This window comes from Neodiprion fabricii, chromosome 6 (genome assembly GCF_021155785.1).
Source record: "Neodiprion fabricii isolate iyNeoFabr1 chromosome 6, iyNeoFabr1.1, whole genome shotgun sequence".
Lineage (NCBI taxonomy): Eukaryota > Metazoa > Arthropoda > Insecta > Hymenoptera > Diprionidae > Neodiprion > Neodiprion fabricii.
This window is the reverse complement of record NC_060244.1, coordinates 11,563,487-11,622,061: the sequence shown is the minus strand read 5'-3', so window position 1 is coordinate 11,622,061 and position 58,575 is coordinate 11,563,487. Positions and strand designations below refer to the sequence as shown.

The 58,575-nt window shown below is 36.8% G+C and overlaps 5 protein-coding genes across 7 annotated transcripts; 1 reads left to right on the top strand and 4 right to left on the bottom strand.

Moving 5' to 3' along the window:
- Positions 1-29,919: 29,919 nt before the first annotated feature.
- On the bottom strand, positions 29,920-40,126 carry LOC124185384 (zinc finger protein 346-like). Its single transcript, XM_046576100.1, has 9 exons — positions 40,069-40,126; positions 39,395-39,920; positions 32,413-32,799; positions 31,565-31,638; positions 31,314-31,469; positions 31,135-31,229; positions 30,611-30,945; positions 30,424-30,492; positions 29,920-30,325 (listed from the first exon to the last, which is right to left on the bottom strand). Exons 2-9 carry the CDS (start codon positions 39,438-39,440, stop codon positions 30,171-30,173), a joined length of 1,317 nt encoding a protein of 438 aa, XP_046432056.1. The 5' UTR covers positions 39,441-39,920; positions 40,069-40,126; the 3' UTR covers positions 29,920-30,170.
- Positions 40,127-40,820: 694 nt separating this feature from the next.
- On the top strand, positions 40,821-44,920 carry LOC124185385 (UPF0415 protein C7orf25 homolog). Of its 2 annotated transcripts, XR_006871381.1 has the most exons (4): positions 40,821-41,092; positions 41,551-42,561; positions 42,791-42,942; positions 44,410-44,920. XR_006871381.1 is itself a non-coding variant. In XM_046576101.1 (3 exons), the coding sequence occupies exons 1-3, from the start codon at positions 40,943-40,945 to the stop codon at positions 42,875-42,877; spliced, it is 1,248 nt and encodes a 415-aa protein (XP_046432057.1). In that variant the 5' UTR covers positions 40,821-40,942; the 3' UTR covers positions 42,878-43,006. The 2 variants fall into 2 exon arrangements, 1 of the variants encoding a protein (XP_046432057.1); XM_046576101.1 differs by lacking the exon at positions 44,410-44,920 and having other exon boundaries at positions 42,791-43,006.
- Positions 42,934-47,546, bottom strand: LOC124185389 (tetratricopeptide repeat protein 12-like). The gene is made up of 4 exons (XM_046576106.1): positions 47,405-47,546; positions 47,075-47,272; positions 45,391-45,783; positions 42,934-43,172 (listed from the first exon to the last, which is right to left on the bottom strand). The coding sequence occupies exons 1-4, from the start codon at positions 47,499-47,501 to the stop codon at positions 43,108-43,110; spliced, it is 753 nt and encodes a 250-aa protein (XP_046432062.1). The 5' UTR covers positions 47,502-47,546; the 3' UTR covers positions 42,934-43,107.
- Positions 47,405-55,991, bottom strand: LOC124185395. Of its 2 annotated transcripts, none has more exons than XM_046576113.1 (2): positions 55,820-55,991; positions 47,405-48,185 (listed from the first exon to the last, which is right to left on the bottom strand). In XM_046576113.1, the coding sequence occupies exons 1-2, from the start codon at positions 55,959-55,961 to the stop codon at positions 47,908-47,910; spliced, it is 420 nt and encodes a 139-aa protein (XP_046432069.1). In that variant the 5' UTR covers positions 55,962-55,991; the 3' UTR covers positions 47,405-47,907. The 2 variants fall into 2 exon arrangements, with proteins under 2 accessions (XP_046432069.1, XP_046432070.1); XM_046576114.1 differs by having other exon boundaries at positions 47,405-48,182.
- LOC124185379 (protein tramtrack, alpha isoform-like) lies at positions 49,063-55,826 on the bottom strand. The gene is made up of 4 exons (XM_046576089.1): positions 54,160-55,826; positions 50,841-51,076; positions 50,575-50,737; positions 49,063-50,485 (listed from the first exon to the last, which is right to left on the bottom strand). Exons 1-4 carry the CDS (start codon positions 55,364-55,366, stop codon positions 50,235-50,237), a joined length of 1,857 nt encoding a protein of 618 aa, XP_046432045.1. The 5' UTR covers positions 55,367-55,826; the 3' UTR covers positions 49,063-50,234.
- Positions 55,992-58,575: the final 2,584 nt, after the last annotated feature.

Sequence of the window (58,575 nt, the reverse complement as noted above, 5' to 3'; positions counted from 1 at the left end):
TCTCGTTCCGAGATTTTTCCTTTCAAGTTGCCCGGGTAACTCTTCAGTTTTTGTGAATCGACGGCGTAATGACAGCGCTTCTTCTGCAATTTTCTCCATCAACTCTGACATAAGTTTCTTTTCTGCTTCTGTTATTGAATCTGTGTGGTTTACAGATTCTTATGAATCTTTTATAGGCTCAATTCATGTTGGACTCTTGACACGATTGAGAAAATCACAATTTTTTTAAATTACATAAATGAAATTCATAAACCCGACCTAAAAATTTAGAAATTTCTCCAATTTGGCATAAAACTAAACATTTGAAACTAGCAATATTGAGATTCTAAAAAATGCAGACGAATGAATAAATGAATAAAATTAAAATCCGTCAGAACAACGTAGAAATTAACAAAGAATATTTCTGAACATCCCCGTGTCTTATCTATTCAGAGTGCAGTCGATTCTGCACAGAAATCCGCGCAGCGCTATTTTTCGTATTCCTTACCGAGCTAAGACGTAAAAGTAAGAAAAATTGCTGAGAACAGTTTCATAGGCGGTCGAAAAAACACAGTCATCGTTAAAAGATCGCCTAGAATTTTATACGTATAGTCAAAAACTATTTTGGCACGAACCGAAAATAGTTTCATTTGTACTCCGAAAATTTATAGTCATAATCCGATAACAAAAAAATATCTCTTGCAACATTATTTTAATCCAAGTAAAGCATAGAAGAGATGCAACTTCAATGCGGATGTAATACAAAGAATGACTCTTGCGTCGATTTATCGCGCAATTTCTTGCAGTCCAAAAGCCACGTACGCTACATTCACTTTGAAATTATAAACATCCGTTTGCTGTGAATCACAGATTCCTAAACCCACCATTTATTTGTTTAAACGATTTTTACCAATATTACTAAAATCGCTGGCTTTCTTATCACGAATGTCATCTCTTTATTATTAACAAGCTCTTTCGATCATTTTCTCGTGTCTAAGCAATCAACAGTTGAAATTAACTCAAGAAATTAAAATTAAAGGTTAAATGTTCTACTTGCCCTACAGTAACAGAGAACGAATAAAAAGATTTTCTTGTCCTAAAATTTCCTCCTTATTAATGACGTTACATGTATTTTTTACCAAAAAACATGTTAAAAATGTGATTGAAACCGAAGGAATTACCTGTAAAAAATATTTCCGAGAACCCACGGTATTTCTTCATTCATATCGTAGGAAACAAATGACTTTCCAAGTTCTCAAATTTCCAGAAATAAAAAATATATGATGAAAAATTACACCGCACGTTGAAATAATTATCAGAAAACTCGTCAATTAACGTGCTATTTCAACGACAATCATTCAAATATTTCTGATTGCGAGATCAGAAATCAGCGTACCGAGTTTTTCCAAGACAATCTATTCTTCGACCAGATGCTCGCGAACGATTTTTTTTTTTTTGTTTTTGGCATCAGTCATCAACGTCTATAATATTTTTAACATCGCGAATGCGGTGATAACGATGAATACACGTTCAATTCCCAAAAATTTTAGGTATTCCAAATCTAGGGTCACACAAGTGGTGAAATGGATATCGAATGGCGCGAGTGTCCGCCTTATAGGTACTTGCATGAATCACAGCGCGATGGAAAGGAAATGGTTCAACTCGAGAATGTGTCATCGAATTCCTCGAGATGGATCGTCGCGTGAGTTTACTGTCGTACGTTGTTGGACAGATACGACGAGTGCCAGAAAATTACCTTGAAACTGTAGGGCCATTTGCGTTGGCTACCCTGCATCAAATTGAGACAGAAGCGCTGCCAACCTACGTAACAGTATTTAATGTCCAAGGCTGCCAATGCAAATATCCCTTTTCTCTCAAAACGATTTAACCCGTGTATTGAGATCGGTTGAGGCAATATGGCGTCAGGCGTGGATAATCGGTAAAATCGGTTGGTCATTTTAGATAAATTTTACAAATGTCAAGACCCAGAAGACATCAGGCAGCTTGTTAGGTTATTATTTTGTCACATTAAGCCAATTTGTGTACAAGCATAATGAATTATAATAATTTGCAGTAAAAAAATCGTGTTTATAGTTAAGTAAGATCCAATTGATGCGGTGTACTTACTGACACCAAAAATGACGTATCCTGAACGTCAAGATCCCAATATCTGATAATATTCGTTATTTTGCACAAGTATAACAATGACAAGAATTTGTCGACTGTGGATCCTTATTATAACTTGCCGATCTTTTACAGTTACAGTATTTTACAGCATGGAAAGTGTACATTGGAAATTATGATTCTGTGCGTAACAATACGCGTGTAACGATATATATATATATACGTATATTGCGTGTAGAAAAGGAGGCTACTAGAAAATTATTGGCCAGGTACATGATGCCCCGGTGTATCTATATATATATATATATATATATGTATATATATATATCGGCATGTGTTTGGATAGAGCTAAACCGCAGAGTGCCGATTTCCGGTATAGACTGATTGCGGCGGCGTTGATCTTTGATGAGGCTCTGCGTCTCCATTTTCGACGTGGATCGAACCCGATTCACCTGATCTTATTTCACCTGATCGACCTCCAGGATCGTTCAAGCAAGACCGCTCGTTCACCTGCAGTCAAGAACCATTCCCTCTCTTCCCCTGGTCCCCCTGGCCACCGATTAATCCCACCACCGCGCTTATATATATATATATATATATATATACTATATATGTATACAGGCTTTTTAAGTTAGTGACCAATATATATATATATATACCCTTCGTAGCGAAAGGGCATCAAACAAGACGAAACAAAACATGCAGCGGTTAAAAATGAAAAAGAAACGAGGGGACAGAAAGAGAGAAAAACAATGGATAGGAATAAAAAAAAAATGAAAAATAAAACAAATTGAGAAGAAAAAAATAACAATAAATTGTAAGCCAAGGGAATAAAGCGCAAAAGGAAAAAGTGTCATAGGAAGCGAGACGCCGTTATATATATATATATGTATATATATATACATGTATACACGTACAATCTAAGTACTATACAAGAAACGCCATGGAGAAGAGAGAGAAAAAAGTTTCGACGGATGGTGCAACGGGGGATCGAGGGGTGCTGCCGTGCAGCAGGTAATGCGCGACGCGTTACAAGTTTGAAATTAATTAAACTCCCTCCTTTTTGGTGACGGGGCAAAACTATACCTATATACTCCATTTAGAATTACGGTTATATACCGCGTTTTCAGGGAGGTCCGAGGCGTGAATCGTGATTGTCGTAGAGCTTTTAAGCCTGATGTTGGACCAAATGGCTCTGTGGAACGGAGGAGGGGTGGAGGAGGGGCGGAGGAGGAGGAAAGAGATGGGCACAGGTCTGCATCGCGGGTCTACCGTAGGATTTTACGACTAGACGCAGCCACGGAGCCGAGAGGCCGTTCCGCAAACTCGTGATCAAAAACAAAGACGCGTCGTCGCACGACCTTCGTGACGTTTTTCGATATTATTTTCTTAATATCTGCCCCTCTCGCTTTCCGTATTTTCGTCATTTTTATCCCGATCATTTTGTTGGCTGATGTTGATTCTTTTCTTTTGCCATTTACGCTTCCTTTATCGCGACTCTCGTCCACCTGTACTTCTCGTGTCCGTTACAACGTTTCGCCATTTTTTCCTTTTTGTAATTTCTTTTTCTCCAAGTTTTTGTTCGCCGCTCATTTGCTGTTTTTTGTTCGTTGATTGTAACCCTACATGCTGCAGCCTTTTGCAGTTCGCAACGCCAATCAAGGCGGCGGCACTCGTCTCGCGAACGCTACGCGGTATTACTTTTTTCTTTTTTTTTTTCCTTACTACTCGTATATTTTAATTTTTCTCTTCGTTATATCGTTCGTTCCCTTGTATCCTAAGTAATTAATTAGCGTAATGTATTACACCTAACGAACCCACCGAATTTAAATAATTTTTAATCCTTCATTCTTTTTATCCAAACATGAAAACAGCTCGTACTGTTTGGATGATTGTTTGCTCCCGAATAAAGTGAAATACACTTTGGCGGATGCAATTTTCTTCTTTGCGCGTTTTGCTTCAGAATCCGTCGTCCCCATTGAGTCAATCAATCTTGTTCCGTCGACTTGTACATGTCGAATCCAATGTATATTCAGAGCAAGGTTCGACATCGGAACTATTTACTCCTCTGACCTAAAGCTTTTTACCAACCGCTTGAAAGTTCTCTTATTATTGAGTATTATCAAAACCGAAGCATCACTGATGTGAAAATGATTCTACATGCAATTCCGGATAACAATAGCTCCAAAAAACTTATTTCCACGCAACGATGATGCGAAGACAAGTATTCCTTTAATTGCATTACCACTTATTATAGGAATACATTTCCTGGCCTTATTCTCGCATGAAATACATTTTTTTTGTTCATATTTACGTTCGGCATTGCAGGCATAATTGCACCGAATGCGGCAATTTTACAACTATGCTACGTAGGCTTGGATAACAGTCGAAAATGACATTTTGCTCTACCGGTAAAGACTCACTGCAGCATCTTCTTAAGGGAGCTTTCCAGTGTGACAGCCCGAAAAATCGCTGTTTTTCGCGATTTTTTTTTTTAAAGAAAAAATAATCTAATCGGTCTGGTTTTTTTTTTGTATATTAATTGGGTATTGAAGAATACAAAACAATTTTTTAAAGATCGATTTATTTATTAATTAATATCTATAAAAATTATGAAACAATTGTTGCAGAAAATGCACTTGGATGTGGTGTCCACGTTGGGGGTCACAATTTTGATCTGAAACAAAAAACACAAAAAGATTATTGATCGGTATATAATTGGCTTTCGTGCTATGGAAGCTTTTTTCTTTTTTTTTTTTTTTGCAAAAATGGCGCCAGTTTGAACAAAAAGTATCGATTTTAGCATTTTTTTTGGCAGTTTTTTTTACAAAAAAATAGGAAGATGTCAAAAAAAAAAAAAAAGCTTCCATAGCACGATAAACAATGACGTTAAGAATATTGTGTAAAAAATTCAACTCGATAGCTTTAAAACTCTGCCCTCCAAGTTGGACACCGTTTTGAAAAATGCTGTTTCGAGAAAAACGCGTTCAAAGTTTCAAGTGAGGAAATTTTAGGTAAGTCGTTTACTTACGGTCAATCAGCGATGCCAGGTCCGTACAATATCCCTTCTGCTTCTTCGAAAAGATCGTGCTCAATGGATTGTTTAGTCCGACGAGCTGTCCTCGCCTCTTTGCTATCCAGGGACGCCTGGCGGTTTGCTCGGATGATGCGCGCATTCTTGTACTTAGCGGCGAAATCTGCGGCGCTCGGCCCTATCGTGCATCACATCGTCTTCAAAATTTTTAAAATTGGGTCATAACCTTCATTGAAGGTGCACACAGCACACTGCGTAGCGATTTCTACTATCTGCTTGCCGCAGAATACGTCCTTTGGGGCTGAGTTTTTGAAAAATTAGCACGCGATCCGCTTTTTTTTTTGAAAATTGAGTGCGACAAAAAAATAAGTCGCGCGACTAATTTACGGCTAATTAACGGCAAATTATGCAATAGTCCGAATTCACATGTTCGACAATTGGCGAGCCAAGTTCATGTACGTGCAGGTAGGAACGAGACAATAGAAATAACAGTCGCACGGGCAGACGGCCGACGCGGCAGCTGTAGCGCTCCGTTGCCTTCTTCCAAAAAATGCTGTACAGTAACCGAAATAATCTGAATTTCGGCATGAAATTTTCAGGGAATATTCGGAAGAGTGTATACTATTCGATAAAGCAAAAAAAAAAAATCGATTTTTTGAAAATTTCACACTGGAAAGCTCCCTTAATAGTGGAATAGAAGGTGCATTTTCTACGCTCGTCGCTACATGTAAGTACGGTCTCTTTCAATCCAAGCCTGCATTTTCGTGAGACTAGCAATAAATTGAATACGACGTTGAAATATATAAATATACTGAACGAAGGCGTCTTATTGAGATAAAATTTGGTTGAATCAATTAGGTATTTCACGTTCTTTCTCTTAATGCTACAGTCGCAGGCACGATAATCTAGTTATAAAATTATGATTCAGAAATGCCCGCAAGAGGAGAAAGAACAATCCGACCATTCATTTAACTAACTCTCGACGTGTTTTCCTGTTCGGATTAAACGCTTTGGTCGTATATGAAAGGGAATATTTTTCTGTTGTAGTTTGAAAACCCAGCAAACAGGATATATAATACGGTATATAGTTAAATGGTTTGGTCGAGTTTGGCACTCTGGTCATGCTGGAACACTGTCTGGTCGTCCGTCATTGTCAACCTGGAGAAGTTTGGCCCTGCAGGCAGCGGGGTGCTTGATATAGTTCAAGATTCACCGATATCGTCAGAACGTGACGTGCCTGCGCGAAGACATATTTTTTTTCTTTCGTTTCCAGGTTTTTGATTTTTTCTCTTCTTCTTCTTCTGAATAACCTTATCCATCCGGCTTCTTGTAATGCTGCACCATCTCTGTCGTACTTAACTTCCTAGCCTGTAGCTAATGTAATGTAAACTGCATGTTTATTTATCGATAAATCTGCATGATATAAACTTTCATTGCGGAGTTTCAAAAAGAAATTTTCGAACATGCGATGATAATATACCGTTTATGCACATATGCGTTAATTTCACGAGATCAATACGGTACTAATTGCCTAAGCCCGGCTTTGACAAATCGATCTCGTCAACTGAGTCACCTTTCTCCTCGATAATTACAAATTTTCATGCAAATGAACATCCTTTTCATACAGCAGCACAGCGCTTTGTATCCGAAATAAAAAATCAAGTATTGTTTGGGTACTTGTGCGAGGTGCGGAGAATTTGGAAACAGACGTGAGACAATATTTTTGTTGCCGATTTTTAATTACATTATGAAAATGAAATGTGGAATCCGAATAGATGAAAAATTAATTTTTGTTGTTTGTGTGTTTCTCGCATGAGCCTTGGTGAACGGATATTACGAAAAAGGCAATTGCATATTTTTCAAGGTTGACAATGAAAGTTTGTTCCTTTATTCCCAAATCAGGTCACATCGAACGTTGGCAGAAAAATGCTATGAAATACAATACAATCGAATCGTTGAGTTTGAAAACTTGAACTTGGAATTTCAGTGCCGTGCATTATGATGTATGTATATGTCTTTGAAAAGAAAGTAATATTATTCCATTTTTTAGAATTTAAATTTCTTTTGTAACGTGTTTCCGTTTATTGATTACATATCTCCGCATCAGCGCTCGCCACGGCAGGCTCCGCGCAGGACACTTCGTCGAGAAAGAAATAGGTACAAGGGGGTTGTTCGCTGATGAGGGGGCCTCGGGCGCAGTCGCGTGGTGTACGAGACCTACCTGGAAACGAAATAATGAGAAAGAGAAAGGTTAGGAAGAAAAAAGCACAAATACGGGAAGGAGAAGAAAAAAGGCGAAAGAAGAAGAAGAAGAAGAAGGGACGACGGAAAGAGGAAAAAACAATCGGGTCTCCCGGAACAACGCGTCACGTCACGGGCGTCACCATCGGTCCCTTGATGATGGGTCGGCGGTACGGGGGAAAAGGAAGTCGGTAGTTTTCTATCTTCACGCCGGCGTGCGATGGAAGCTTCCAGCGGACTGCAGTGCCTTTGGAGAATTCATTCCAAGTCCATTACAAAGCGGCTTTATATACATAATATATTAATTTCAAATTGTCCACAAAACTTCCTCAATTAGTTGCGCCGCGCACCTTACATGCACGCGTGTGTTGGCGTAGGTGCCTTTGACAGCCAGGCGCGACTCCGGACCGCTTCGTCGTTCCTTAATCGAGAAATAATTGTTCGAATTTTGAAAATAGAACGCGCGCAACCCGTCCGTCGCCACCGGTTCTCCCCCTCTCTATACTTCTCCCGTCCCCGCCGCTCCTGCGTCTCGCTCCCTCGGATCGGCTCGGCGAAGCTCACAACCAGCGTTGCAGGCCACTCGGAACACGTTCGGAACCCGCCGAAAAGGACGCGCGCAACCGACGAACGGAGGAACGATCGAACAATGGAATGGCGAAACAAAAGAAGATTGCCCGTGACTACGGTGGCGTCGCTGGTTTCGTTCTCATGCTAAGAGCGTTAGGAGTTGATTAGCAGTATTAGACGACGCCGCTCGCTCTCGCTCGGCGAGTCCGTACGGTAAGGCCACTTTGACCGGTACCAGCGTCGTGGTAATGTTATACATACGTATACGCAGATATGGATTACGGGACCGGGTATGCGTGCAAAGGCCGACGTCGATGCGCCGCGTGCGGCACACACGCCGAGATACGTGTAGCGGCGCTGTTGAAGCGTGGAAACCGTTTTCGAACCGGACGGGAGATCCTCGATCAATTAAATTCGCTATTTGGAAACGTCGCTTAATTAACTCGATATAACGTACGGTTATGTACCGGGCAGTCTTTGCCGCAGCGTGTTGCTTGCCCTTCGCGAGAATAACAAGGCTTTGCTTGTCGGTGCGCGTGGATTGTTGCACCGTAATATTATATGCCCACTCTGCGACCGCAGAGGCGGCGTGCATTTTTGTATTCCCCCTCCTTTGTTGACAGCTAATTGTAAGCCGCATTGCCCGCGATGTATTATCGTATTTTTCGAATAATTCCCCAGATTTTATTATACGGCCTGTGATTTATTACACCTCGGGCAATTTTCTGATTCGAGCTTTCAAACCTTGACGGCATTTCGGAATCACCGCGGTCTGTTTAATATCTCCGTAAATCACGCTGTATCGTAAAAATCCGGTATTGGACAAAATAAAAACAATCAACGTAACACACGCTTGTACAGTTGGTAATTTTGTTTTGATTCCGTGGCTTATTTTATCAACAATTTAAATGCCATCAGCGTTTTTTTTTCTTTTTTTATACATAGTCAATTTTGACGAATTTTCAGAATACTCTGCAGAATCTATAGAAAATATTCTACCTCAGAGTCGTATCTTCGTTAATAAGTTATAAAAACTAGTTTCTCGTTATCTTGCGTTTACTCAATTTTTCGGTATGAAATTATTTGCAGTAAAAATTTTTCTTCAGTTTCAACGCATTTACCGAGAAATCAGTTGCATCGACAATCCAATCAGCGGTGTCAAAGATGGAAAAAAATCTACATCTATCAAGCTTATTTGACTGAAGAGTTAACCTGACACGACCTAACCGGCCGATGGTAAAATTATAGCTAGAGCTGCTTCAAACATACCATAAAAATAGTACTTCATATACATGATTAACCTAATACACTTTTTGATCGCGATCCATCACGGTTTTCAGAACGGATTCCCTACTAATCGATCACGAAAAAACAAACATCGAGCTACCATCAAAGTTCGCCTGGTTCAAAGGTTTGGAAGTAATGGCGTGGATTGTTTTGATGTTTTACACTATTACCCTGCAGCTTACAACAGAGCAGCGGAAAGAGTTATAAGTAAATATTGTGCCGAGTAGCGACCGGTAGGTAGACCTGCGTTCGCATCAGCTGCGGCTACGAAGCATTCGCGTGCAAAAACCGTGAAATTATAAGAAACGAGCATTTCTAAGATAAAGCGTATCGGCTAGGCGAACCGATATTGGCCCGGATCGAACGGCGTGCGCCAGGCAATCAGCTCTGACCCGTTCTCCGGTAGACTTGAACAGGAATTCCTCGGTTCCCGTATCCCCGGTCATCCGGGGAATGTCGCGTAATCTCTCAATTCTTCAACGCACGCGCATCTGCACGTGCACAAGCATACAAGCATCTCGGCCTTTCGAGATCGAGTCGTGTGTGTGTGCGGACCGTGTAAATGCACATGGTATATATGAAACGTACGGTCTGAGCATGGGTAAAAGGTATAAGGTGCGTACGAAACGGCGGTAAGGATCCGCAGACGTTTACTTGTGTTTTCTCTTCCCCTCGTCTACCCGCCTTTCAGTCTTCTTTTCGTTTCTTTTCGACTCCTCTCCTCTCATCCGCCTCTTAACTCCCGTCACTTTTTTCTCTTTAGGTTATTCTTTAATTTGCGGCAGATACAATATACGGAAGATTGGGCAACCAGTTTTGTCAATTAGTAGAGCTATTATGGATTTATGCGTCAAGATGAAGATTGGAAGAGAGTTGAGTATAAGATGTATATGTACATAAGGCATGATACGCCGTTCATGTGTTGTACCTGCGTGAACCACATACGCTGCCGTATTATACCCGATCGTGCATGCTACGTCTTAGGTACCTACGTGAGCAAACGCCTCCGAGATGTAGTTGCGTGAGTAGAGTTGATAAGGTACGGATATATAGATATCTGTTTCACGACGCTAATGTAATTTATATATTAATAGAACTAACGGGGGATGCAGGCAGGAAAGGAGCGGCCAAACGAACCACGGAACTCTGCGGTAACGAACCAAGGAAGAATCAATCACGCGGAAGTTGGAAATACGAAAACCCGTGTCTATGAATATGTGAATGCGCCTGCCTTGAAATTTCATCTAGGTACTATATGTGTATATTATACCCCGATTTACACATCAAATTTAATAAGGTCTTGACCTTTCAACTTCTGATCACAGATGTTATGATAATCCGTGTATAAATACGGACTCTAAAATTGAGAATACTTTCGCTAATTCTCAAGAAATCTTTTTTTCTCATACCCATTAATTACATAATACACGAATAGGTTAAAATTTATCCTCGAGATAAGGATAGCAGATTTATAGGTACCGACATTATAGTAATTTTATGTTTGTCGGGATACTATCTTGTTTTCAATATTTATTGTTTCTGATTAGATTATTATTTGGTGAATGAATCACCTAAATTGCTCGTATACGCGGTCTTTGCGAATTAGTTGAAAAACGCGCTTCTACAGATGCTTTTAGCTCACACTTATTGGCTGATAGGGAATGGTGTGTTTGAAATCAAGAATCGATTATTTTTAAGGGTGATTTCACATTTTTTATCAACTCTTCAACTGTAAAAATTTTTTTTTTTTTAATATCAACATTAGTTTTTACTGGTATAAATGGACCAATGATGAAAACCACGGCGCCTCCTTGTTGACATTATAACTTCACCAAAAATTATCTAATGAGCAAAAATGAAAAAGCGTCTTGTAAAATAATGTAGTAGTAATAGTCTGACCGAGAGGATAGTTATTTCAAAAATAAAGAAATTACAGTATTTTTAACTTTGGATGCAATTAAAAAAAAAAAAAGTTAGCGTTTTAAACCTCTCCTCAAATTATAGAGAAAATAGTTATTAAGATTAAAAAAAAAAATAATTAAACAATCTTAAAAATTTATTGAGTTGTCGTGCTGACACTGTCTAAAAACATATGTTTTGAGAAAAATGCGTTAAACTAATTGTAAGACTTTCTCTGATTCACTGATGTTCGAATTCATTACAGTATTAACAATCAAAAAGTGTGAAGTGTGGAGCCTCTATCTGTTCATCCGATCAGTTTTATAGACAATTGTACCTATTGTATCTAATTTGGAATTCATCCCTCCCCTGAAATTGTTGTTTTTTGATAAAAATTAACATTGCGTGTGAAGCGATTTCATGGTACCAACCAACGTGCGTACCGTTTCCGCCCTCACCTGTCACAGGCAAGTATTTAATCGCGCGTAGATAAAGATGTGTGACAAAAAAAAAACAGCAGTGATATTAGTAATTCTGAAGTTAACGATAATGAAGATCACTATCAATAATTGCGCAAGTTTACAGGCCACGTGGTAAAGAAGAGGAAGACATGGAAAAGTTTTTTTTTCTTATAAACGAAGAAAAACCTGTACCTACGCCAATATCTTTTCTTTCCTTGAACTTGTCTGTGACTTGCTTTCATCGCACGTGAAGATGAGAGTGGTTCTTTGGAACCGTCATGATGAAGGACGGTTCATTTTCAGGGAATCAAAACACTTTGTATAAAAGTATTTCAAAGTCTCGGTTCGATTACGGTATGCACGATGTGGGTGTATTATATAGGCACTAAAAGCTACATTATATCTTGTGGCTAAGTTTGAAAACGAGAAAAGCCAGAACGAAGAGGATATTTTTTATACCGAAGAATGGATCTTCGCACCCGCAGTTCCATAAAAGAAATAAAACGAGAATAAATCCATGTAACACAGTTCTGTGGATCTGAAAAATACATGTATTTGTAGTTGGACAAAAATCGATAGTAACATTGAAGGTACCTTACAGGTACTATATCGACAGCGGTACTTTGCATACCAAAACGCGTGAGAGTTGCCGAGCAGTGAGGAAGGTACTCTGTCGTGAGGATAAGTAAAACCTCCACAAGTATTTGTACATAAATAAAGAAAACGTTGCGCACTGTAATTTTTTACCATGATTAAACAATTTCAAGATAATGCGATTGCAAAATGGGTTCCAGGAATACTGTTAAAAGTTGGAAAAAGTCGTCGCAATGAGGAGGGTATAATATACCTACTAGTTAACAACGTTTGTAGTAGATGTATAATACCTGCGAATAACTCAGACCGCTTCAGCTCGACGTTGAAAAAGTGGAGGAAAACGCACGTTGTACGTACCCCTTGGTCTGTACATGTGGCTCATGTTGTATACCCGCGGTGCATATAGCTCGAGCAAATTGTAAGAACTTCAGCTACGAACCGTAGAAAATGAAACATCTCTCCGCAGACCGAACGCTACGCCAAAGTCGTAAAATTCGAGACGTCGCGTCGTTACACCGAGATACATACATTCAATGCCTAAGCCACAGAAGTGGTTGCGTCTGCTTTCAGTACCGTACGTGTGTGCGAAAAGAGAGAGAGAGAGAGAGAGAGAAAGAGATCCTAATCTGGCAACGTGGGTATGAGACTTGGGAGCGGGGAAGATCCTCGCTGATACAGAAACGAACCTTAAAAAAAAAACAAAAAAAAAAATAAGAAGAAATGCGGCACGCACCTAAATTGCCGCGTTGTTTGAATTTATTCAAAAAATCGCCCGTGCGTTGTTCTGACTTTTATATACAGGGTGGTTTTTTTTTAATCGCCCCAGACTGATATCTCATAAGTAGCGCGAGGTACGAAAGAACATCGAATACAAAATCTTTTGGATTTAGAGGGGGGGAAAGAATTTGGCCGTATCGCGTTTATTGCAAGTGAATCAGTAAAAAAAAAAAAAGGCAAGAGTCAACTCGGTTTATTCAAATGGAATGGTATATATGTTTTTTTCTCCCAGAATCTGTAAGTTCGTATGGGGCTTATATAAACTTATCGGGTTATTATAGATATGAGCTGGCCAAAGGGGTACAGAGAGGGACTTTTAACGTACCGGTAACTCATCGGACCTGTAAATAAAACTCGATTACCCAAGTGTACGAATACCGAAAGAAATCAAAATTAGTTTTTCACATGAAGTCGCAGTGATAAGACGTACGGCAACTAGTTTGTCTAATCACGTATCTAATAGCTCATCGAATATAGGTCATACCAACATTTCGATTGCCGAAAGAAACGTATCGTTCCATTAAAAAAAAAAAAAAAAGAAGACAACAAGTCGACGCTCACCTGTCGTCAACAGCTCTACTTGCAATGAATGTGATACCGCCAAATTCTCTCCCCCTTCAAATCCTGAAGGTTTCGTATTTACCGTTTCTTTGTACATCGCTTAATTGCTTTTACGGCATCGGCCCGGGGCGATTTGAAAAAATCACCCTGTATACACATGCAAAGTACACTCGGTGAAGGAGGAACGGTTCTCAGAAGTCGGAACTTTTCCCAAAATAAAGAAAGGACACGGCATAAAACACGATGTAGGGGCTGCACATGCTTCTTTTTCCTTGCTCGTTTGAATTCACCGTGGGAAAACATCCCTCGCGATCGGTGCAGGCGCAATATGTAGCTCGATATCATATGTAGGTGTATCGCATTGGGTCTGCGGGAGATATTGGGTATACGTCTACGCATCTTTGAGTGTAACGAAGAAACAAAAGAATCCCTTGATTTTCTTTTCAAATATGGAAGCGAGACTCTTTACTTCGATGGCTTCGACGTTAGTGTTGTCGTTCATTCAAATTTTTTTGGAATCCCAGCAGCTTCCAAAAGTTTTCCAGGTAAATGAATTTCATACGCGAACTTTTCTTATCAATTATAGACGTGCTTTTCAAATTATTGCACTACATTGCTACAATTGTCCATAGCCAAACTTCGAATTTAATTAGCGAAATGACGTTAGCATCGCTCCGTAGTTACGTACGTTATTAGTATCAGCTTATGAAGCAAATTCCTATGATGCTCTCTATTTTCGCCACATACACAACTTTCTGGAGGATTTTTGATACATTCTATAATTGTCAACCGCAACTTGCGGTCCAAACAAAACGCATCATTTTTGGTTCATCCCGTTGGTGCATATTATTTCTATATAATTTAACTACCCTGAGAAAATGAATTTTATGCAGCTTAATCATGCTACGAATTATTGTTCACCGAGAGAAAAGTACGGGCTTATACATATAGTAACTAAAAGTTAAGTTATCAGATTACATCGCATTCAACTAGATCAAGTACGTAAGTTTAATAATTAATTTACTAAAGTTGGACGGTTGATATTATAATACAGAGATTGTTACGTACATCACACGTACATATATTCATACATATAATATATTTTAACGTTTTAGGACGTTACGGACTAAATATGGGTTCGTGAGCTAATTTAGAGAATCAATTAAAGGCGAAAATAAAATGTTGAGGAAATACTTTAATGGCAGAGTACGTGTTTTCGAAGACATAAGATGTTTATAAATTTCTATTATCTATGACTACTAGATCATTAAAAAGGGGGTAAGACGGGTGATTTCACCCTTTGTAACACTACTCCCCCCCCCCCCCCCCCCCCCCCCCCCCCGAGGAAAAGAGTCGCCCCGACTCGGGAAAGATAAAACAATTGTAGAAGTGATCTAGCAGTCTTAAATTGCAGCAGCATTAAATTGAATTCCAGAAATTTTCGTGTGCCGTGTTTTATGAAGGTAAGTGTTGTTAGTGTTATGTAAGCGTAAATATCTTCATGAATGTGAAGAAATCAGACGATCCGGATCGACGTCGGAAAGAAATTCAATCCTCTTCAGGGAAAATAGACCGGGCGAAACAAACACGGACGAGTACGAAGAGGCGGGGAACCGTAACTGGGAAAACTCTGGGACCAGCCAAGGTAAACCAGACGGGAAAGGTTGCTTCTTTCTGAGAATTGGCATCAGGAAGCAGGAAAAAGAATGGGTGACTGGATCCGGGATTTCTTCCAGAAAAAGCACACCCTAGAGTTTGGGAGAACAAATGTGAGTGGTGGCAGATCAATCCAAATTTGCTAAGCGTATTCGGAAAAAGCATGGATTAGTCGGCTTAGATATTCATTTAAGAGAGAAAAGAAACGATCTTGTCTAAATTATTTCCATGTAGTTCTTCAAAACCAGGGACACCAGTCATCCTCAGGAATCGGGAAAGGTCGGAAGGAAAAGGCTGTGTGTCAAGCAACCTGAAAAGTGCTCAAAGAAAGAGGTTTATTATTTAAAGTTAGCGAATTCCTTTTTGTTAAAATGACACAGTTATGCGCTACGTGAAATTCCATTCCTAGAATAAGAAATGAGTGTTTGACAGGCTTTCGCTAATTACAGGTTGAAATGATTTCCGTCCTGTAAAATCACCCGGAGCTCGTCCTTTGTGTCAGCTCCAGTAGAGGTGCTCGCCTGATGATTTTCTTCCTAGCTAATTACTTCCTTATTCCGCCAATTGGAAGTATCGGACCGCGAACTTTGAAGATTTTTGCCGCACATCTTTTTAAGTGTAAAACAGTGTTCCAAATCATGTCCTGACCTTTTACAAAATTTACAAGACAGGTCTGACACGGTTGTCCTCTTCGAGTGTCTCACTATCCTTGTCTCAGTTTCGCGGAGAGCCTCGATTGTTCCAAATTTATAATTTTTATGGTTTCTATAATTTTCAGGTTTGGACTTTTCCGAGCGCTCATTCTCTCGCCCTTTTGAGGTGTCTTTGGTCACCTCAATCTGTCAAAAACAGGCGGCTTCAAAGAAAAAATAGGTTTCTCGAATTTTTGAGAGGAAACTCCAGGAAAACTCGAATTATTTAATTGATTTAAGCGAGAAAAACGTGATTGAACGTGAGACGGAGGCTCGGAAAAGCCAACCTCGTTTTCTAGCCTACATCTAAAAATTGGAGAATCATCTATTTCCCTAATAAAAGGAACAGACCTTGAGGTGTTAGCAACTTGGGGAAGACCTGAGTATTGGGCCTCTTGGACAGCAGGAGAAGGAACAGGAGAGGGAACTGGAGTTTAAGCTAAGGAAACTCGAGGAACGACGGCCGGTTCTCCAGAGCCGCTCGCCTGATGAACCAATTGAAGTGCTGTTACGGTCGTCCGGAACAGCTCGTGAATACTGGTCTCCGAACGTTCCTGAGCCTCTCGATCTAGTCTCCGCTGTTCTTGTTGTGCTGCAAGTTCTGTTTTCCGCTGTTCCCGTTGGTCCTGGAGTAGCTGGAGAAGTTCTTGCTGTTGTTGATGACGCTCGGCGGCTTCGTGCTGTTGACCGATGATCTTCAGCGGATCAATCTGAATGACAGGGACCGCCGAAGATACGGGAACAGGGGCCACTGAAGGTGTAGAAGGGATCATCTCCGCAACTTTCCCTTCGGCGAGAGCGTGTCGAACGACTAGTGCTCATAATTAGATCGCGCACTGAATTGACTCACGTAAGTAAAGCTCAAAATCACGCTTCTGACACCAGTGTAACGTTTTACAGGCGAAAATAAAATGTTGAGGAAATGCTTTAATGGCAGAGTACATGTTTTCGGTTTAAAGTCTGATACATGACTGTTTTTTACAATAATGCTGGTTGACGTAGCAACCTTATTCATTTTAAGACACAAGACGTTTATAAACTTCTTTTATCTATCATGACTACTAGATGATTAAAAAGGGGGTAAGACGGGTGATTTAACCCTTTTTAACAATATGTATATATGTATATATATTAGAGTGTCCCAAAAAAACCGACTATTTTTTTTTTTTCAAAGAACATTGAAAAATCGTTAGAGTATCTCTAGAAAATGACCCTGTGAAAATATAAGCTCTTAATATTAATATTTAGAGGTGGCGATTTGTAATTTTCTATTTTCCATTTAAATAACATGGGAAAATTTTTTTTTGAACTTTGGAATTTTGTGATGGGATAACGAGCTACTTCATAAGTATGACAAAATCAGGTCTTATAGGAAATTTGATGCTCTACAAAAAAGGTCTGATTGACATTTTGCGTAAATCCAGCCGTTTCAAAAATATCGAGCCTCAAACTTCGGACTGTTTAAAACTATGCTTTTTTTTTTGGTAAATACAACAAAAATTAATTTATATGTATTATAAACCCAGAATTATCAACTGAACAATAAATATATGCATATATTTATTCTTATATTTATTCTTCAGTTGATAATTCTGGGTTTATAATACATATAAATTAATTTTTGTTGTATTTACGAAAAAAAAGCATAATTTTAAACAGTCCGAAGTTTGAGGCTCGATATTTTTGAAACGGCTGGATTTACGCAAAATGTCAATCAGACCTTTTTTGTAGAGCATCAAATTTCCTATAAGACCTGATTTTGTCATACTTATGAAGTAGCTCGTTATCCCATCACAAAATTCCAAAGTTCAAAAAAAAATTTTCCCATGTTATTTAAATGGGAAATAGAAAATTACAAATCGCCACCTCTAAATATTAATATTAAGAGCTTATATTTTCACAGGGTCATTTTCTAGAGATACTCTGACGATTTTTCAATGTTCTTTGAAAAAAAAAAAATAGTCGGTTTTTTTGGGACACTCTAATATATATCCTATTGTCTTTACTTATAAAATATTATGTGAATCAAAATCTGTATGTAGAATAAACTTCTGTCTTCCTAGACTGAGCTATAGCGATATGTTAAATAATACCCGTCAAACACATGGAAGGGAGATTACTCTAGGCACTGATTTTTCGAAAGGTAAATACTACGTTTTACAAGATGTTGAATATCTCGAAGATCGTAGAACTTTGAATGTTCTACGACACCTCGATTTGAAGGTAACCGAACGAGTTGTCAAACGCTACCATATAAAGTTCTGCCCATTGTGTAAAGAAATGATAATCTACATTCAAATCGTTAGAATTAGAGTTCTTACATGTCAATCAAGTAGCCAATGGAGAAAGAAGATAAATTTTTTCTCGACGCACCCTGATACTTATACAAAAATAAACGTATGTGAAGGACTCAGTGTAACTGTGTAAGGGTTCATTTCAAATGGCTTAGGATAGTTAAAGTGAGCCTTATCGACAATGTGGGTTAGGCTACTCTGGTATCGAATCCTTCACGTGCAAGTATTTTGTTAGTAAAAAGGCGCCGATGCGAAAAATACTTTCAAGCTAGTTCGACTCTCCCATTGCCCGAAGCCTGAACGTAACATCTAGCTTTTGAAACCTGCTTTCGAATATTTCAAACGGTTTTATGGGACATCGGAGAAGACACACGACTCGGTGAAACCGACTAGGCAAAAGAAGAAAACTGTAAGAGAATAACTAAGCATCTAGAATCGAGATCGATGTGTAGGACTTGATCTTTGCATTTCACAACGGATGAATGAAGAAAGTTGAACGTGTTTTCGAGACGACAGCAACCCTGGCTTCGGCTTGAAGAGACTAATGATTTTGTAATTGAATAAATGTAGCTGGTTAGACTTCTAGTTAAGACGGAGTCAGTTAACTCACTTAATGTACACGTATATACCTATATAGATGCACAATATATATACCCACTTACTTAACGGCTAAATTTCAGCCTAATTTAGTACAAATTCAATCGAGGTTTAATCTGAACGTAATTTTAACAACGTCTGATCGTAAATTAATACATTTATTATATATTATATCCACGTAGGTACGTATACATATCTATATCTACCTGTACATCTTATACGTATTATATATACCCATCAAAGATCCCCCGCCAGTTTGCCTAATTATTCTTAAAATTGACGATCTGTGTATTAGAATTCACGTTAATATGGCTTCATCCTCAATTTTCCTATTACGATTTCTCAATTTACTGAAGAGCCGAATGAAAATATTTTAATATCAGCTGCGCGCACAACTATTTGGACGATCGTTCGAGTCGAATTTTTTCAATAATTACAGGCTACAAAGCGATTAAAAGTAGTTTAAATCGCGACTCCTTGAACAATACAGTGCATGTATAGAATTACTGATACAACTAAACGGCGTCTGTATTTTCATACGAAATATAAACAAAGAGTAATAGCGCAATCGTCATCAATTCAGTAGTGAAAGAAATTCATTTTGTCAGAATCTCATCATCGTTACAGGTCGTCCATATTATTTGAAATTCAGGAATACTTTCTAAAGAATCGTTCAGAAGATTAAAGACAATAATCGATACTTTTTGATGATTTTTTTACGAGGTGTAGTCGCACATTGAGGACTTATCAAGTTCAAATATTATATATTTGTAAGCTGCGAAGATTTTCTGGAAAATGCGAGCAGAAAAAATACAAGTATAAATTATACAACCTACCCTCACGGAAAAAAACCCTCGACTCGAGTGTAAATTCGTACCCTCATCTTTTTTTTTTACGGGGATTTAGCATTATCTATGAGTTGAGGGTACGAATTTACACCAAAGTTGAGGGTTTTTCCGTGAGGGTAGATATCAACTTTTCACTTCAAATCACTTGAAAATGGTTAAAAATTTATTAGATTCGTTCGATTTCATTACACGACGGCTTATTTTGTCGGAAAGATTATTCTCTACAATCCCAGGATACTTTTTATATCGTCGTTAGTAACGATAAATAATCAGTTTTTCAAGATTGCAATGATATTAATTTTGATTGGCACACAGTAGCTAATGTTGAATTTAATGTTGACACAGAAATCTGCTTAAGCGAATTTGTGAACAGCAGTTTCCTTAAAAAAATTAGCAACCGTGGATTAAAATCGAACGAGTCCACTAGATTTTCAAAATAACAAATTTACTCAAGCGCTTGCTTACAATTTTGATATTTATTTTTCTTCAATTTCCAGGAAAATCATTGCCGCTAAGTATTGCATAATTTTGATAAATTCTCGATGTTCGACTATCTCGAAATCAAATTAATAAGAAGTTAAGTTTTGGCTCACCAATCTCCTTAACCCGAGTATACAGTTACCGGCTATTAAGAGTATACATTGCCTCGATTTTCATCTCTGCTTCTAGGACGTCGCAGTTTTAGTATATTTATACTGCTTACAATTAGTGACAGACAGACACGGTGGCAGTAACGTAATAAAATAAACTGAGAATCGATGATTTGAATGCCTGAAATAAATTCCAACTCGTCAATTGAAAATACTAATTTTCCTTCCATAACGCCGTTCGAAGAATAACATAAAAATTCAGTCCCAGTCGAGATCCACGACTTGCATAAGCATAAGTTACGCGTATCCGGATACATGGTACGTATATCCTCTCGTGAATCTATCACGTGGACGGGTTGTTGCGGAATGGATGTTCTTTTATCGAAAGGAGTGGGTGTGTGTAGGAATCCAGCCTAAACGTACAAAAGCCGGGTCTATCTATGCGGGTTTATCTTCACCGGAGGCATTTTCAAAGGATCGGCATCGCCTTGTGTGCAGCGATAACGCGGACCCCGGATCCAGAAAAGGATGAGGGAAACCACGCAGCGCTGCTTCTCCGCATCGCCGAGTGACGACGAGTCGTTCCGCGCCTGCTGCAGCCGCTGCATCATCGGCGTCCCGCATGGTCCATGGACGGCACGTGGTGTTAATCATATCGACACGTGGACGGGCCGAGGCTTATTGTCTTCGATTGCAAAATTATTGTCGAGACGGTAGCTCCTGAGTAAGATAGAAACGTCTAGATCGCTGGTCGGATTTCCCGCAATTAATTATTGGATCTAGAGCGCATGCGTACAAGCCAAGTGGCGCATAAACGGCCGGCTTGAATTCTTCAGCCCAAGAAACACGCGGCGCGTATCGCTTGCTGGTCAAAACTTTTCACGGTGAGCGAATACGCGAGTCGCCGACTAGTTGGGCAGCCTCAATAAGGCCAAAGCTTTCGGATCTAGCGGGGGGACAATAGTTCATCTTACACTCTTAACCGTTTCGCGTACGTGTATATACGAAAACAATTGTCGATCTCGCTCCCCTGTGCGCAACGGAAGGATTTATACGCGATTTGATCTCTATTTGCAGCAGGGTAAACGCTGCCCGGACCTTCTTGCAATATTTTCATTCGCAATATGTGGCTCAAGTGTGTGTACATTTATCTGTACATGCCACGGGAGGGTGAAATCTTCCCCAATTATATATATATGGGGCATTCCATGGCATCTCGATCTACGTCGATGTCTCTGATCGGCTTTAAAAGTTTTTGTACGAAATTACGTGACGAAAAACGCGATCGTGATTTTTTCAGAATTTTTTGACCCAGCGTATCCCAAGTATGATTTAAGAACTTGAAAAAAAACGTCCACTTTCTAAGATCTGAAAAAAATCAGAAAAATATTATAAAATACATAAAAAAATGTGTATTCAGAAAGATATTGTAATGAAGTTTTATGTTCATTCTTATGTCAAAAATGCAATCCAGTAGTAATCATTTAATTATTTTTTTATTTTTCTTATTTATCTGTTGAAGTTATCAAATCGCCATCTTTTAATAGGTGTCAAAAACTTTTTTATATTTTACAAGATTTTTATGATTTTTTTCAGGTTTTAGAAAGCGGGTTTTTTCAACTTTTTAAATCATACTTCAGATACGCTGGGTAGAAAAATTCTGAAAAAATTACGATCGCGTTTATCGTCATCTACTTTGATACAAAAAATTTTAAAGCTAACCTGAGATATAGACGTAGAATCTCGATCGAGATACCATGGAATGCCCCATATATTTGTGGGTGTGTGTGTGTGACGCGTTACACAGCATACCGTGAAAATTCGAGAACAGTTACTCTCCGATATTGGCTACGTGATTAAGATATTTAATCGCCGTTGCGTGGGACAGGGACATCAAAAAAACGAGCGTCGCATATTGTGTATCGATTGAAAGGGGGGCCCGGTATTTTAGTGACTCCGAACAATAGCCTTGTTTTTATTGACAATGAGACGCGTTTCGTCCAATTCACTTTGGTAATTTAGAAATTCTATTTTCTCACTGTAATTTAATTTTTCGTTAATTATCATTACCTACACTAGTTAGAATATGTAATAATACTGCGGTATACAATAAAAATTATTTTCACAAAACCTTGTGGAATTTTTTTTCTTTTAAATTCTATAATTGTGCTAAAAAATCTTGTCGACTTTTGTCTCGAGAACCTCGGAACTTTTTTGCGACTTTGCAAAAACCCGATAGACAAAATCAGAATTTGATCAAACGAAAAGCAGTAAAGAAAAAATTAATGAAACCCGCAAATTTCCTCATTCGCATAATTCAACTACAACGTACTTAGCGTAATTGCATCTAGTAAACTCTCTAGGATAAATAAATGTGGAATAGACTCGATTAAATGCGTTTTCTCATCGACAAGAATAACTTGAAATTCATACATTAAGTATCAGAATGCTTTTAACGAACAAAATCTAAACAAATCCTTCGTATAAATCGTAGTACGCAAGATTTTTGAATGGTATATGAAAATTTGATATTGTAGAAATGAGAAAAAAGAAGTAAATAAAATAAAGATAATATATTTTAGACTAAAAATAGATGACTCTGAGAAACGTAATAAAGTGAATAAAAATCAATAATCTCGAATCGATGCTCATCTAAATGAAGTCGCAGATACTAAAACAAGCAATGAACAGAAGTTATTGAATATTGAAATTTGTATAAACGAAATGAAATTATTATACCTCCCAGTTCCCTGTACTTGAAGAATTCACGTTACTGGTTTATATTCAATTATCCTGAATAAATTTCATTTAGCCTGAACTTTTATGCATGCGCATCGCTGGTTTTTTCGTGAATACATCAAGGTGTATTTTCTAGAAAGATATACGGATACGTAACTGGGTATTTGTCCCCTGACGTGAAATGGTGATATAGTTAACTCCTGTAGTACTTATATCAGGCCATCTGGACGCTAACAGATGCACATGTACAAAGGAGCATATTTTTCCCCCAAATACTCAATGCTTCGTGTTCGGCAGCCGTGAAATCATATTAACTCTGTAATATTTTGGCATCGTAAGAATGGTGCGTGGCAGAAGTTTCGTTGCACGTGACGTCATTGCTTGCGTCGCAGTTCGTCTCGCAGTTTTTTGCGCAATATTTGTAGAAAATTTCTTTTCGTAATTCCGGCCTACGATTAGGAATTGAATATCGAAATTATTTCATCCGCATTGACATTTAGATCTGGAGCTTTACTGCTACGCCAGTAGGTACAGTTTCCAAAGATATCTTTTCAGTGCCTGTGTCAAGATACTCGTTGTCGGAGCAAACTCTCGTACGCTTCAGGATTACAGGCCATAACAACTGCGCGTTTTCCTCTGCATTTTGTTGCTATCGGTTACGAAAGTAGACAACAGAATTACCGTGATGATGACATTGATTGGACGAGTTAGCGTTAATTTAAGGTGTATAAACCAAGCCGATATTTAAATTGAGTGGAGGCATTATACATGTTTCAGCATCGTACGTATATAGCACAGCCTTTCCTGAACTCACTCCTTTATTATTGTACTCGTAGCGGGCGAGAAAAGCTCGCTGCCGCTTTATTTAATTGAAGAACTTCTCAGAAGCGTTGGATTAAACGCGAACCGGCTAACTCTGAATAAAATATTGGAGAAAAAAATTAACATTCCTTTCAACGCCCCATTCCGCTCAATATTTCAAGTACCTACTCGTTTGCCAATTTTGACACACCCCTGCCGGCTAAATTACACCCGTATTTTTACCTCTTTTGCGGGTTTTATATTACAATATGCATATAATATCGTTGATACCATTAATTAATGTATTATGGCGAGGTCACAAGAAAGTATATTATCTACTGTCCACTGAAAATTATATATATATTATTGAAAATAATACGCTCAAGAGCTTCGTGACAACTTTGTTGTCCACGGTTGCCTACGGGATTAATTGAATAAGACGTGTTTCATATCAAGTAATACAGCGTTCAAATTCCATTTGAAAAAATTCTACGGAATTAAAGGCAAAAACTAGGAAAACCCTCAGACATCAATTTTTATTCAACCGGAATAGATGTTGAAATATCACTACTGGAATTTTGAGTCCCATATTTTTAATTTCTCAAATTTTAACCTCTGGTTTTGATTCAGTAACCCCAAAAATCTCACGACACTAATTTTCGCATACCATCCAGCTCGATTTTTCAAAAAATTCACCGGCGTTTTGAATTTCAGGATTTATAACTTAGATTTGGAATAAGAATCGGGCCCTAAGATAGTTTAGGTATCAACGTCAAATTCAACCAACTTTAGCTCGATGTTTTTCAGATGTTTACGACAAGTGCTAATCAAGATAATGTGTGGCCCTTGAGCGTTGAATCAATCCTGTCAAGGAGGTATTCTGCAGATACAAGATAATACACATCGAGTATTCGCACCTTGTTCAAAAGCGTGGAACGTTTGGTCAAGGTCGGGGATGGAGACCGAACGAGGTTCTCTTGCGAAACATGTGAATATAATCCAATCAGATCGAGTATTTCACTGACACGTCTGAATAAGTTTGATTGTATAATTTAAGATTTCGCCTGGAAACAAAATATTTTACATGTAAGTAAAACATTTGCTTTTAAATGTACTACAGGGTTCTTACTACTTTTAATTGGCAAAATTCTCCGATTTTTAAAACTTCTCCACATTCAGGATTATAATTTTGCGACACTTTTTGCCTCTTTTAAAATTAAATTGATGGACGGCGAAATATGATCAATCGTTACGTATTATTTTCTATTTGTTTCAAAGACTTCGCATTTTATTTACACTTAAATTTTTCATTCGAACCTGAATCACGCACGAAATTCCTAAACTTTACCATGATTCAACCAGGTAAGAAAAAATCGTTGTCTATTCTCAGGTTTTTCAGATAAAGTGGCAGCCTTGCAGTTCAGTGATATAGTAAAACAATTCTCATCACCCTATTTATATGCCGTTATACAGTCCAATAATTTGGTTTCTATTATTCAGGCATAGAGAATGTTATATTTCTTTGTATATTTTTATAACAATACATAGTGAAAAGTGTAATTAACAACCATGAATACGGGGTCAAAGCAAACAAGGAAAACCTCTTCCCGGAAAAATTCATTTCACTGGTTATGTCCAGTAAAAGTTTCCTACTGACGCTGTAGAGCTGAATCAATTTGTTTCATCATTTCAAGTGTCCTACTTTACGAATAATAATTGACAGAAATTTAATCGGACGGAATTTCAATTGTCCAATGTAATCTGACAGCATTGGTAGTAGTCAAGTCGTTTCAAAAAAGTGAGAAAAGTGACAGATCAGAATTAATAATTGCACAGTAATTAAACGAAAAGTGTTACTACAGCGTTATTAATCTCGTAAAAATAGCCCTATTTTCAGTTATGTCACTGTATATGTACAGGTTTTTCTTGTTTTTCACATTTTCTTACTACACGTAATTCATTTTTCAGTAAAAATATTTTGGAAAACCAATAAACGTCACGTTATAAGAATTTTCCTAAAGTCTTGAGAAAAAAAATAATAATTTGATGAGGCACTGCTTCATATTCGCTCACATTCCTCGGGTTTCGCGCGAGCTCTTATTCACTGTAAAGCAACAAGAGAAATGAAGAACAGGGAAATGTTTTATTATTTGAAAGTCGAAAATATTAATTTTTACAAATTTCAACGTAGATTTTTCGATACTAAAGAAAAATTCCACGCATCTAAGGTTTTACAAAAACTTTTGTTTCGTCATTCAAAATATAGCCAACGGAGGATTTAAGATATTTTCATTTTGAAATTCCCGAAAATAGCCTCTTTTCGGAATGTCAACGTCGTTGAGGCATTAATAAAAAATTTACTTCAGCCCAGCCCTTTTACGTGAGCTATTTTTTAGTGAAAACGTGCAAAAATCTCGGAAAGGAGCGAAATCTGAAAAAGGCCCTTTTCTGAACCGCCCTGCTGTATACGATAAACGCTGTAAATGAGTTACAAGTGACTAATAATTCTGATTTACGAACTTCTTATCCTTTCGAGCAAAATATTTCGATACAGAAATAATGAACCATTTGGCCATAGTTGATTTTCCGAAAATAAACTGAAGCTAAGTTTTCTGCTGAAAATACTATAATACTTAACAAACAGGATCTTGTCTAGTGGAAAGAAAATTGCGCAGCCAAATTTTTTCTGCACGAAACTCAATTACGACCGAAAAAGTATCGTTAAAGAGTATTTCTTGGAAAAAGTAACAAAGAGTGAGAAAAGTGACTGACTACCAGTTCAGTTAATTCGTGTTCACCTGGATCATTTTCTTCATTACGTAATTTGTTACAATTTCAGATGTATATACCTTTAAAAGACAGAACCGAAGGTTTCGTATTGTCTTTTTGTTCAAAATTCCGTTGCAAATTGAAAAGTTTTCAATGAAAGCACTGCATACACAGGAAAGACGGTAGGTTTATGAATTTATGTTATTTATCACATGGATATCAGTAAAGCAATCATCGGTGGTTGATTATCACAGTTTTGTACTCCGACAAGTATATTGTCACGGTTATTTTCACGCATGAAACAAATCGATCGCTCTTCAATGTCAAAGGCGCAAACACCAGTTCCTTCCTTGTGCGTCGGAGGTGAAAGAATTTGAATTACTATAGTCCCAATTTTTACTTCGTTCTGATCAATTTCTAACGGCAAAGTTCAAATTGCTCCCAATAGAATTTATACACAACGATAATATTCTATCAAGTGCTAATTTTATTGACATTGCACGATTATATTCTGGACTATCAACGGTAGATTAATTTAAGTTATAATTTTGAACTGTACTCCAGCACAAGCTTGTCTATTCAAAATACGCATTTCTGAGAGAAACTGTGAACTACTGATGGGTAGATTGATTAAATTCAAAATTCCACGAAAGTGAAGGTTCCAACTAATCGTATGGCAAAAATTATTGCTCCGGCTGGTCATTGGAGGTAGCGTAATCTATTGGTGATTGAACGAAGTGAATACGCACAAACGGCGACGTTTTTTCCGCCTTTGGATAACGTTGAAATTGAAATCATGCTCTGTCGATAAATAATCAGTAATAACAATAATAATAATAATAAACATAATTTCGAACGCTCCTCAATCCAATAACAGTATAATATTGTGAACAGTTCGGATGCCGCACCGGCATTTTGATATGGGATTTAACATAACTTGATTTGTATACAGTTTTGAATGTAGAGCGCGTGACAAAAAGCATGCACTAGGATGTGAATGTGGCATGAAAAAGAAAATTAACTTTGAAAAGAGCATCGACTTGACCCATACATTCGAAAAACAAAAATTGAAAATAGAAAAGGAAGCTGCTGATTATTTTTTTCAAACTGTTTTTTTATTTAGTGAGAAATTTGATGGTGAAACAGACCTGAAATTTCTGTTAGATTTAAATACACGTTTGAGAAATACAGCTACGGTATTAAAATTTATCTCAACCTCTGTGCAAATATTGAGAATTTAAATGATATCTAGATAAAATTTATTATTGAAAACACGGGATTTTTTTATTGTACAGTAGTGATTTTCGAGTCTTACTACACGTATATAGCTATAAGCAATTCAGATCCTCGAAGTGAAGGTCTAGGTAGGCTATAAACTGTTTTTAAGACTTACACTAGTAAATTTTGTTAAATTATAAATAACACAAGTAACTTAGTATGTATCATACTTTCTCATGAGATTGAAAAATAATTAGCTATTATATTACATCACCGTTGCAACGGCTTCAACGATTTTTTTCAACTTTTTATTGAACACTTATTCATTAACTTTTATCGTTCTCGTTTCATCACCATTGATAGTTGTCGTTTGTTTCTACTACTCGTAGATAATAAACCGCAACGATCCAATCCGCATGAAAGCTATTTCACAGGTGTTTACAATGTGAGTGGTAACTCAGCCTGCCGACTAATTACAATAGATCTCAACTAATCATAAATATAAGCCAACTGCATAATATATGAATAACGTAATAGTTTTTCATAAAAATAGTTAGAGATACGAGTGACGTCCAAACAAAATGCGCAGCGTTCATGACTGAAAAAATATATCTTTTGAAAACTATATTTTGTTGAACGAGTAGTTACAACGGTATGAAATACATCAATTGATTATTAGTTACGCTAATTCGGAGTGACTACCGAGAAAATATCGGAAGCTATAGTTGCCATAATCAACGAGTGACGAAAAGTCAATTGAAATTAAGGTCCCCGACATTTCCCCAACTTTGTAGGTAAAAAAATTTAGCTTTTCCATGAAAATGAAGGTAACAGCTTCACGCTTAACAGCCAAACATGCAGTATTGATTAAAATAAGACAGTGAGGCTTATATTTACGCTACTGTATTTACACGTTTATATGACATTAGAGTGTTTCAAAAAAACCGACTATTTTTTTTTTTTTTCGAACAACATTGAAAAATCTTCCGAGTGTCCCTCAAAAATGACCTCGGTAAAATATGTTAATATTGATATTTAAAGGTGGCGATTCTCAATTTACTATTTCCCATTTAAATAACATGGGAAAATTTTTTTAAAAAATTTAGAATTTTATTGCTCGAAAACGAATCAGTGTGAAGATATAAACAAAACATATTCTTGTAGGAAATTTTACGCTCTACAAAAAAGATCAGAATAAAGATTTGCGTAAGGTAAGTCGTTTCGGAGTTATCAGGCCTCAAACATCGAACCGTTTGAAATAATGATGTTATTAATTTACAAATGCTACAAAACTGACTCATATCACTTAAATACACAATACTATTGATTTTAAAATTAAAACTATAGACTTCGAATGAAATGTTAATTAATAAATTTCATTAATCAACGATATGAGTCAGTTTTGTAGCATTTATAAATTAATAACATCATTATTTCAAACGGTTCGATGATTGAGGCCTGATAACTCCGAAACGACTTACCTTACGCAAATCTTTATTCAGATCTTTTTTGTAGAGCGTAAAAATTCCTACAAGAATATGTTTTGTTTATATCTTCACACTGATTCGTTTTCGAGCAATAAAATTCTAAATTTTTAAAAAATTTGGTTCCATATTATTTAAATGGGAAATAGAAAATTGAGAATCGCCACCTTTAAATATCAATATTAAGAGGTCATATTTTACCGAGGTCATTTTTCAGGGATACTCGGAAGATTTTTGAATGTTCTTCGAACAAAAAAAAATAGTCGGTTTTTTTGTAACACTCTAATATGTCATACGTCAATAAAGACGCACTCCATCTTATTTAAAAGTAACTCGGCATCTTTAGCTAGCTTCAGCTTAGTTCTCCCTTGGTAGCTTTTCTACCCGTTCCAAAAATATCTGCCCATTTTGTGTTTACAATTTGCGGTAATCGATTTAAATTACAGGTATTTCACTATTCTTTAATGGAATACAATATAGTGTCATTTTAAGACTTTATCAATAAAGTATTGAAAACTGTAGGACAATGATGACTGACTGAGAAAGCGTACGTGAACCTCAATGTGGTAAACATAATACTCCGACTTATCCAGTGACAACATTCTCTAACTATTTGTAGTTTACCCAGTCTATCACTACGTTGTTGTAAATGTACGCATAAATACTTGCGTATCAAGGAATCGTTGTCTTAAATAAAAATTTCTATTCAACCATTGAAGTCTGCCACCCAATTTTGGTAATATACTTTTCGCTGCCCGTATTTATTGCGTAACTCCGCAAAATACCTTTGGACTATAGTCTGTCAATGGAGATTTTGCTAAGAAAATTCCCGCAGATATTGAGCGGTCTGCAGCAAAAATGTGCACCGCGTGCATCAAATATGAACCATTTCAGGATGCATAAACTAAGAAAATAAAATGTGGCTATATTAACGATTAAAACGAATGGAAAAGGACTACTTTTTTTTAAACCTTGTTTTTTTTGCAGTATTGGCAGCAGTGGACGGTGATTTTGGGTTTAGCTGGTTCTTGTGCTTTTTACTTTCGACATGTTGTGCAAAACTGCTCTCTGAGTTTAGAGAAACGTTGCAAGGTGCACAGTAGTATTGCCCTGATGGATAAAAGTGGAGGATTACATCTTGGCTCTGAATAAGTACTTATACTTCTAAACGGACCTTAACGTGAAAATGTTCTCAACTTAAAACTTACCCGATGGGGTTCTATAAATTGAATAATCTAGCGGTCCACTAACAACAGGGACCACTTCAGCTTCAGGTACTGCAAAATAACAAAGTCACCGAGAGATGTAAAAAATTAAAGTCAAAGTCTGTATGACTAGAGTAACGAGTCCATTACAAAAAGACAAATTACTGTTTGTGAAATTGACAGATCTTACCTGTGTCAGGTACTGGAAGCCCATTCATTCTGAGCATCCTGAGATGCCTTGCACCTCGACGATGTGTTTCTAATTGGTCTTTTCGATTTGCCGAAACACCGCAAAGGTCACAGCGCAATAGTGTTTGATAAGATGGAGCCGTGTAGAGAGGCGTACTGACTGGTACTGCTGCAGCAATCGTCGGTATCGGTACAGGAGATACAACAGGTACAACAATGGCAGCTTCTGCCGGAATTATTACTGGGGCTGGTGGTTCAGCTTGAAAACCTATCCCTATGCCAAACCGTCCACTCGGATCTATCGGGGCTTGATTCTGATTCTGCTTTTTTGATGTCCTTTAAAAAAATGGTATAATAAGATTACTTTAACATCAACACTGTGCCTCCACTACGTATGGTATTACATAATATTACAGACATACTATTATTCTCTCTTGTTCAACTGACATTACTCGTATTATGGTTTTTTGGATCACTTGTAAGTGGAAGTGTTTAATTGATTTTTGATGTCGGCTTGTTACTCACCTAACACGTGGGCCACCATTAGCTGCCCTAAGATGTTTCTTGCCAGCATAATGTTGTGTCGCATCGGTTTGCGAGGTGAACCAAGTCTTGCAGATCTGTGAATTACAGTGACAAATGCTTTATGATTCGTTTTAAGTATTGATATTTTATGATCACCTGATTAGGTTCTGGAATTTTACCTCGCAGTAGGTATTCCAATCCGCTTCGGTTGTACTGGAAACTTGACCACTGTCTTCAGTTTTCAATTTTTTCACGCTCTGATTCAGGAACATAGATACCTTCTTTTGATGGGGTTTGCCATCGTAATGTAACTTTGCTTGCAACGTAGAGTTCATCTGTAATTTGATACAGTAATATTAAGTAGGATTCGTAAATGAACCTCTCACAAAGTTGATTATCAAAAATATATTGTAACAATATTTATTCTTACAACTGCATTGCACAAATCACATTTTAGCGGTTTCATCAGAGCGGAAAGTTCCCTTTGAGCACTTGCAACTTTCTCTGGAATAAGAAGAAAGATGAATTTATCGACATGAATTTTCAAATTGCGACAATATTTTCGAAATATGCAACGGTTCTTTTATTCTTTGAGGAGAATAGAAATTTTCCAATTATGCGATTCCTTGACATTCGTAGAATTCCGCGCCTTTCCCTTTTCATCACAAAGATAAAATTCTAGTTGTGGTTGTAATACAGTCTTTAACTATATTAATTTTTTACTATAACTAAAAAATATAGTTCTTCATACAAAATGAAAGTCAATTTTGTAGATGGAACCAGAAAATCTAGTATACGTATTCTTTCTGATTATGGTCATTCGTACTATATTTTCTTGTAATTGTTGCAATAATTTGATGATGGTGCAACAATTAATTGTACTAAGACCTTATTTAAGTGTAAAAATATTGTAAACTATACAACCAGATTCCACATTGCAATAACCATAAAATGTAGTACTGAGAACTATAATCGCATCAAATAGTCACTTGTACCACATTTTCTTGTGATTCCAACAATATTTAAACTGTTATTTCCACGCTACCCCTTTGACAAGAATTTTCTAGTAACTGTAACAAACGAAATATTTCTCAGCGTAGCTGCGGCCATCTTGAATTTCCCTAGTGCTGCAAAATAGTCGAGGTGCAATAAAGAAAAACTTTGAGAACATTTGGCTGGTTATCGGACAGTTATCGGATGAGTTTGAAAAGAAAATAGGTACATATATATGTATACAATATAAAAGAGTAATAAAATCTAACGAGCGATGTAATTTACCTGCATCTTGAGCGGGGTCAATGAATTCACTCTTGCGTTTGTAATACTTGGATTTAGCTTTGCCGGAAAGGTTAGCTGGAAGAGGAACTTTGTAAGTTGCTTCGTACCATTGCGCGTATTGCGAGTCGTAAAGTTCCGAGGAATCTGCTTCCGTTGGCACCCACCATGGGGTGGGAGAACTTTGCGTTTGCATCGGGGGATGGATATAATAAGGAGAAGTGGCGGCAGTTGGAAATTGACTCGGCGCCAGCACCGTGCCGGTTGTTGCTGAAGCATTTTCTTCGGTTTGCTGAGGAAGCTTGATTTGCGTCGTTACAACGCTCGCTTCTGTCGACGATAACGACCCAGGGAGCGGGGGTGGCCGAGGTGGTAGCAAACATTCTAATCCTGTACAATAATAAAGATGTTCATTAACATTCACAGAAATTAACTTGCTGTCTCTTAATATTCATTTTATACCTGTAGCAATGCTACATCTAACAGCTGCGTCGAATGCGCTTAACGATCAGATAACGTCCGCCAATTTGGGTAATTACGCACTATTCAAAGTGAAATTAACTCGAATTTATTATAGCCGTGATAGAATTGAAGTCACCGAAATAGTTATTTTCGTGGCTAGTGCGCATAAAATACGGATTTCTTGACGAGCGTAAAGTGCCGCACGAGCCGAAGGTGAGCGCGAAACTCACACGAGTCAAGAATTTCTTACATGCACGCATAACACAAATAATTTTTCTGCGATACCGCCGTTAATAATCCGACCACCTTGTAGTTTTTATGAGCACTAAGGTTTAAAAGTCGAATTTTAAGCACTAGTGCTTATAAAAACTGGACAGTATTCTCGTTTTTGACACGAGGTAGCACAGAAAATAGAATTTCATACCGCGTAAGAATGCATGTGGATGTAATAAGTATAAACGTTGGATTCACTCCACAATGTCTAGAAGCCACGCGATATACACGGGGAAAGGATTTGTTGAATCTATCAAATATGGCGATGAAATATGGCGAAAGGAATATATTTTTGGGTCGAGAGACCGTCATTTGATTCAAGTACAAAGAGATGAAAAAAGTAATTGGAGTTATATATATATATCTGGTGGAATGAAAAAAAACGTTTCTTTTGCCATATTTAGCAAATTTAACGTTTTTTATGTTTGTTGTATTTAATATGTGATTGACAATGCTTACTGACATCGTAAATGCTTTTTTTGGAAAATAACCTGAATTATCTAGGATGGTTTAAGCTTATCAGAGGACTATAACAACTTCTATAAATCATTGGTGATGGATGATGGTTATAAAATAAGGATACCTGTATTTTGGTGTGCAGATCTAAAGGCCTTAGTTTCTGCCGACAAGAAAGTCGTTCGAAAAAAAATTCTGTAAATTAGATGAAGAGGCGGTCCACCACGGGATGTTGCTTGAACGTTTGTATATGTAACACTACGCTGTTGAGAATTTTTTCAGATTTTTAAATTGCCTCAGTCCAATGTTCGTTGTTAAAAGTTGCAAATAATTAATTATTTTAGAATAATCTAAAAAATCTGAAAAATATGATCTGACATATGAAAATTAATGTTTAAGCAGCCACCCATAGTAAACTGACTCATCGATCTAATTCTTTTTTGTGTTTCTTTTGAGAAAATTTCGAAAAAAATAAAAAGGGAACGTCAGACCACTTTGGCTCAAAGCTTGAAGAATATATATGATAGTGAAGGGTTGAGGCATAGCGATGATTGGTGTATCCTAAGTAATTATCATCATTATCTTCATTAGAAATCGCATCCGAAAGAAGAGTGTTCCATTGTATTGAAAGTCCCATGCATACGTACACATCTGAAATACTCAAACGACCTGATTTGAAAGCATACGACGTGGAATACTAAAGATACGATCTGAGAGGATGATTAATGATCTCGGAAGGCGTTTTATATTGCAGTAACAGGTGCAATGGGTGCAGCAGTCTATCGCTATAGCCAATCAAACAGTGTTTCAAGCAAATAATTCCACCCGCTTGAAATTTTCTGATGGCTTAAACATCCACTTTTTGCTCATTCCTATCAGATTCTATCGCTTTTTGTACGAAAAAAAGTGTTCCATCGACAAGCAATAGTTGGATCGGTGGATTCTCTATCGGAAACAACTTACAGAACCGATGATAGCATGAATATATTAACGGATTCATGATTTGTTGCAAAAGGTTATGCACACAGCATTGACATTCTAAATAACTCGACACGAAATTTCAACAATTAAAAATCTATTAAACACCAATATATGATCGTCTATGGCCCGCTTACATGCAACATTATTGAAGTATCTGAAACTTAACTCTTCTCGCGTCGTGTAAAGGTAAATACGAATGTGTTCACACGCATATAAGAGAGGAAAAGGAGATGCTTTGCTGAGCAAGGATTACGGTCAGCTAGTCAGTCGATCATAAAACGTTCTAAAGTAAAGTCTGTAGCTGTCATTCTTGGCCAAGTGATATATAGAATTTTTACAATACCATTATTCTCATATTCATAATTTTTATATTCAATTCAACTATTGACGAACCCTGCTGAAAATCTTAGATATAAATAGAATGTGGCCGACTCAACGACGATACATCTTGAGCAAAGAAGAGTCCTCAATTTGATTGAGTTGATTTCGATGTAAAAGAATTCTCCTCTGCAATGTGTATCAGGATACATTCAACAGTTGGAAGTTTCATTAATAGTTCATAAGTATTCATTACTTTAGTAAATTAATAAGTTCATTACAGTGGAATAGCCCAAAAATGTACATTAGTACGTTCAAAGAAAGATTTATTGACATACCAATTGCAACGATAAACATGGTTTCAAATAACAAATACGACTCAATCAATTTCGATTATAATGTTAGGAGTTAAAAATTTCCAAATTCCCAGGTTACAAATATTTAAATTTTATAAAAATCAAACTGTAGAGAACTTACATGTTTGAACATTTTTTGATCGATTGCCGATCAATTGACTGTGACAACAAAATTCGCGTACTGACTATGGCATGGTTATTTCAAAAATTAAGACTGTGCGATTAATCGATTAATCGTAAACTTCGATTCTTTGTTTTTATAATTAATCGATTTTTCACCCTTTTCAATTATTGTATTTCCGTCGAACGTCAAAGGAGTGAAAGGAGATGAACAGGTCAATCAGTCGTACATTATTGATTCGATTTACAAGTTTCCAGTCAGTCAAGTAAAACTTACAAGAATTACCAATAATTAACTAGATTTTATTTAACAAGTCAATAACAATTAATAAATCGAATAATAGTGGTTCGCGGGATTTTCCGATTTTCGGAAGAATAAAATCAAACGATAGCTTTGATTAAAAGATAATAGTTAGCAGAGAAAATTAGACACAGGTCGGTACAAGCGATATAATAAAAAAATCTACTTAGAACTATACGTCACTGAGCGACATGATTTTACCCACTTTTCCAAGAACGACGCTACGGTAATTATTAGTCTATTGATTTGCAATAAGAAAGTACGGACTTTAATAGAAATCGGAAGTTGTTGAAATTGACGATAGCCCGGAACGCTCGTGAGTAGTGACAAAAGAATTAGACGTAATTTGCGGTAGATGGTAACTGGCAAGACATTGACGTTAATTAATAAGCCTCAAAAATCGGTAGCTTACATGAGAAATCATCAAATGAAGTAAATTGTGGGGGGCAAATGACGAAAAAATTATCGATAGATAACTGAACTGATGATTTAAAAATTCAAGAGATAATTCACAGAGTTTTTACATATAATTTACGAAAAATTACAAAACTTGGAGAGATGTTGAGAGATTACTAGGGAATACACTGAATACACCTTATTGCGCCAAAATCAAAGATAATAAATGAGACTTGAAGTAACAAAAAAATATGAAAAATATGGCGGGTAATAATTAATAAAGGATCATTAACAAGAAAATGGCAAAAGGTACAGTAATATTTAGCGGCTTAATCACGACACTGAAGTTAGTAACGTTACCGTAACGAAACGTAACAAAAAAGTGTATTAATGTACAAATTTAGGGTGACTCTCAAGGAGTTGGCTTTACAAACCGTGAGCATGTTTAGTTTTTTTACGGTTTACTAAAGTTTAGACAGTCCCAAAGTTGCGAAGAAACGATTTTTTCTCAACATGTATGGTTGCAGTAACGTTACTAACTTCAACCTCGTGCTTAATCTTCACTTAGATGTACTCCAACCAACTCAACTTACTCGACAAATTCATGCACAATAGCAAATAAAATACAATAAGCTGTACGGTAAATTAAATATAATAAGCACTACCAGTACAGAAATGAAGAACAAAGAAGGATAAGAGATAGCTCAAAAAAGTACGATAGAAATTACAGAAGCAGTCTAAGAGAAAATTACAAGAACATCAGGGAAATTCAAATATACGGGAGAATTCTTATTCGATAGTTACGAGGTCGCTCAACGATACCAAATTAATTAATCAACGAAATCATGCAGTCACTCGACCGCTCGAAGCACTTCAGATGCATGGACCATTATTCACAACGATACTGGCATCACACAATGCAACGAAAAAATTAGGTAAAATACGAGAAAAGAGAAGGTACGAACAACTTCGTAACGATACGATACTTAACGGCAGAAGCCTTACCTTAGCCGGTGACTCAAGCACACAGACACTGAATTTAATTAAAAATAAACTTGACGGTAGCAAAGAAGGTATGAAAAAAAATGTGAGCGGAAAAGAAAAGAAAAAGAAATTAAACGATAATGCAAACGGTAGTAAGAGAAATGTTAGCGGTAAAGAAACGTTAGCAAGAAAGAAAAAGGAATGTAGAATTTAACGAAGGAAATCTCTAGTTGTATCGAGTAGGAACGTGAGGTCGCCTGGCGGGTTGAGCGTAGAATAAACGGAGGTCGGAGGTCGATTCTTTTTTCCTCGCTTCTTTTTGTTGATTCGTCGTTTGTTCCCAATCATAATTGGGTCATCCCTTTCGCGTCGAATATCAGTTGTGAATACGCGACGCGTTTACGGAGATTACCGGTAGATGCTGCGTAAAATTCGTCCTGTGACTTCTTCGATTACACTTGCTCGTGCGGAATTACAGCCGAGGCACATTACGACCAGCTGGTTGCCTATCGTTGGGGACCCTCTGGCGAAGATACGTCGAGGAAATTTTCTCCAGGCCAAAGTTTTTCGCCTGGAGAGCGACGGCATAACGCACCTCAGGGCAATGTACATCTGCCCACAATGTAATCGTGATCCTTGCCGACAGGAACGCTGTATCGAGTCCTTTGGATACTCTTGACGGCGATGACAACCAGCGGAACGGTAGTTATTAAGAATCGCTTCGGCGCCTGGCTGAGAGGTTGTAAATGCGCTTCTCGGGCGACCCTGAACTCTCATCTTCATGGCATCCGGGAAAACGGGTGGCTGACTTCTTCGGGAAAAGTGGTGACTTTGTTGTCGGGAGGACTTTTGAATGCTCCTCATAGATGCTTATACGCCGGCAGTCGAAGGGTTTGCACGTCAGGTAGTCGGTAGATGAGGTCATCGGGATAATGAGTCGGAATCATCAGGGATGATGTTGATTCCTCGGTGGTCGGGATCGTTCACGTACTAGTAACTTGTTCGCTTGCGCTGAACCGCGAAATACAGAGTATGCAATGAAAAAATTGGTTACTAGTAGTTTATCGTCTAATTTGTATCGAGTTCGCTCGGAGCACCCCGCCAGGGACGCGTTTTTTGGGAATTACAGTCGGTTGTGTGCCCTTGTGACGGGCCGTTCTAAAACGCCACGGTACAATACATGATACGCATACAAGCTGCGCCGTGTATGAATTTGTGACATATAACATGACTGTAGATGCAAACATCAAATTCTGACATTTTTGCATGCGTCATGTATAATGTGCAGAGTATTATATTGTGTTTATAACGGCAATGTACGATTTCGCAAAAAGTCACGTACAAATGCATAGGAGCGGGTAAAAAATTAGAAAAACCCAAGATCGGAATGGTCAGAATTCCGAACACAAATGTATCGAAAACTCACAATCACGAAAGAACAAAGTGGTGAATCTGCATTAAGCCAGAAATAATGGAAATAGAATACAAAAGTATCGAAATTTGAAGTCATAAAATTTAGAATACACAACTGATGAAAATTCCGAAAGGCCATCAGCAGAATGAGGCAAATGCGGTTGCTCACAAACACAAATAAATAACCTGCAGATGGATCATAAAGTAGACTTTTTATCTATTCGAATTCATAAATGTGAAGGATCAAGAATCAGAACAGTTAGAACTCCTGGTAGTAATCTTATAGAAGGCTCAAAATATAAGTATATCAGAATCGTCAGAATGAAGAATCGCAATATATCAGAAGTCAGGCACATCGTTGGCCACACTCTAAAGGGCCAACCCAACAGCTTTAATAACTCAAAATTGTCCACTTGCATTGCGTTCTTTCTTCTTTATTAAGTATTGAGTAAAGAATTTCTTTGATTCTGTATATAAAAGATTTTACAAGTCAAAATAGATTAGTTGGATAGACTCGGAATGTGAAATTCTGGTGGTAACCATACGGTTACTTTCGGAATACTGATCTTTCAGGATTGTACGATTCTAAATAATGACCGTTAGACATTTTTATCGGGCACCATTCGGGGCGTAATATTTCTGACAGTACCTGTTCGCTCATATTTGTTATTTGAGTTTATTAAATTCGGAATTCTGGCCATTCTGATTTCTTACCCCCACCCCAAATGCGTACGTTTGTGTTTTACGGATAGACTTAATAACGCACGCAGCGTAACAGCGAACGCCTAACTGTATACAATACTCAACTCAATGCGAAGCTCTTTACCGAGTCTATTATTGCCGGGTACACAGCTGCCGCTGTGTAGATATCGTTTACAAGTTTGTTATGCATACAGCAGGGTTAATTAATTGCGTCACGACTTACCGGGAACTTCTGGATTTTCAATGGTCTTCGTCACTGGCCCTGACATTAGTGCAAAAACGTTTCACATCCAATAACTGAGGGATCGTTCAGCCTTCTGCAGGTACACTGAAAATCCAAGGGTCTTTAATTCAACAACCCCATACTGAATCGGCGGTATATTCCAATCGCTGGAATATCTTCACACGTTTCGTTTTGCCAATTGCTTCATCTAACCCTCTTGAATTTCACGCAGATTTGCGGAGAGTCTCGAGTGATTACCGTCGTCTCGGTGATAGCCCGGCGTCTACTGTTTATCTCTATCAAAATATTGAGCTGTATGATAGGTTAACAGTGTTTGACAAGCGGCCTGCCGACCGACAGTATCGACTTTAATTGCAAAATGGCCGACCGTTGTTGTTCGACTAGGGTCCCTTTAAATCGGGGCGAGCCAAATTTGAGAGCCAATCAGGTGCCATGAGCCATATAACAAAATCCACCATGTTAAGGCGCGCGACTTTTCAAACGTCAGCTACTGTAACCGCTTGAACTGAAAGATTTTTAAAGTATGATATTATTGAATAACGTCATGTCACGGAATGAAACCTTACATTATAAGACCTAAAGTTTTCGTTAATTCTCATTTCACCCTGAGGTTGTGATTTAAATTAGCATTAAAAAGGATGTTGAATAATTACTCCAGTTTCCAGTGGAAGACTTCGGTCGTTAGAAATGAAGATACAGATCATCTTCATATATCTTCAGTTAATGCAATTATAAACTTATTGATATACTGATTTTTGTTTTTCTTCTCACTCCAGATGAAGTCTACGTAAAAATTCCGTTGTTACCAAACAATTCTCAGCTCGTCAATGAATAGTCAGTGAAGATTTTCACTTTCTTCTTTTCCGTACAAGTTTTTGACCGGCTTAGCCAGTCCATATCTTCGGGGCTGAAATAACATTTATCGTAAAATTTTCTAATTATTTGCACTGAAGTTAATTGGTCGAGCCAGTCGAAACATTGTACAGAAAAAAAGAAAGTGAAAATCTTCTAACATTTTTTTTTTTTCTCGTAGTTGAATATCTATATGTAACTTATAATCTTTCCAAGAATAAAAAATACAAAAATAAACTATAGAGTTTTTGAACATGGGCGAATGTTTTGAATTTTCCACCTATCAAAATAATGTCGCATGTATTGAGTTATGATATAATTATTACAAACGGAACTTATATGATGTATATTAATATTAATAGAAGTTTCGTGGAATATGACTCAAATGACGAAAATTTTTTTAACGTTGACACTTCCTCGACATGACTGCTATGTGACATATTTGAAGAACGGAAGTATCCCACGAATAACTGCGACCAATCCGCATAGCGGATCCACTAAACCTATCGGCGAGTCCCGTACTCTTTTTACAAACTACTACGTGCATCGGTACTTGTCTCGATAATTGTTCAGTAGTGAATAGTTGTAACAGTAAATACATGATTATAATCATACTATGCCAAGGTTTTCCCGAACTCTGTCAAAATAGTCCATGCGGATGTGCTGTGTTCTGTCATGGATGAGAATACAGAGTTGCTAAAACAACTTGAAGAAAGAATTCAAGGCGGCAAGCAAATGATAGAAGGTTTGAAGTTACTGGAACATGTCGAAGGGGTTGACAAGTTTGCCAGAAAAATTAATCAGGAAATCCGATTTTTAAAAAAAGTGAGTTTACGCGACTTCGATTTATTACTTTCAGATTTGAAGGTCGGTTTTGTTGCAAAAAAAGCCGCAGTTCCTATTTGATTACAAGAGCTAGATGTACAGTCGGTAATGTAGAACGCTCAGATCGCGCGATTTTCAAACGAGTCAGAGATATGAGTTTCACGTAGTTTGAATCAAGCAATTTATTGTGTGTATTACTTCTGATTTTTATGAGGTTTCACGTTGGGTCACATGCTTTCAAAAATAAAGCGATCAAACATCTAATAATCTACGCACGGCTATCTTATAGTTCATTCAGAATAGTTCTTCTTAATCTAAGTAACAACCACGAGTCTTGAAAGTATTGAGTGAATTTGGAATTATAGTTACTCTTTAAAGTAGATTTATAAACATAGAAGGAATTCTTTCTTTTCGCAATGATTGCTCAGGCGTAACAATTTTTATCCGGTTTGAAAAAGGTACAATCGACCGGGAATGTGAAGAAGGATCATTTGCAAAGTACAAATTTAATCCATCTTAGCGCCTTGGTAGATCGTCTACATGCCTCTAAGAATCCGGTGAGTGTTATCAAACCATTCAAGTTTGAACAGTCTCGACTGGAGGTCGACATCGTCGATAACAATGGATCAACCTGGGTAAAAGTCATAGCAAGAAATGCACGAGCTTTGACGCTAATATCCCTTGGCAATGGGGAATATGGACAGAAGTCTGTCCTGCATCAAGCGGCAGCCTATCTAAAATGTGCTGCCCTCCATCCACACATGTACAAAATACCAGAGGTCATTTTTCATTTTGCCTATGGGATAGAAACCCCATTAGCTATCAGATTGAAACATCTAGGAGTTTTGGTCGAGGGGGAAAATATTTCCTGCTCAGAAGTTCCGTCCCTGGATAATTCTTTCTTGATGGACCATACGCAACAACTTGATTTCTCAGCTTTAGATATGTATGACTCAGACTGTGAAAATGATCAGGGAGAGCTGAAGGAGGTGGCAATGCTTGACCCAATTAATTCGGTGCACACGAACGAAATAGAGGAGATCAGAATTCTCAATTTGGATGTTTCTACTCTATTGGCGTATGTTACGAACATGGTGAATGGGCATACGCATTTTAAGTATCGTGAACCTCTGTTGACCATGCAAGCAGAGTGGGAAAGAAGCCGTCCTGTAAAACCGATTCTTGATCAAATTTTCCAGGGCAAGACATTAATCGTCTGCCGCACTGCCTATGATAATTTTACAAACATAATTCGTGTTATTGGAGGCCCTAATGAATCTCGGAGAAGTAAGGAATTCATGAGGAAGGTGACGATCGTTCCTGACGATCCTTGTGACAGGATTATGAAGGCGTTACCCCTTGGTGGTAGAATCAAGGATCGGTCAAGGCTCGTTTTTGCAACTGGTGAAAATATGAAGAGTATCACTGTGTCGGCTAATGAAGGGTTCGTCAGAGCAGCCAGGATGCAGGTAATATATGGAATTATACATAAAGACTCCTCTGTCAAAGGAGCTAAATTTAAAACGCACCTGCTGCTCGATTTTTTATTGAACAGTAGGGGTTATTTTCAAAACCTAAATAATTTTTTAAGCATAACAACCACGTTGCCACACTTTTTTTTAATGCTAACTTTACTTATGACTGCTTTCTATTAAAATTAGGAAATTCTGAGATATAACTATGCCATTCTGCTTTTAGGGAATTGAATGCTCAGTTTTTCTACATGAACCAAGATCGTTATCTGAAATGAAAGAAATTAATGCTCAGAGATTAAATCTATCGTGACATCCCACATCAACCAGATTGATTAAAATGGGTGCCAATAAAAACAACTCGCAATATTTATACACGTACGTAATTCGTTATTGCATTGTAAAAAATTGTGACATAATAAGTATTTTTGTTACAAATAAATTGTACTATATTTATTGACCACCAAAACTCCAATTAATGCCTTGTGTAATCTCGTTGTTCAGTTGAAACATCGGACATTATTCATTACTTCTGTACAAATATTATTCGTAGCCCACCTCTTGTCTCAGTGGAACTTTTACCTCATTATCCAAGTTTTCCACGAATTCTGTGAACAAAACCAACATCAGAATTTTCGTAACAAAATACAAAACTGTTGTCGAAAAAAATCATTTTTCCCACCAGTCTTTTATAAACGCTATTGGGAAAGGCAAGGTAAATATCGAGATGCGAGGTTCAACATTGTACTAGTCAGGAAAATACCCACGTATGTGTACATAATTTTCGTGCAAGACGAAAATTTTCTGCATTTTGAGTGTCAGGTTTGAGTGAAAAATAGCTTTCTAGTTACCGTTTCCAATGTCAAACTATATGTCAGTGTTTTTTTTTTTTTTTTTTTGCACTTATAAATTTTGACGAATGAATTACCAAAAATTTTTAAGATTACCCATTGCCAGCTTACGAAATTTTATCTCTCAAAAATAACTCGCTTTCGGAAAAAAATGCAGTCATATAATATTAACTTTTACTCGAAAATATCGTCGAATTCCCATCATAAAAATAATTATGGGAGATTTTCGAATTCAAACACAAAATTGGAGATTTCTGTAATAGGCCATTTTTAATTTTTATCATTTTTCGAAAAAAAGTGAAAGTGAACAAAAACTTTTCACCCTTAAGTCCGCATAGGATAATTTTTCGTGATTTGTTATTAATTTTTTAAGTAATACTTTCTAAGATGAAACTGTCTATTTCATACAGAATTTCCTAATGTGCCAGTTGAATTTGCTTTCGTCAATTTGAATTGCACTGTCTGTACTAAATTCAAAAATAATTTTCAAAAAGTTGAAATAAAAATTAATTTAAAAAAATGTAGTCCCATTTTTTACTATGTTTGTAAATTTTAGTCGAATTTAGTACAGGTTACAATCAGTGAAAATCAATTTAACTAACATATTTGGAAGTTCTATATGCAATAGTCAGTTTCATTTCAGATGGTTATAATAAAAAAATGAATAACAAATCAAAAAATATTTACTCCGTGTTAAGTCAGGAAAACAGTGAAATTGCTCATTTTTGAATTTTCTTCTTCTAAAAACATACATCAAAATCAATATATTATGGAAATTTTAAATTTTTTAAAATTTTTGGTAATTGTTTAGTCAAACTCACTAAGTGAAACAGAAAAAAAAATCGCTTTTGGGGATATAGTTCAACTTTAAAAAAAATAACTCGAAAAAATGTTTGGGTCAAATCTAAGAATAAAAATTCAGAACCCTTTCTACTTGAGGAAGAATTATCGATATGCACACATATCAAATAAATCAGGATACTTTTGATTTCAGGTATGACCATTTGCAAGCCTGAAGGTTAGGCACCACTGCCACAAAAGCACACTGGAATTTTAAATTACGGGGTTACCCTACTGTGAAATTATCAAAGTAAAATGATTTATTTTTTCACTTTAAAAAAGGCAGAAGCGTCGAAAAAAATCTAGGTTTTTCTTTTGTCATTAAAGACGAAAAAAGCTTTGCAGCGGATAGCCAATAGAATGTAGTTAACAAGCATTTTTTTTTTTTTTGCGTTAGACCAACGATACTTGCGATATCATGTACACCGAGGGATCGTGCACGAAAATCATCGAAACACGCGAAGCGACGTACCTTTCATCAAATTGTAATTTTTCCGATAAAATTTTTTGAATACGCTTCTTAACGGGTACATGTGTTGATATCAATAAAATATTAATATTGCATGAGTAACTTTTCCGAAGATAATTCCTGAAAATTAGCGTATTTTGTCGTTTGTCACAGTAGGGTATCCCTTAACTCAACGTTTTCGTGCCTTTCTGGTTGGCAGATGTCTGCAAAAATCAATCAGTATCCAAATTCATCATATACTTTTATATACCTGGTGACCCAGGACTGTCGTCTCTATAAGCTATCAATGTATTTCTTGTGAACATCTTCAACAGCAACGTTTCTGATTTCTGATAGAAAATTTATTGTTGGCAACTTACAGCAGTTTGAAAATGACCAATACGGTAGCATCCGATGGCTCAGGATAGCTGCCAAGTACATGATGGTCAAATGACGATTTGCCCTGTTCTCGTTCTGTTCTGAGTCATCAAATATTAACAGATTGGTCAATTTCAAACGGCTGTGTTTCGCTAAAGACAAATTTCCCATCGAACATAAAAAACGTTCGTTTTAGATTTTCATCAGGAACATATTGATGACTTAAAGCGACACTCCTGGATATATTTTATATTATTCTACTCTTAAGCCATCAATTCGTGATATTATATTCTTAGCCAAAATTTTTACCATCAATAAAGTCAATCAGATCAGGATTTGATTCTTTAGCTCTGTGAATAAATTCGTCAAATTTTTTGTATTGCCTCAAAAACTTGTAGCACTTGGCGCCATTCAGAAGTGCTTTGATGTTATATTCGTTTACTTTTAGAGCCCAGTCACAGTCGTTCAGAGCTTTTTCATACAGACCCAATTTCATGTAAGAAAGAGCTCTATTATTCCAAAGCATAGCGGAGTCTTTCTTCTGTTCTACAGCCTTGGTGTAGTAAGTAATAGCCTTTTCATAATTCTGCTCCTTAAATGCTTTGTTGGCGATCCTCTTAAACGTATCTGCTCGTTCATTTCTTATTTTCCTATCCTCTGCCCTTTGTTTTGCATCCTTTTCTACACTCTTCATGAACGCCTCTGAAAATGTTAATGGCCTTAAATGTAATTTGCATTTCTTTATGTCACTTGTAATTTTATGATTAATGTATTTAACATAATCAACTGTGAGGTAATAATTTTTAAATTTACCTCAGTAAAAAAAAAAGAAGCTACAAATGCTATACGATTAGATACATTGAAAAATTGAAATATAATATTTTAAATAATAGGTAATAGTGCAGCCTAGTGTTGTCGACTTGGGCAGTCATTAAAGATGACCAAAAGGTTAAATTGCAAAACATAGTCATTTTCACCTTTAAATATAAGTATATGTAAATATATATCTTGTGTGCGTCAGAAAAACAAATTTTTTTTGGCCAACATCAAGTAGTACAGTTCAGAAATAGACACAGTAACTTTTTGAATTTCTGGACTCGTATTTTGGGAATACCATGTTTTTCTTAATTCACTAGAAATTATTTTCCAGTGCTCTTACGTGAACACCTCACTAACGATTTTATTTACGTTGAAGCTAGTCGTCCGGGAGCGAGTCGTAATAGTAGCGAAATACTATGTTTCTATCAGAACAGGTGTTCCGACAGAACAGCCTGCGGTTCACAAAAAAGTTCATGTGAGGCACTGCGGAATTTTTGATATTCGTGGTGTCGAAAAAATGAGACTTTTTTCTAAAAACTGCCCCAAGATTTTTGCGATTTTTTCTACGACAAAGAACGATTACACGAGTAACAAAGTTCGTAAGGATTACCATATTCCTTCAAATCCTGCAATTTCGATATCACGCATCGAACCTTCCGCAGTCTCAGGGTCTCCTATGACAAAATAAACTGTTGAAACGTAAGGAAAAAAATACTACCAATCCACTATGCGAAGTAAGTCGTTACTTGCTGATTATCTTCGTTTTATTATGCATGAAAAACATTCAATGACATGAATACCTGGAAAAATAGTTCACTGTTGGTCCTCCAGGTACCCGGCCGACTAGCTAGGTCGATTAAAACCAGTACGGATTGCGATGCATATTTGCATTGTGTTTTTCATAAACTGTAACTAGGTGATGAAAAAAATGGTTGATTCTAGTAAGTATACTGAATATTTATTTCAAAAAAGATTCAGTCCGTCGGTAGAAGGAGCCAAAATATTCACAGGATCGCGGGATTGTAATTAGTTTAAAGAACTAAAAAAATATATCTTCACCGCACTCTCACTCTTTACAATCATTTACCAAGAACCAAATTGAACCATAAAATTTACGCTGAATTGCATTAACACATGCGGAGTATGTTACATTGCCCATGAAAAATTTCCACACCTTGTGACATTTTGTTTGGGTCCGATTCCTGTTCGGTCAGCGGTATTTTGTTAATGACCGTTCGGCTGCTCTTGATTTTCAACTCTCCAACATCGGAAATTTCCGTCGTCACTTTCGGGTCCAAGATTTCGTCAGCGAGCATCGTGCCCAACTTCTGTTCCTGAGGATTGTCTGACGCAAGTTTCTTCACGATTTTCTCTGAAATGACAGAATATTATACTTGGCAAAAATGCAGAATACATACAACACAAATATTGATACTTAATCTTATTATGTCAATATGACCAATCTGTAGAATGCCCATGTAAGTGCATGGTTGAAATCACTCACCAACCTGATGTACACGGTGCATGAAATTTTGAAATTCCTCTTCCGTCGCACTTGAATCCCGTATGACGCTCTTCACAGATTCCTCATCGACTTCCATTCTATGTTCCTGTCACGGTTTCTGTTTTCGAAAATTAGCTGGAACTTTTGAATATTCGCTTCTTCTTTTGCAACGCAGTAGGTGCAGGTCGCAATATGTTCAGTAAACAACCCTCTTGATCTCCACGGCAACCGATGCTCACTGATCAAAGGCGTTCATCCAGGACACGCTTATGGTTAGAATGACTTCTTATATCTTCGCCGTGGTAGCACGGAAATTTTTTATACATATGAATATAAGTCGACATTGTCGAGTGATCTACGAGTTACGTAAATAATTGCTTATGCACTACAGACATACATATGTAATATAGTATATTAACAAATTTGATTTGGTGATGTTATTACCGCCGTTAACGAGTTAGGAACTTTTTACACGTGTTAAGGCTCACTATAATCGAGGGCGTTCAGAAATGAGCCTGTTTTCTGTGAATCAGCATGTCGTACTTCGTGTAAAAATAAGCGCCACAACCGCAAACGTGTGTTCCCGCCGAGTGCATCGTGAAGGTATGTTGTCGTAGAGTTGCCGCATCCCTATAAACCCGGTTGCAGATGTCACATGGCCTCGGTTCGTGAAAGGCCAGCTTCCGGTGTTGGCTCTTCACCAAGGTTTTTGCAAAATTCTGATCCGGTAATGCCCCAAGAAAACCGCTGCAAGCACTCTCGGTCGAGGCGCTTTCAGCTGCTGCAACAAAAGTCAATTTTATTTCGAATAAATATAACAAGGTGCAGTAAAGTATTACCTTTGTTTGAGAATTTTGATCCAACGTTAAAGACGCAAACAATATTAATAAGCAATATTTTGCCGAAAAGTAAATCGACTCAGCTAAACATCGCAGTTTCAGCTGAATTTTATGAACAGCAACAAGACATAAAATTTCGAGGAAAATATAATTTTTTTACTTCGTATATCAGTAGGATCGCAACGCGTAGATCGATTGGCAATGATGGCTGATTAAACTTTAATTAGAATTTGAAGGTTTAGTTGATAATGTAATTGAATTTAATTATAAAAATACAATTTCGACTTGACGACTTATAATTAAATCGAAGTCGAATGCAAATTGTGACTGTAATTTGTATTATGTCATTACTCATACGCCTAAGTCTGTTCGGGATTCCTTGATCTTCGTCTGGAAGGATGTAAGAAATCGGTAAGTACAAAAATGACAACCAACAAATTTTGTGATTGGATGTGCAAAATTGTGCAATTTTGAAATACGTCATGTCATTTTTTCTTCTTAACTGAAGCAATAAATTTATAACTCAATGATGTCAATTGTATTGTAAATAATAATAAATAATGATATGGTTCTCCTGCCATGGATGCGATTGCGAGCAGTAAACTGAACATAAAACTGTAAATTAGAATTGAAATAATAAATTTGTAGTATATGGCAACACTTTGAAAAATCCACCGAATCCCAATGAAAACGTTTATTGACCATAATTTTACCGAGCAGGCTTGAGAAGGAATGTGAAAAATAGTAAAATAGTAAATAGTAAATAGTAGTAAAAATAGTAAAAAAAAAATAGTAAATAACAAATCCACAGGAAGGAAGTTGAGTGAGGATCAAATCGTATTTAATCGAATCAGAGTCACAATATTAAAGCAACGATGCGGGATTGTCAATACAACGAGAATTACTTAAAAAAGAAACATGTATAATATATGTACATACATTACAGATAAAAAGATAGAACAATGTTACAGAATATGTACAGTTTTATACATACTATCAATTATTTGTGCATAAAAATGTTGTATTTTACAGGGCTTTCGCGTAATGCAATCGTCTATAATTATGTCCGATGGGTATATTGGAAGATCGCAATATAAACATGAACCAAAGATTTGTTCTTCAATTTTATTTCAGGGTAATAATTTAGATTCAGAAAAATCAGATTTCACTAATACTCATGGATACTTGTTAAATTACTCCTTTAAGGTCTGGGGCAATGTGATCATTGGAGCGTGTCATTGTGATTTTATGAACATATACTAATCCTACCTAACATATATAGTCAGTATGTATATATATATATATTATATTATATTATAATTGATACTTACAATTTGGTAAGAATCAGCAAAATTATGCGCAAATGCATATAATATGTACTTTTGTGTGTTTGTGTGATGGAAAATAATACCTCCATTTCTACAGTGAACCCCATACTTTGTCAAAATTTGTACATGCCTATCATTCCCTAGTACTGAGAATACTTATCTAGTACTATTATTCCTTACAAGTTACAATTTAGAATAATTTCTTCCAAAATTAGTCTGTCTAGGATCAAGTCTCCACGTAAATTCATCTCCGATCTCGTATTGGATTAGTCTTTCTCTCTTCCACGTGCTTGTCGATACTTTGATTGTAATCGTAGGCTCAGATCAACCTTCATTGCTTCATATTTTCAGTTATAATTAGTGATGTAAGATCAAATGATTCTGTGAAAAAATGATCTAAATTTGCTACATAATTAGTGAACAGAAAAGTCATGTTTCATAGTAATCTAATCAAATGTGAACTAGGTAATTTGTCTCTCGAGTAAGAGATGCTAAAATATTTGATAATAGACATTCTTTAGTGAACAGACAGTGATCTTCATTGAATTAAAATGTAGTGATGTCACAATATGATAAAAATAAAATGCATTATAAAACGTGAAAGTACGATTTCCAGTAACTTTCACACCCTATATTTTCAGTCTTAAAAATCTAATTTTACTCTTAATCATGTTCAGCATTTCTACTGTCCTGATCACCGAATTCATCAACTTTGGCACCACTTCCCAAATCAATTCTCCCATCGTCTCTATCTCCATGTCCTGTCCGACGAAGTGCAGCACTCTGGTTTTTACGAGCTGAGCGAAATCCATGCCAATCCTTGGCATTGCTTAGACAGCTGGAGAGTGCTTGGTAGTATTCCTTTTCAGTTAGAGGTTCATTTCTTTCTCTGCGATGGTATTGGCAAATGAGAGCTGCAATGAATAAAAATTATGGACTTCTGATTACTATACGGCAGATTTTTGATGGTTTGATTATGAAAGGTAATGACAAAGGATATTACCGAAGAGACAATCGTTAAATTTGGTGCCTTTGAATATCATCTTATCATTTGATCGTCTTATTGCAGTGCAGGATGTTGCCAAGTCTCTACTGACGTAACTTTTCAATATTGATGTTATACTCTTTTGTATTTCTTTTTCAAGAAGGTGTTCCAATGTGGATACCTGTGATCGAAAGTTTTGACAAGGAAGCATTTTGTTACACAGTATATAAATCAATTTTTTCATATACTGGAAATTATTCTGGTAATCATACCGTGGAACTTACAAACTTTGCACAAAAATCACCATCATTTTTTAATCGTAGATCGAAGTCTTTGAACTCTTCGACTGTTTGTAACTGTAAAGATATTCCATACTCCTCGGCGAAACTTCTAACGGTAATTGTGTCGATTTTCAAAAATCCACGACTCTGCAGACAATTACGAAGTTCTTGAATTTCGTAGCTTTGACGCTGCACTTCAAATGTCAGCTCTCTAATTGCGGTGAACAGCTTTTTGGAATCTGCAACAGAAATAAAAAAAACCAGATAGATATTGTGATATAATTTTTTTTAAGTTTTTAAAATAACAAATTGATAATTGATTTATGTACTTTCTACGAGATAATTATTAGATACATCCCTTGGTTTGTTAAATTTATTCCTCCTCTTGTTCATGCCAAGTATTGCATTATGATTGATTTCCAATTATATTAGTCAGTTATGGAGCGCATTTAATACCATGCAAAGTAGATATCGTACGCAAAGCTGGCGCATTAGATAGATGTAGTGCAGTGTATCTGTAATTAATTAGAAGATCGCAAAAAATCTAGTGTTGGAAATTTAAACTACTATAATTTTGTCACTGATACGAATTTAGAAATAGATTTCTAATGATTCTTCATTTACTATTATTTAAACAAATAGATTTTCATAGATTAGTTTATATTTGGAAAGAACAGTGGTATTGGGGGGATTTTCGTTAGCTTGTAAATGAATTTGCACATTTCAATAAGGTAATGTAAATTTATTGGAAAAAAATGAATACTCGTAGTGTACGTAAACGAAATCATTTTGAGATTTGAATTTTAAATTTAATAAATTATTCTAAAATTGGTTTTAAGATTCAGGATGACAACTTTACAAGTCTTGAAACTCGTGTTCAGACGGTTAAGAGTGTTACTCGCAATATTTGATATTTATATTTACTGTAACAGGAAGAAATGATTATGAGAATAGAAAAAAAAAAACAATGAAAAACCAATGTCTAGTATTATTCAATTACAGGAATTAGATTTTGTTGTTCTTTACTCTTACTTTATTATTTACATTGGCAATACTCGGAATTAGATGTATAGAAAAAGCATATTCGTGAATGTTATCAACAATCATTTTTGTGTTATTTCAATAAAAATAATTTTCTATTCCATTTTTCTCAAGGATCCTCGATTTCAAAATGCCTGGATCAGAAATAAAAATAGTGAATTTCAATTTTACTGCTAAACAACATAGAGCAGATAAAATTGATTGAAGTTGTTTATGGTCAAAATATACATTTCCTGGATAGTCAGATTGTCATGAGTTTCATCTGCACTCTATAATTCAAAATTAAATCTATAAGACAGAAAAAAAATGTGGCACACCTGAATCTTTGCTGATCGTAAGTTAATAGTGAACCCCAAATCATACAATAAGATCTTTTTACCAGTCAGAAATTGGTATGTAATCAACTAATACCATGGACTGATTAAAACATGTCTGAGAAACTTATTGAAACATATTTTTTTAGATCATTCATTATTCAAAGCATTGTAGCGTCAGTGATTGGATAAACTGTTCTGAAGGAATTTCAATATATCATTCTTGCAGAAATTCTTAATTTTTATTACAACAAAATTACATGGATTTCATTTATTGAACCTGAAGTTTCTATCGATTAAGCTTGATCGTGAAATCATGTTTTCACTTATTCTCAGTTCTCATAATAAATAAATATACGCCAGCATAATATTCATCCTTGAGTTTACCATTTTGTGCTTTTGGATTGCCTAACAAGTTTTATTTACTTTTTGAGATCTTATTATTAAAGTTTTCGGTCAAGCTTGATCGATCGAAATTTCGATACGTTTATTTACTGCTTGATTACGTATGTCCTACTTACTTTTACTGTACTTAGGGCTGATTATTATACTACACTTCCAGCGTGATGATTAGCACTTAGAACTCAGAACTTTGGTACTTGGTAACACTAAAGAACACAGTTATCGCGGAATGAGCGCTAATGCAGGTACGTGCACAAAGCGCTATTTGAATAAAGTGCATTAGCATTTCATTGTATAATAGTAGATTCGGGCAGCAAGGAGGAAAAGTATATAATACGACGAGTATTGGAAATACGAGAGGCGAGGCAAAAAAAAATTTGCGTCCATGGTGCACGCGATATTTTATACAACAAGACTAGGTTTACAATTTTCTTTGTTTAAGCGGATTATAAAAAGAGCAGTTTTAAGTACCATCACGTAAGAGTTCACTTTTACGAACTCTGGTCGTTTTTTTTTTTGTACTGTCGCTAAAACAATTGCATTACGTACAAAACTCCCGCTAACAAAGGAACATACTAGCGTGACATAAAATATACTGTACATAACTTATGCATCTTGTCTTGCCTGTGTTCCGTACTTAAAGTAATCGTTTTGCGACAATATACAAAAAAAAGAGCACATTTACATTCTAGTACTGGAAAGTGCTATTTGTTGTACCCCGCGATAAAAGAGAAACTTGTAAACCAAACTTTTGTTACCCAAAGTATCCTGCGCTCATTTCCAAAATTCGTCCTTAGCTCTCTCGCCTACGACTCATATTGCAAACTTGCGTTTGGTGTAGAAGGACCTGGTTTGCGTCTTTGATGCACAATCTACTACGCTTTACGAGTGTATTTTGGTGACGAAGCTATACTAGCTCCTAGAAGTGAAGTTTGATTCTTACATGGTTGCTTCAGACAGGAAAGGAAACATTACTAATTCCACAATTTATGTTGGATTTGGCTTTGATTGGAAACACATTAAAATTATTTCTATTTGAAAATGGTTTTTACTTCTCAACATTAACAGTCTATGCAATGATGCATATTTAATTCGATCATTTCTATTCAACATTTCTCTACAATTTATCATCAATTAAATCTCAACCTTTATTCTCGGATGATGATCCTAAAATTGGAAATCATCTCGGAATCAGATAAGTAGGATGAGATCGAAGTTTGTAGCGTTAACTTGACAAAACGCGCACTGCCGATTCAGATACTTTAATAATCAAAGGCTTCGAGGATCGCAAAAAAAAAAAAATGAATAAATGGCTACTAAAAGAACAAATTGAGTGCGAATTTTTTTCATTCTGTAAATTGTCGATGGTTGCAGTAGTGGCTAAATATTTCCCGTATACATATATTCCCATATACATTATTCCCTCAAATTAAAAATTTTAAGAGCATTATCCTTATAGACAAAACACTACTACTCCAACTATACTCTGCATACTATCATATGATGCTCGCTCTTCAGTCACAGCTAAGATGAAGTAATGTGTACACTGTACATACGTTACTCACCTTTCCTTTTATTCGCAACAGCCTTAAGCAGCTCTGCAGCCAGCATGCTTGACCCAAAACGATCAGTATTGTTTACGAGCAAGTTGTCTGCTGGTGAATTATCCAGATCGACATCTGATGCTGTACTGCAATCGGTGGCAACATCAACTTCATCTTTGATAAAGACACAGTTTTGCAAAAGGTCTTCGGCGTCAGCTGAGCGACCTGGAAGGGTTTCTCGCACTGTGGACAGTCGCCCGGCTATTTCAGCCTTCGGTTCTAGCTCTGAAGTATTCAGAGTATTAGGTGTCATATTGGATTTTTTAGCCGGAGGTTCGGTGACGCCGTTGTCAAAATCCAACGATCTCTTTTGACCCTCCCAAGCTTCTTTGGATGCTTCCGACGACTTGTGATGATTCACATTTTCTAACAGTTTGGCCATTTCCTGAAGTTTCTGACTTGAACTTTTGAATTCCAATCTATCCAAATCTCTGTTCTGAGATATTTTTACTTTCTTATTATCGCAGTCACTTGGTATTTCCTGTATCCTTGTCCCATTACCGTTTTGCGCCTGCTGTAAGAACGACCAGCTTCCGACGCTCCTTGAACATTTCTCAAACTTCTGTGCCATTTCTTGCAATTTTTTACTTGAACTTTCGAACGGTTGAAGAGAAGATTCTGAATTGTTTTTTTGACCAAGGCTAGAGACATATTTAAGAAGATTTGACGCAGGCTTGCCACTCGAACTATTTAGATTACCTTCGTAGTCCATATTGTTTTTAGAAGCTTCAGTTCGATTGATCTCAGCATTTGAACCAAGATAATTTTTTACACCGAAGCGAACGGCAGGACTATCCAGTTCTTGAATTTGCTGTAATCCCGTGATTTCTAAAGTATCAGCTATTTCTAACAGTTTTTTGAGATCGTTTTGAAATACTTGAACCTCCCCGCAGTACATAAAAGTCATCAAACTCCTGAGATCGTCAGCGTCAATGTTATGCAAGACGATCATTGGGTGCGGATGTTCATTTTCAGTCAACAAACGTCGAAAAAACTTGCTAGTGTTGGCGAGTATCATTTTGTGACCTTTAATCACCTCCCCATCCTTGCATACCAACGATACATCCACAAACTGTTGGGACTCGTAACAAGAGTCGAAGGAAAGCGCCAAGTGAGATGAAAAGTTGTCCCACTTCAGGTTCAGCTGAACCTCTTCCGTTTCATTCATCTTTTCGATGAATGTTTATTAAACGCCAATGTGAGGCCACAATAGCAGTAGAATTGTTTTTTGTTTTGCACTCCAAAAAGACCTCGAAAGCTACAAAGTACCGGATGTTTTCTTTTGACGCTCGTTGCGTCTAACGGGCGGCGCTAGCTGTCACAGAACTGTCACTTTTGCCAAATGTAACGCAGTCACCATAATCGTGGTAAGTTACAAGGGTCCGAGGTGATTGGTCGTGTGTTCACCACTTGCATAGTTGCATCGAATATCGATACAGTTGAAAATTACATTTCAACGCGCGTATGCGTTCACATGTCGCACACAGAGTGCATTTCGATTTACACTTTTTGCTTCGGTTATTCACCGTACCGAAAATTTCTTCCTATTTCGCCGAAATTTAGGCAGCGCGACAATCGTTCAGCAGCAAATGAAGTACAAGCAAGTATCTTGCTCGTTTACCTTCCCGGCCCGAGGATTCAATCGTGGTTAAACTAGCACCACCCGTCGTTGACCCCTTAACCTCTTGACTTTTCTTGGTCCGGCTTTGGCCTCGTTTTGCGGCGATCGGACGAGGCGAACGCCAGCGGAGTACACACATCATACATCATACCATAGACTATCATACAAGCTTACAAGCCGATAGCATTTCCGAAAATCCGTCGATAGATGGCTGCACGTGTCGACGATGTGTGAGGAACCATAGTTACGATTAAAAACTGTTACACAAATTCAGTTATAATTGAAATTTCGAGAGAAAAGAAGGCAGATTACTAAAAGTTCTGTTATTGTCTATTAATGCTTAGTGTTGTTCATTTAACTTGAAACCCAGCAGGAATTAAAGCTGCAGACGTAAACACACTTCCCGCGTTTTCGTCCACTGATCCGAAGACTGGTTAGTGTGCGCAGGGTAGTCTATGATAAGGCACCCGCCGATATGATGTCTTGCAATGTTTTCGTAGTATGATGCATTCTCGGAAGGTACCTATCGGGGAATTTGAATATGCGAATACTCTCTGTTAGTAGCATATTGCTTTTCTACTGATGTGAAAACAACATGGCCACAATAACTTATAAATCTGTCAAGTCTGGCACAAAGCTAGTATTGAACTAAAATACAACCGTTAAATGTTTAAAATGAATTGATTGGTCGGATCGTTGATTATTTTTTTCATCACTTGGAATATTCCACGAGATTCGTTTCACGATGAAACAAATTTGGGATATTCTTTGTTTAACTCACAAAATTTTGAAATGAGAAAACAATGGTTAACCTAACCTGAAATGATCACAGTAACACAATGAAATTATGTAGAACTTTTAAGAAATTTAGAGAAAGTGGAATTTCGAGAATATTTAAACATTCAAAACTTCAAAACTAGTAGATGAAAAAATTAGATAAAAATAACTTGGGGATTCTAGAGATGTTATTCACAGCTGAAAAAGTTTCAACAAAATTGAGAATAGTGAAGATCAGTATTAGATGATTTGGCATGAAATGCTCTATAATAAATACTAATTGTATGGAAATAGAATTGGCATGGTCGAATCTATGAATAATTGATCGGAACTAGTAGACCTTAATTAGATTTAATTTTCATCCGATATCATTCTAATACATGTTCAGATACCCTGCACATAGTATCGTATGTTTCAAAAAATATTTGAACTCAAATGTGTTGAAGAACATTAAAACAATATGTTATTGGAAATGAGTGTTTTCCAATGATTTACGTCAATTAAATTTTTGTTTCCAATTTACAGTCCAGATTGCAATTTTTATCACAAACTGTCTACAAGACGTGGTGTAGACTCATCTTAGATACGAAAAGAATTTAGCTCATTATTAGGTGTTACATAAGATTATCGAAGAATTCGGAATCGTAGGTGCCTGAGATCACAGTTTCTTAAACGTATCTTGAAACAAAACTAACTTCGATTAGTCACAAATAATAAAATCTTTCGCCTTGCAATAACTACCCCGTATATATGACATTGAGACTTAGGTATGCCTATAGGTATTTGGCCGAGCTGATACGACTATATGTCACGGAATACATACCTAAATAGATATATCTCTTCCCTTGGTTATTTATAGTATTCGAATATTGAGATTAGCCAGAAGTCGAGTACCTTCAAAGTTACTCTATACTTATACATTTCCCGACAAAGTCAAGTGTCTACCTATCCGGTAAATGACTTATGCATGAGACAAAGATATCCTTGTGGCTCCACGTGCCAAGTAAACACGTCTACAGCGCAGGTACGCGTATTATATTTACCATCGTTCGTACACCTATTCAGTTTCCGTCCTTTTGCGTTTCACACTATCCGCCTGATCCCATACGACGCAAAATATTTCAAAAACATTGAGAGGATGCTTTTATATTGCGCTCACATACCCAATATTTCAGATGGATCATCACAGGAACATCGTCATTAGTATAAATATGGTATCATAACATTTCGTGAATATAACATTATTACAATACTGTTGCAGTATAGCGGTTATACTAATCGATCAACGTTTAGCGTCGGACAAAATCTTGCTGATATATATCCCACAATATAATTTACATTTTGTGAATTACAAGGTAAAGCTATACTTCTAAAACATTTTTGCAATATTATTGTATCATGCGGGATATTAAATATATTACATCCTAGTAAATATATGTATATTATACCTCTTGCTGTGTTATAAAGAGTAATATACACGCGTGTCTAATATCTCACAATTTAAGGACAACTCCCAGTTACCCGCATTTAGATTACTCCAATATGCCTTTTTGAAATACAACAAGATGTCTAACCGTCGACTATAAGTTCTGTCGAAAAGTCATCTCCGAACCACCCTACAGGCAAGAAAAAGGCAACATATAGATGGACATTCTTCGACTTTACATTGCCTATAAGTTGTCGATTTAGCTCGCAAAAAGGCAACTATCGTCTACGACCGTCATCTGACAGACAACCACCTGATGACATCGCGTTTACTGGGAGCTTTTTCGTCAGAAAGTGCTATCTCCATAAAGTGGACGAAAGTGTTCTCGTACATCTTGAGATAGCGCTGCACCGCTTGCGGGAACTAATTATTTTTCGTCATAGTAGGCCGAGAACGGGATTTTACGCCCGCGCTCGGATCGTAAAATTCTATTTATTCCCGACTCAAACTTAAAGTTAATTTTATTGACCTCAAAAGCGGGACGAATGTGGCA

Coding starts and splice junctions, on each gene's coding strand:
- LOC124185384 (XM_046576100.1), bottom strand. CDS start 39,440: ATGTCAGGGCCAGTGACGAAGACCATTGAAAATCCAGAAGTTCCCG. Junction 30,946..31,134: donor AATGGTGGCCCACGTGTTAG/GTGAGTAACAAG, acceptor ATTTTTTTAAAG/GACATCAAAAAAGCAGAATC. Junction 30,493..30,610: donor GCTTCCAGTACCTGACACAG/GTAAGATCTGTC, acceptor GTTATTTTGCAG/TACCTGAAGCTGAAGTGGTC.
- LOC124185385 (XM_046576101.1), top strand. CDS start 40,943: ATGGATGAGAATACAGAGTTGCTAAAACAACTTGAAGAAAGAATTCAA. Junction 41,093..41,550: donor AAATCCGATTTTTAAAAAAA/GTGAGTTTACGC, acceptor GGTTTGAAAAAG/GTACAATCGACCGGGAATGT. Junction 42,562..42,790: donor TCAGAGCAGCCAGGATGCAG/GTAATATATGGA, acceptor TTCTGCTTTTAG/GGAATTGAATGCTCAGTTTT.
- LOC124185389 (XM_046576106.1), bottom strand. CDS start 47,501: ATGGAAGTCGATGAGGAATCTGTGAAGAGCGTCATACGGGATTCAAGT. Junction 47,273..47,404: donor GCACCGTGTACATCAGGTTG/GTGAGTGATTTC, acceptor CTGTCATTTCAG/AGAAAATCGTGAAGAAACTT. Junction 43,173..45,390: donor TCTGATTGACTTTATTGATG/GTAAAAATTTTG, acceptor TTTTGTTCACAG/AATTCGTGGAAAACTTGGAT.
- LOC124185379 (XM_046576089.1), bottom strand. CDS start 55,366: ATGAATGAAACGGAAGAGGTTCAGCTGAACCTGAAGTGGGACAACTTT. Junction 51,077..54,159: donor TGTTGCGAATAAAAGGAAAG/GTGAGTAACGTA, acceptor TTTCTGTTGCAG/ATTCCAAAAAGCTGTTCACC. Junction 50,738..50,840: donor GTGATTTTTGTGCAAAGTTT/GTAAGTTCCACG, acceptor TTTCGATCACAG/GTATCCACATTGGAACACCT.
- LOC124185395 (XM_046576113.1), bottom strand. CDS start 55,961: ATGATGTGTGTACTCCGCTGGCGTTCGCCTCGTCCGATCGCCGCAAAA. Junction 48,186..55,819: donor TGAATCCTCGGGCCGGGAAG/GTAAACGAGCAA, acceptor CTTTTGTTGCAG/CAGCTGAAAGCGCCTCGACC.